General features: G+C 53.2%; 2 protein-coding genes across 2 annotated transcripts in view; both read right to left on the bottom strand.

Annotated features, from left to right (window-relative positions):
* Positions 1-9170, bottom strand: part of LOC142484025 (glutathione S-transferase P 1-like) — a 10774-nt gene extending 1604 nt beyond the window's left edge. Inside the window, exons 1-6 of the mRNA XM_075583989.1 lie at positions 8461-9170; positions 8311-8346; positions 5409-5515; positions 4287-4374; positions 1142-1245; positions 116-223 (exon numbers count right to left, since the gene is read on the bottom strand). Of these exons, the coding sequence (XP_075440104.1) occupies positions 116-223; positions 1142-1245; positions 4287-4374; positions 5409-5515; positions 8311-8346; position 8461 (444 nt within the window). The 5' untranslated portion in view covers positions 8462-9170. The remainder of the gene's footprint in view (positions 1-115; positions 224-1141; positions 1246-4286; positions 4375-5408; positions 5516-8310; positions 8347-8460) is intronic.
* A 21669-nt stretch (positions 9171-30839) lies between these two features.
* Positions 30840-57732, bottom strand: LOC142484024 (glutathione S-transferase P 1-like). The gene is made up of 7 exons (XM_075583988.1): positions 57581-57732; positions 57431-57466; positions 55572-55678; positions 44224-44311; positions 35571-35674; positions 32589-32696; positions 30840-31061 (listed from the first exon to the last, which is right to left on the bottom strand). Coding segments are annotated over exons 1-7 (630 nt in total). The 5' UTR covers positions 57582-57732; the 3' UTR covers positions 30840-30875.
* Positions 57733-72089: the final 14357 nt, after the last annotated feature.

Genomic DNA, 72089 nt, shown 5'->3' with positions numbered 1-72089 from the left:
AGACAGCTCGCGGTGACAGACAGCTCGCCGTGACAGACAGCTCGCCATGAAAGACAGCTCGCCGTGACAGCTCGCGGTGACAGCTCGCGGTGACAGACAGCTCTGATATCCTTACCTTGTCTCCCACCAAGAACTTTGAGCCCTTGGAATTCTGGGAAAGGATTCTCTCGAATGGAGCCAGCTGATTGGGCAAATTCTGAATATACTTCTCTTTACCGGATTCCTGTGGGATAGAGAGTGGTAACCCACAGATCCCAATGCAAACCAATATATCCCCCCCATCACACCAATATACCCCCCCCATCACACCAATATATCCCCCCATCACACCAATATATCCCCCCCATCAAACCAATATATCCCCCCATCACACCAATATATCCCCCCCCATCACACCAATATACCCCCCCATCACACCAACATACCCCCCCATATACACACAGATCCCAATGCACCCCAATATACCCCCCCATACACACACACATCAATATACACACACACACACACCAATATACCCCCCCATCACACCAACATACCCCCCATATACACACACATCAATATATCCCCCCCATCACGCCAACGCTGAAGAAAATTCAGATGATGTACACACACACACACACACACACACACACACACACACACACACACACACACACACACACACACATATATACACACACACACACACACACACACACACACACACACACACACACACACACACACACACACACACACACACACACACACACACACACACACACACACACACATATATACACACACACACACACACACATATACACACATATACACACACACACACACACACACACACACACACACACACACACACACACACACACACACACACACATACACACATATACACACACATACACACACACATATACACACACACATATACACATATACACACACCCACCAATATACCCCACACACCCCTATATGTAAATATATAGACACAGTTGTTATCGCACACATACAAGGAAGGCACTTTGTAGGTTGGGATACCTTGTAATGGGCCCACGTATTAGCCGTACCAGGTTCCCCGGGGAATACGGTGGGACGCACCATTACAAGGCGCCACTACCTGAGCGCTCTCTCGCGATTCACGTACGTAGTCAAAGAAGATCAGGCGCGCGAACTTCTGTCTCAGGTCCTCTACTCCATCATTCACCATATCAATGAGCGCGCTCTCCCGGTCACTGCCCCCCGTCACCGCTGCGAGAGCGTCACAAGGAGAGACCGCAGGAGAGTGTTACACCAAAATGCTGCACCACAGTGTGAGGAAGCTTCCGAGACAGCCATCAGAGAGAGAGCGTACGTGTAAAGAGACAGCCACCAGAGAGAGAGCGTACGTGTAAAGAGACAGCCACCAGAGAGAGAGAGCGTACGTGTAAAGAGACAGCCACCAGAGAGAGAGAGAGCGTACGTGTAAAGAGACAGCCACCAGAGAGAGAGAGCGTACGTGTAAAGAGACAGCCACCAGAGAGAGAGAGCGTACGTGTAAAGAGACAGCCACCAGAGAGAGAGAGAGCGTACGTGTAAAGAGACAGCCATCAGAGAGAGAGCGTACGTGTAAAGAGACAGCCACCAGAGAGAGAGAGAGCGTACATGTAAAGAGACAGCCACCAGAGAGAGAGCGTACGTGTAAAGAGACAGCCATCAGAGAGAGAGAGCGTACGTGTAAAGAGACAGCCATCAGAGAGAGAGAGCGTACGTGTAAAGAGACAGCCACCAGAGAGAGAGCGTACATGTAAAGAGACAGCCACCAGAGAGAGAGAGTATGTATGTGTGTGAGGTGTCCCCGTGCCTGAGGACCTGTATATGTGTGTGACGTGTCCCTGTGCCTGGGGACCTGTATGTGTGTGTGACGTGTCCCTGTGCCTGGGGACCTGTACGTGTGTGACGTGTCCCTGTCCCTGGGGACCTGTATGTGTGTGACGTGTCCCTGTGCCTGGGGACCTGTATGTGTGTGACGTGTCCCCGTGCCTGGGGACCTGTATGTGTGTGACGTGTCCCTGTGCCTGGGGACCTGTATGTGTGTGACGTGTCCCTGTCCCTGGGGACCTGTATGTGTGTGACGTGTCCCTGTGCCTGGGGACCTGTATGTGTGTGACGTGTCCCCGTGCCTGGGGACCTGTATGTGTGTGACGTGTCCCTGGGCCTGGGGACCTGTATGTGTGTGTGAGATGTTCCTGTGCCTCGGGACCTGTATGTGTGACGTGTCCCCGTGCCTGGGGACCTGTATGTGTGTGACGTGTCCCTGGGCCTGGGGACCTGTATGTGTGTGTGAGATGTTCCTGTGCCTGGGGACCTGTATGTGTGACGTGTCCCTGTGGCTTGGGACCTGTATGTGTGATGTGTCCCCGTGCCTGGGGACCTGTATGTGTGTGACATGTCGCTGTGCCTGGGGACCTGTATGTGTGTGACGTGTCACTGTGCCTGGGGACCTGTATGTGTGTGACGTGTCCCTGTGCCTGGGGACCTGTATGTGTGTGACGTGTCCCTGTGCCTGGGGACCTGTATGTGTGTGACGTGTCCCTGTGCCTGGGGACATGTATGTGTGTGACGTGTCCCCGTGCCTGGGGACCTGTATGTGTGTGAGGTGTCCCCGTGCCTGGGGACCTGTATGTGTGTGACGTGTCCCCGTGCCTGGGGACCTGTATGTGTGTGACATGTCCCTGTGCCTGGGGACCTGTATGTGTGTGACGTGTCCCCGTGCCTGGGGACCTGTATGTGTGTGACGTGTCCCCGTGCCTGGGGACCTGTATGTGTGTGACGTGTCCCCATGCCTGGGGACCTGTATGTGTGTGACATGTCCCTGTGCCTGGGGACCTGTATGTGTGTGACGTGTCCCCGTGCCTGGGGACATGTATGTGTGTGACGTGTCCCCGTGCCTGGGGACCTGTATGTGTGTGACGTGTCCCCGTGCCTGGGGACCTGTATGTGTGTGCCGTGTCCCTGTGCCTGGGGACCTGTATGTGTGTGACGTGTCCCTGTCCCTGGGGACCTGTACGTGTGTGACGTGTCCCCGTGCCTGGGGACCTGTACGTGTGTGACGTGTCCCTGTGCCTGGGGACCTGTATGTGTGTGACGTGTCCCCATGCCTGGGGACCTGTATGTGTGTGACGTGTCCCTGTGCCTGGGGACCTGTATGTGTGTGACGTGTCCCTGTGCCTGGGGACCTGTATGTGTGTGAGGTGTCCCCGTGCCTGGGGACCTGTATGTGTGTGACGTGTCCCTGGGGACCTGTATGTGTGTGGCGTGTCCCTGTGCCTGGGGACATGTATGTGTGTGAGGTGTCCCTGTGCCTGGGGACCTGTATGTGTGTGACGTGTCCCAGTGCCTGCCAGCCCTCCGTGTGAGAGAGTGTGCACGTGTAAAGAGACAGCCCTCCGTGTGAGAGTGTGCACGTGTAAAGAGACAGCCCTCCGTGTGAGAGTATGCACGTGTAAAGAGACAGCCCTCAGTGTGTGAGAATATGCACGTGTAAAGAGACAGCCCTCCATGTGAGAGAGTATGCACGTGTAAAGAGACATCCTTCCGTGTGAGAGAGTATGCACGTGTAAAGAGACAGCCCTCAGTGTGAGAGAGTATGCACGTGTAAAGAGACAGCCCTCAGTGTGAGAGAGTATGCACGTGTAAAGAGACAGCCCTCAGTGTGAGAGAGTATGCACGTGTAAAGAGACAGCCCTCCGTGTGAGAGTGTGCACGTGTAAAGAGACAGCCCTCCGTGTGAGAGAGTATGCACGTGTAAAGAGACAGCCCTCAGTGTGAGAGAGTATGCACGTGTAAAGAGACAGCCCTCAGTGTGAGAGAGTATGCACGTGTAAAGAGACAGCCCTCCGTGTGAGAAAGAGTGCACGTGTAAAGGGACATCCCCAAGCGTGAGAGTATGCACGTGTAAAGAGACAGCCCTCCGTGTGAGAGAGTATGCACGTGTAAAGAGACAGCCCTCAGTGTGTGAGAATATGCACGTGTAAAGAGACAGCCCTCCATGTGAGAGAGTATGCACGTGTAAAGAGACAGCCCTCAGTGTGTGAGAATATGCACGTGTAAAGAGACAGCCCTCCGTGTGAGAGAGTATGCACGTGTAAAGAGACATCCCCAAGCATGAGAGTATGCATGTGTAAAGAGACAGCCCTCACTGTTAGCAACAGCCCTCAGAGTGAGTGTGCATGTGTAAAGAGACAGCCTTCAAGTGAGAGAGAGCACACACGTGTAAAGAGACAGCCCCCCATGTGAGAGAGTGGTCTCACCGTGTTTGCGTCCCAGGTATCGGAGTATAGTGTTACTTTGGTACAGCGTGAAGTCCCCGTCCGCCAACCCAGGGAGCTGTCCGAAGACCTGCGAGACAGACAGACTGCTAGAGAGACTGCTAGAGAGACTGCGAGACAGACAGACTGCGAGACAGAGAGACTGCTAGAGAGACTGCGAGACAGAGAGACTGCGAGGGAGACTGCGAGACAGACAGACTGCTAGAGAGACTGCTAGACAGAGACTGCGAGACAGAGAGACTGCGAGGGAGACTGCGAGACAGAGAGACTGCTAGAGAGACTGCGAGACAGAGAGACTACTAGAGAGACTGCGAGACAGAGAGACTGCTAGAGAGACTGCTAGAGAGACAGAGAGACTGCTAGAGAGACAGAGAGACTGCTAGAGAGACTGCGAGACAGAGAGACTGCTAGAGAGACTGCGAGACAGAGAGACTGCTAGACAGACTGCGAAACAGAGAGACTGCTAAAGAGACTGCGAGACAGAGAGACTGCGAGACAGAGAGAGTGCTAGAGAGACTGCGAGACAGAGACTGCAAGAGAGACTGCGAGACAGAGAGACTGTGAGGCAGAGACTGCTAGAGAGACTGCGAGACAGATAGACTGCGAGACCGAGAGACTGCTAGAGACTGCGAGACAGAGAGACTGCTAGAGACTGCTAGAGAGACTGCGAGACAGAGAGACTGCTAGAGAGACTGCGAGACAGAGAGACTACTAGAGAGACTGCGAGACAGAGAGACAGAGAGACTGCGAGACAGAGAGACTGCGAGAGAGACTGCGAGACAGAGAGACTGCTAGAGAGACTGCGAGACAGAGAGACTGCTAGAGAGACTGCTAGAGAGACTGCGAGACAGAGACTGCGAGACAGAGAGACTGCTAGAGAGACTGCGAGAGAGACTGCGAGACAGAGGGACTGCTAGAGAGACTGCGAGACAGAGAGACTGCGAGACAGAGAAACTGACCATTACTGAGAGACTGCTAAAGAAAGGAGTCACAGAGAGAGACTTCTAAAGAGAGTGACAATAGGTAATCTCGCATGTAATAGAGATAGAGGGACTGCCAGAGAGACTGCAAATGAGAGTGTCACAGGTTGAGGGGATGTCTCACCGCTGATTTCTTCAGATCACTAGTGAACCAATCGGACATCTGAACCTCGTCCTCTGTCCAGGGGATCCCCTGGTCCGCCAACAGCAGCCGCAGGGCCTCCGCCCGCCCTGGGGGAGAGGAGACGTGTGGGGTTATATACAGGGCCTCCGCCCGCCCTGGGGAGAGGAGACGTGTGGGGTTATATACAGGGCCTCCGCCCGCCCTGGGGGAGAGGAGACGTGTGGGGTTATATACAGGGCCTCCGCCCGCCCTGGGGGAGAGGAGACGTGTGGGGTTATATACAGGGCCTCCGCCCGCCCTGGGGGAGAGGAGACGTGTGGGGTTATATACAGGGCCTCCGCCCGCCCTGGGGGAGAGGAGACGTGTGGGGTTATAGACAGGGCCTCCGCCCGCCCTGGGGAGAGGAGACGTGTGGGGTTATATACAGGGCCTCCGCCCGCCCTGGGGGAGAGGAGACGTGTGGGGTTATATACAGGGCCTCCGCCCGCCCTGGGGGAGAGGAGACGTGTGGGGTTATATACAGGGCCTCCGTCCGCCCTGGGGGAGAGGAGACGTGTGGGGTTATATACAGGGCCTCCGCCCGCCCTGGGGGAGAGGAGACGTGTGGGGTTATATACAGGGCCTCCGCCCGCCCTGGGGGAGAGGAGACGTGTGGGGTTATATACAGGGCCTCCGCCCGCCCTGGGGGAGAGGAGACGTGTGGGGTTATATACAGGGCCTCCGCCCGCCCTGGGGGAGAGGAGACGTGTGGGGTTATATACAGGGCCTCCGCCCGCCCTGGGGGAGAGGAGACGTGTGGGGTTATATACAGGGCCTCCGCCCGCCCTGGGGGGAGAGGAGACGTGTGGGGTTATATACAGGGCCTCCGCCCGCCCTGGGGGAGAGGAGACGTGTGGGGTTATATACAGGGCACATGTCCTATATACAGGGCCTCCGCCCGCCCTGGGGGAGAGGAGACGTCTGGGGTTATATACAGGGCACATGTCCTATATACAGGGCCTCCGCCCGCCCTGGGGGAGAGGAGACGTGTGGGGTTATATACAGGGCCTCCGCCCGCCCTGGGGGAGAGGAGACGTGTGGGGTTATATACAGGGCCTCCGCCCGCCCTGGGGGAGAGGAGACGTGTGGGGTTATATACAGGGCCTCCGCCCGCCCTGGGGGAGAGGAGACGTGTGGGGTTATATACAGGGCCTCCGCCCGCCCTGGGGAGAGGAGACGTGTGGGGTTATATACAGGGCCTCCGCCCGCCCTGGGGGAGAGGAGACTTGTGGGGTTATATACAGGGCACATGTCCTATATACAGGGCACATGTCCTATATACAGGGCACATGTCCTATATACAGGGCACATGTCATATATACAGGGCACATGTCCTATATACAGGGCCTCCACCCTTCCTGGGGGGAGAGGAGACGTGTGGGGTTATATACAGGGCACATGTCCTATATACAGGTTCTCCGCCCGCCCTGGGGGGAGAGGAGACGTGTGGGGTTATATACAGGGCACATGTCCTATATACAGGTTCTCCGCCCGCCCTGAGGGGAGAGGAGACTTGTGGGGTTATATACAGGGCACATGTCCTATATACAGGGCCTCTGCCCTCCCTGTGGGGAGAGGAGACTAGTGGGGTTATATACAGGGCACATGTCCTATATACAGGGCCTCCACCCTCCCTGGGGGGAGAGGAGACGTGTGGGGTTATATACAGGGCACATGTCCTATATACAGGGCACATGTCCTATATACAGGGCACATGTCCTATATACAGGGCACATGTCCTATATACAGTGTCTCCGCCCTCCCTGGGGGGAGAAGAGACTTGTGGGGTTATATACAAGGCACATGTCCTATATACAGGGCACATGTCCTATATACAGGGCACATGGCCTATATACAGGGCACATGTCCTATATACAGGGCACATGTCCTATATACAGGGCACATGTCCTATGTACAGGGCCTCCGCCCTCCCTGGGGGAGAGGAGACTTGTGGGGTTATATACAGGGCACATGTCCTATATACAAGGCACATGTCCTAAATACAGGGCACATGTCCTATATACAGGGCACATGTCCTATATACAAGGCACATGTCCTATATACAGGGCACATGTCCTATATACAGGGCACATGTCCTATATACAGTGTCTCAGCTGCTCACATGCACAGGACAGGCGGAGGCGGCCCGAGGACCAGAGCAATAAGGCACCCGCTGGATGAGCGATAGAGGGGTGAGCTCAATGTCCGGGAGGGTGACAGAGAGGGACCAAGCTCAGGGAGGGGTGTTCTGGGATGTGGGGAAGTAGGGTGCGTCTCCAGGAGAGACTTAGTGGGGGGTTCAGGATTATTGGGGTCTCAGCAGGAGTATGGGGGGTTCATGAGGAGTATGGGGGCGGGGTTCCAGGAGTAGTATTTAGGGGTTAAGGAGGAGTATAGGGGGTGCAGGAGCAGTAATTGCGGGTTCAGGGGTATGGGGAAGATTCAGGGGGTGTATTTGGGGATGCAGGAGGAGTATTTGTGGGTTCATGAGGAATATTTGGGGGTTCAGGAGGAATAATCTGGTCTGTAACTGTTACATAAGCCTATAATATATATTTTCTTTAACTGTGCATGCAATGTCTTGTATATAATGTATATACCCTGCTCATTTATGTAACTGTACTTATAACCATGTATTATTTGTTTTACTCTGTGCCAAGGACATACTTGAAAACGAGAGGTAACTCTCAATGTATTACTTCCTGGTAAAACATTTTATAAATAAATAAATATTTGGGGTTTCAGGAGGAATATTTGGTGGTTCATGAGGAATATTTGGGGGTTCATGAGGAATATTTGGGGGTTCAGGAGGAATATTTGGGGGGGTTCAGGTGTTTTTAGAAGTTTTCGATCCCACACTGACCTCTGAAAGGGAAATATGTCAGGACATATCCAGGCACTGAGAAAAAAAGAGACAGCACACAGTTATTAGACATCCATATATTGCAAAAAGAGACAATATTAGACAGCAAAAAACAGTGTGGCAAGAGGTGTGAATTGCTGCAGCTCTCACTTGTCAGAGTGTAGCTGTCTCAGGTCTGTGTATCTGGCTGTCTCTCAGCAGGTTGTGGGCTGTCTCTCAGCAGGCTGGGGTCTGTGTATCTGGCTGTCTCTCAGCAGGCTGGGGTCTGTGCATCTGTCTGTCTCTCAGCAGGCTTGGGTCTGTGTATCTGGCTGTCTCTCAGCAGGCTGGGGTCTGTGTATCTGGCTGTCTCTCAGCAGGTTGTGGGCTGTCTCTCAGCAGGCTGGGGTCTGTGTATCTGGCTGTCTCTCAGCAGGCTGGGGTCTGTGTATCTGGCTGTCTCTCAGCAGGTTGTGGGCTGTCTCTCTCTGGCTCAGGCTTATATAGGAATCAACTTCTGCTGAGTCACAATGAGAGAGTAAAGGGATCCCGTGAGACAGTATGGGGAGTGGGAGAGGGACGGGAGGGACAGGTATAGAGAGACGGGGAGGGACAGGTATAGAGAGATGGGGAGGGAAAGGTATAGAGAGACGGGGAGGGACAGGTATAGAGAGACGGGGATGGACAGGTATAGAGGGACAGGGAGGGACAGCTATAGAGGGACGGGGAGGGACAGGTATAGAGGGACGGGGAGGGACAGGTATAGAGGGACAGGGAGGGACAGCTATAGAGGGACGGGGAGGGACAGCTATAGAGGAACGGGGAGGGACAGCTATAGAGGGACGGGGAGGGACAGGTATAGAGAGATGGGGAGGGACAGGTATAGAGAGACGGGGAGGGACAGCTATAGAGGGACGGGGAGGGACAGCTATAGAGGGACGGGGAGGGACAGGTATAGAGGGACGGGGAGGGACAGGTATAGAGAGATGGAGAGGGACAGGTATAGAGAGACGGGGAGGGACAGGTATAGAGAGACGGGGAGGGACAGGTATAGAGAGACGGGGAGGGACAGGTATAGAGAGACAGGGAGGGACAGGTATAGAGAGATGGGGAGGGACAGGTATAGAGAGATGGGGAGGGACAGTTTTAGATGGACGGGGAGGGACAGGTAAGAGGGATGTGGAGGGACAGGTATAGAGGGACGGGGAGGGACAGGTATAGAGGGACGGGGAGGGACAGGTATAGAGGGACGGGAGGGACAGGTTATAACTCTGTGCCCAGGACATGCGTGAGAGCGAGAGGTAACTCTCACTGTATTACTTCCTGTAACACATGTTATACCTCTGTGCCCAGGACATGCGTGGCTTTTGTAGTGTTTGCTTTACACCATTTACTTGCTAGGTATAATCCCTCCACTTCAGCAAAATAATGTGGTTTTCTGCTTGAGTTCAGTAATTTTCAGTCTCATCTTTGGGTATTATGGCATTCACTCTTCACACTTTGGGTGCCTGTTCTACTCCCAAGATACATAGACAGACTTTACTTGCAGAAAAAAAAAATATATTCTTTGCAGTGGAATATTTCTTTCACTCCCAGCAGGGCGACTCAACACTCAGCAATTGGCTTTGGGATACCTTTTACACAGCTCAGCAATTCCTTTTTCCCCGGTAGGACAATTTTACCCTCAGCACTTGTTTACTGAAAATTCCCCTGCTTCAGCACAGTCTTGCATCAATTTTCACACTTTTCTGCATATACTCCATTCACAGCTGGTAGTCCTATGCGGTGTGGCAGCCTTTACGTGCAGAATCAGTACCGCTCGTGGGTCTCCATCTGTTTTCACTGCTTCAGCGAAACATTTGAAAACAACAAACGCCTATCCCTTTTAAGGGCTAACTTACTTCTTGAACCCTGACTACGGCTGGAAGGCAAAACCCCTATTTCAATGACCATATTATACTTTATTGTGATAGGCAAGTAAGGTTTACCTGCTTCAGCACAGTCTCTCTCTCTCCTCTTGGAATCGGGGAAAAGAGTCCATCTGTGGTTTTGTGGCTTTCTTCAGTGCAGAGTAGATTTCCTGCCTGGATGTGTATCCCTTTAATTCTGGTCTCTGCTGCATGTGATTCTTTGTTTATGTTGCTCAGGCTGTTTGTAGGCAAAAGCACAAAAAAAATTCACAGGCAATCTCGGGGGCCCCTTTTAACTTCAAGGGCCATCTCTCATCCCACTTCTGACACCATATGTAAGAGGACATGTGCAGAGGTATGCAATGGAGACTTTTTTAAGGTAAAATTAAATAAGGCTTTTATTGCGCCTGTTTCTTTAACACAAGAAAATCATCCAAACATATGCAAATAAGGGGTCAAACAAAGCTTCTGTTCCACTTGGGAGTATTTCTAGTGAAACCTATGCAGTCCACAACTCCCTTTGGATAAGCATGTCTCCCAGCCCCAAACATATCTTGATATGTTCAGATATACAGAAAGTCTTAGAAAGGAAAGTCTTATCTGTCTCTTGTAGGGGAAGGCTTCTTTGTTCTTCTGGTGTCCACACCTTTGGGCAATAAGGCAATGTCAGGATCAAGGTTTAGAAGTACTTTCCCCTGTGTCTTGCTGGCAGCCTCTTCTGGTAGGCTCAAGACGTCTGTCCCTATGGTCAGTCCCACAACTTGTGAGACTCAGGAGCAATCTCACTTCCTGTCTCAAAGACAGGCTTTTCTGAGAAACCTAATCAGCCAGGTGGTGTTGGTTAATTGACTACCAGCAGTTAACCACCACACTGCTGGATTAGAGGCACATTTCCTGAACAGGGATAAATCCCCTGTTACATATATACTCACCATTTGATATCAACTTGGCAACTCTACTAGCAGCCTTAACACCCTGTATTACATCACATTGAAGTGTACTAAAGTACAGTGCACAGCATTGACACCCTGTATTACATCACTTTTTACTGTACTAAAGTACGGTACATAGCCTTAACACCCTGTATTACACCACTTTTTACTGTACTAAAGTACTGTGCACAGCCTTGATACCCTGTATTACATCAATTTGTACTGTACTAAAGTACGGTGCACAGCCTTTATACCCTGTATTACATCACTTTTTACTGTACTAAAGTACGGTGCACAGCCTTGATACCCTGTATTACATCAATTTGTACTGTACTAAAGTACGGTGCACAGCCTTTATACCCTGTATTACATCAATTTGTACTGTACTAAAGTACGGTGCACAGCCTTTATACCCTGTATTACATCACTTTGTACTGTACTAAAGTACGGTGCACAGCCTTAACACCCTGTATTACACCACTTTTTACTGTACTAAAGTACTGTGCACAGCCTTGATACCCTGTATTACATCAATTTGTACTGTACTAAAGTACGGTGCACAGCCTTTATACCCTGTATTACATCACTTTTTACTGTACTAAAGTACGGTGCACAGCCTTGATACCCTGTATTACATCACTTTGTACTGTACTAAAGTACGGTGCACAGCCTTGATACCCTGTATTACATCACTTTGTACTGTACTAAAGTACGGTGCACAGCCTTTATACCCTGTATTACATCACTTTTTACTGTACTAAAGTACGGTGCACAGCCTTGATACCCTGTATTACATCACTTTGTACTGTACTAAAGTACGGTGCACAGCCTTGATACCCTGTATTACATCACTTTGTACTGTACTAAAGTACGGTGCACAGCCTTGATACCCTGTATTACATCACTTTTTACTGTACTAAAGTACGGTGCACAGCCTTGATACCCTGTATTACATCACTTTGTACTCTACTAAAGTACGGTGCACAGCCTTTATACCCTGTATTACATCACTTTGTACTGTACTAAAGTACGATGCACAGCCTTGATACCCTGTATTACACCACTTTGTACTGTACTAAAGTACGGTGCACAGCCTTGATACCCTGTATTACATCACTTTGTACTGTACTAAAGTACGGTGCACAGCCTTGATACCCTGTATTACATCACTTTGTACTCTACTAAAGTACGGTGCACAGCCTTTATACCCTGTATTACATCACTTTGTACTGTACTAAAGTACGATGCACAGCCTTGATACCCTGTATTACACCACTTTGTACTGTACTAAAGTACGGTGCACAGCCTTGATACCCTGTATTACATCACTTTGTACTGTACTAAAGTACGGTGCACAGCCTTGATACCCTGTATTACACCACTTTGTACTGTACTAAAGTACGGTGCACAGCCTTGATACCCTGTATTACATCACTTTGTACTGTACTAAAGTACGGTGCACAGCCTTGATACCCTGTATTACACCACTTTGTACTGTACTAAAGTACGGTGCACAGCCTTGATACCCTGTATTACATCACTTTGTACTGTACTAAAGTACGGTGCACAGCCTTTATACCCTGTATTACATCACTTTGTACTGTACTAAAGTACGGTGCACAGCCTTGATACCCTGTATTACATCACTTTGTACTGTACTAAAGTACGGTGCACAGCCTTGATACCCTGTATTACATCACTTTGTACTGTACTAAAGTACGGTGCACAGCCTTGATACCCTGTATTACATCACTTTGTACTGTACTAAAGTACGGTGCACAGCCTTGATACCCTGTATTACACCACTTTGTACTGTACTAAAGTACGGTGCACAGCCTTTATACCCTGTATTACATCACTTTGTACTGTACTAAAGTACGGTGCACAGCCTTGATACCCTGTATTACACCACTTTGTACTGTACTAAAGTACGGTGCACAGCCTTGATACCCTGTATTACACCACTTTGTACTGTACTAAAGTACGGTGCACAGCCTTGATACCCTGTATTACACCACTTTGTACTGTACTAAAGTACGGTGCACAGCCTTGATACCCTGTATTACACCACTTTGTACTGTACTAAAGTACGGTGCACAGCCTTGATACCCTGTATTACACCACTTTGTACTGTACTAAAGTACGGTGCACAGCCTTGATACCCTGTATTACATCACTTTGTACTGTACTAAAGTACGGTGCACAGCCTTGATACCCTGTATTACACCACTTTGTACTGTACTAAAGTACGGTGCACAGCCTTGATACCCTGTATTACACCACTTTGTACTGTACTAAAGTACGGTGCACAGCCTTGATACCCTGTATTACACCACTTTGTACTGTACTAAAGTACGGTGCACAGCCTTGATACCCTGTATTACATCACTTTGTACTGTACTAAAGTACGGTGCACAGCCTTTATACCCTGTATTACATCACTTTGTACTGTACTAAAGTACGGTGCACAGCCTTTATACCCTGTATTACATCACTTTGTACTGTACTAAAGTACGGTGCACAGCCTTGATACCCTGTATTACATCACTTTGTACTGTACTAAAGTACGGTGCACAGCCTTGATACCCTGTATTACATCACTTTGTACTGTACTAAAGTACGGTGCACAGCCTTGATACCCTGTATTACACCACTTTGTACTGTACTAAAGTACGGTGCACAGCCTTGATACCCTGTATTACATCACTTTGTACTGTACTAAAGTACGGTGCACAGCCTTGATACCCTGTATTACATCACTTTGTACTGTACTAAAGTACGGTGCACAGCCTTGATACCCTGTATTACATCACTTTGTACTGTACTAAAGTACGGTGCACAGCCTTGATACCCTGTATTACATCACTTTGTACTGTACTAAAGTACGGTGCACAGCCTTGATACCCTGTATTACACCACTTTGTACTGTACTAAAGTACGGTGCACAGCCTTGATACCCTGTATTACATCACTTTGTACTGTACTAAAGTACGGTGCACAGCCTTTATACCCTGTATTACATCACTTTGTACTGTACTAAAGTACGGTGCACAGCCTTGTCTGTGTTATGTGCCTTTCTGATAATGAACTAGTAATGTGGAGAGAATAGGACCCCAATGGAGAGCACTCAGCAGATGCACAATATACAGGGGACAGGAATAGGAGTGTGTGCAGTGATGTGTGAAGTGTGCACGTTAAAAACCATTTATTAGAGTCATAACTCAATATTAAAATATAGAACGCTAAGTACCAAGGTGATTGAGACTCATATGAGCCAAAAAAGCGCAGCGAAAGTAAAAAATACCAGGTCTCACGTGTATAGTGTGGGCTAATACCCCTGATGATATGTGCCGGGTAAAGCTAGATGGTGTCAAAACCCACTGGGGTCTATGGCAGTTATTGTCTGTCACAGACACAGCCACAGGTGGCTATCAGTATTAAAGCTCTAGGTAGTGGTGAGTGGTGTTATATATACCGGTCGCACGGTATACACAGGTAGGTATACCAGGTAGGTATTCATACGGTATACACAGGTGAGCGTATCAGGTAAGTATTCACCCTTATGTGCTCACACAGGGACAGACCGTGATCACCAGTAATAAGGATAATCCAGATCAGCAGGTCGCTGCTATATTCCCTGGGTGGTGCTGCTGAATCAGAGCACCGCAGCAGTGTTAAAGCACTCACACACACTCACTGGCTACTACCTTATCGCAGATGTCATGGAGAGTACATCTGCTACAGATAAGTAACCGTGGGTCCACTGGGTAGAAAAAATAAAAATTGTAGTACACAAGTAGTGTCTACATACACTCGAGACAATAAAAACAACGTGAGAAGCTGGTAGCATAACGTCATTACGTCAAGGGGGCGGGACTAACGCTCGTGATCGGAGCGCGTCCTGTACCCATACTAACTCCCTAACAGAGAGTTAGCCCTAAGCATTGATCTTGTAACTAGTTTATACGAGCAGATATCGTGTGTGTACTGAGCCACGAAGCATTAGTCTATGTGTGCATAGCTATTCAGCAATACCACGATCCCTGCCTTTTTATGCTACCAGCTTCTCACGTTGTTTTTATTGTCTCGAGTGTATGTAGACACTACTTGTGTACTACAATTTTTATTTTTTCTACCCAGTGGACCCACGGTTACTTATCTGTAGCAGATGTACTCTCCATGACATCTGCGATAAGGTAGTAGCCAGTGAGTGTGTGTGAGTGCTTTAAACACTGCTGCGGTGCTCTGATTCAGCAGCACCACCCAGGGAATATAGCAGCGACCTGCTGATCTGGATTATCCTTATTACTGGTGATCACGGTCTGTCCCTGTGTGAGCACATAAGGGTGAATACTTACCTGATACGCTCACCTGTGTATACCGTATGAATACCTACCTGGTATACCTACCTGGTATACCGGTTCTATTCTCTCCACATTACTAGTTCATTATTCACCGCAGATAGTAGCACCACAGACTTTATATTTAGCAGTTGCGAGGGTACCTCCCTTCCCTTCCCCCTCCCCCGCCCTTCCCTAGAGTTTACCGTTCTGATAATGAACCTGCTACTTACCCCAAATATGTTCTGTGACCTCATGTAAATGTTACTCTCTCTATCCCCCCCCCCCCCCCCGCCGGCCCGCACCCCCTGTAATCATACACCCGGACCTGCCACACGCCTGGCATTATGTACTGGATGTCGGTACGCGATAGACCCGCACGCCTAGCACCAATCATTGTAACACCGACAGTGCGGCAAACACCGCAACTATTACTCACATTTCTATTACACTGTTACTCTCTTTAACGGGGTACTGATCTCACCCCGGCCCCTCACTGCGTTTCATCTCCGTCCCACACTCCTGAGAATACACCCTTCAAATTCCAAAAAGCATTACCTGTCGCCCATATAAATATCCGGAGCCTGCTGCCCAAACTGGAAGAACTAAGGGCACGGCGCCTTCTGCATAAACCCAAAGCCATCATTGTCCCCAAAACATGGCTATCCCCTAAAACCCCTGGGGCATCTCTCTCTGTTCATGGATAATCCATTTTGTTAGGACAGAGAGGAGGAGGGTTATTTTATATTGAAGACGCCTTACAATTTGCTAGTTGGTAAAATGTCAGATACAAACAGTGAGTATCCGGTGCAGACTGGGTGGGAATAGCTAATAGTGAGTATCCGTTGCAGACTGGGTGGGAATAGCTAATAGTGAGTATCCGGTGCAGACTGGGTGGGAATAGCTAATAGTGGGTATCCGGTGCAGACTGGGTGGGATTAGCTAATAGTGAGTATCCGGTGCAGACTGGGTGGGATTAGCTAATAGTGAGTATCCGGTGCAGACTGGGTGGGATTAGCTAATAGTGAGTATCCGGTGCAGACTGGGTGGGAATAGCTAATAGTGAGTATCCGGTGCAGACTGGGTGGGAATAGCTAATAGTGAGTATCCGGTGCAGACTGGGTGGGAATAGCTAATAGTGAGTATCCGGTGCAGACTGGGTGGGAATAGCCAATAGAGAGTATCCGGTGCAGACTGGATGGGAATAGCTAATAGTGAGTATCCGGTGCAGACTGGGTGGGATTAGCTAATAGTGAGTATCCGGTGCAGACTGGGTGGGATTAGCTAATAGTGAGTATCCGGTGCAGACTGGGTGGGAATAGCTAATAGTGAGTCTCCGGTGCAGACTGGGTGGGAATAGCTAATAGTGAGTATACAGTGCAGACTGGGTGGGAATAGCTAATAGTGAGTATCCGGTGCAGACTGGGTGGGAATAGCTATTGGTGAGTATCCGGTGCAGACTGGGTGGGAATAGCTAATAGTGAGTATCCGGTGCAGACTGGGTGGGAATAGCTAATAGTGAGTCTCCGGTGCAGACTGGGTGGGAATAGCTAATAGTGAGTATCCGGTGCAGACTGGGTGGGAATAGCTAATAGTGAGTCTCCGGTGCAGACTGGGTGGGATTAGCTAATAGTGAGTATCCGGTGCAGACTGGGTGGGAATAGCTAATAGTGAGTATCCGGTGCAGACTGGGTGGAAATAGCTAATAGTGAGTATCCGGTGCAGACTGGGTGGGAATAGCTAATAGTGGGTATCCGGTGCAGACTGGGTGGGATTAGCTAATAGTGAGTATCCGGTGCAGACTGGGTGGGAATAGCTAATAGTGGGTATCCGGTGCAGACTGGGTGGGATTAGCTAATAGTGAGTATCCGGTGCAGACTGGGTGGGATTAGCTAATAGTGAGTATACGGTGCAGACTGGGTGGGAATAGCTAATAGTGAGTATCCGGTGCAGACTGGGTGGGAATAGCTAATAGTGAGTCTCCGGTGCAGACTGGGTGGGAATAGCTAATAGTGAGTATCCGGTGCAGACTGGGTGGGAATAGCTAATAGTGAGTATCCAGTGCAGACTGGGTGGAAAAAGCTAATAGTGAGTATCCGGTGCAGACTGGATGGGATTAGCTAATAGTGAGTATCCGGTGCAGACTGGGTGGGAATAGCTAATAGTGAGTATCCGGTGCAGACTGGGTGGGAATAGCTAATAGTGAGTATCCGGTGCAGACTGGGTGGGAATAGCTAATAGTGAGTATCCGGTGCAGACTGGGTGGGAATAGCTAATAGTGAGTATCCGGTGCAGACTGGGTGGGAATAGCTAATAGTGAGTATCCGGTTTAGACTGGGTGGGAATAGCTAATAGTGAGTATCCGGTGCAGACTGGGTGGGAATAACTAATAGTGAGTATACGGTGCAGACTGGGTGGGAACAGCTAATAGTGAGAATCCGGTGCAGACTGGGTGGGAAAAGCTAATAGTGAGTATACGGTGCAGACTGGGTGGGAATAGCTAATAGTGAGTATACGGTGCAGACTGGGTGGGAATAGCTAATAGTGAGTCTCCGGTGCAGACCGGGTGGGAATAGCTAATAGTGAGTATACAGTGCAGACCGGGTGGGAATAGCTAATAGTGAGTATACGGTGCAGACGGGGTGGGAATAGCTAATAGTGAGTATACGGTGCAGACGGGGTGGGAATAGCGAATAGTGAGTATCCGGTGCAGACCGGGTGGGAATAGCGAATAGTGAGTATCCGGTGCAGACTGGGTGGGAATAGCTAATAGTGAGTATCCGGTGCAGACTGGGTGGGAATAGCTAATAGTGAGTATCCGGTGCAGACTGGGTGGGAATAGCTAATAGTGAGTATCCGGTTTAGACTGGGTGGGAATAGCTAATAGTGAGTATCCGGTGCAGACTGGGTGGGAATAGCTAATAGTGAGTATCCGGTTTAGACTGGGTGGGAATAGCTAATAGTGAGTATCCGGTGCAGACTGGGTGGGAATAGCTAATAGTGAGTATCCGGTGCAGACTGGGTGGGAATAGCTAATAGTGAGTATCCGGGGCAGACTGGGTGGGAATAGCTAATAGTGAGTATCCGGTGCAGACTGGGTGGGAATAGCTAATAGTGAGTATCCGGTGCAGACTGGGTGGGAATAGCTAATAGTGAGTATCCGGTGCAGACTGGGTGGGAATAGCTAATAGTGAGTATCCGGTGCAGACTGGGTGGGAATAGCTAATAGTGAGTATCCGGTGCAGACTGGGTGGGAATAGCTAATAGTGGGTATCCGGTGCAGACTGGGTGGGAATAGCTAATAGTGAGTATCCGGTGCAGACTGGGTGGGAATAGCTAATAGTGAGTATCCGGTGCAGACTGGGTGGGATTAGCTAATAGTGAGTATACGGTGCAGACTGGGTGGGAATAGCTAATAGTGGGTATCCAGTGCAGACTGGGTGGGAATAGCTAATAGTGAGTATCCGGTGCAGACTGGGTGGGAATAGCTAATAGTGAGTATCCGGTGCAGACTGGGTGGGAATAGCTAATAGTGAGTATCCGGTGCAGACTGGGTGGGAATAGCTAATAGTGAGTATCCGGTGCAGACCGGGTGGGAATAGCTAATAGTGAGTATCCGGTGCAGACTGGGTGGGAATAGCTAATAGTGAGTATCCGGTGCAGACTGGATGGGAATAGCTAATAGTGAGTATCCGGTGCAGACTGGGTGGGAATAGCTAATAGTGAGTATCCGGTGCAGACTGGGTGGGAATAGCTAATAGTGAGAATCCGGTGCAGACTGTGTGGGAATAGCTAATAGTGAGAATCCGGTGCAGACTGGGTGGGAATAGCTAATAGTGAGTATCCGGTGCAGACTGTGTGGGAATAGCTAATAGTGAGTATCCGGTGCAGACTGGGTGGGAATAGCTAATAGTGAGTATCCGGGGCAGACTGGGTGGGAATAGCTAATAGTGAGTATCCGGTGCAGACCGGGTGGGAATAGCTAATAGTGAGTATCCGGGGCAGACCGGGTGGGAATAGCTAATAGTGAGTATCCGGTGCAGACTGGGTGGGAATAGCTAATAGTGAGTATCCGGTGCAGACTGGGTGGGATTAGCTAATAGTGAGTATCCGGTGCAGACTGGGTGGGAATAGCTAATAGTGAGTATCCGGGGCAGACTGGGTGGGAATAGCTAATAGTGAGTATCCGGTGCAGACCGGGTGGGAATAGCTAATAGTGAGTATCCGGTGCAGACTGGGTGGGAATAGCTAATAGTGAGTATCCGGTGCAGACTGGGTGGGAATAGCTAATAGTGAGTATCCGGTGCAGACTGGGTGGGAATAGCTAATAGTGAGTATCCGGTGCAGACTGGGTGGGAATAGCTAATAGTGAGTATCCGGTGCAGACTGGGTGGGAATAGCTAATAGTGAGTATCCGGTGCAGACTGGGTGGGATTAGCTAATAGTGAGTATCCGGTGCAGACTGGGTGGGAATAGCTAATAGTGAGTATCCGGGGCAGACTGGGTGGGAATAGCTAATAGTGAGTATCCGGTGCAGACTGGGTGGGAATAGCTAATAGTGAGTATCCGGTGCAGACTGGGTGGGAATAGCTAATAGTGAGTATCCGGTGCAGACTGGGTGGGAATAGCTAATAGTGAGTATCCGGGGCAGACTGGGTGGGAATAGCTAATAGTGAGTATCCGGTGCAGACCGGGTGGGAATAGCTAATAGTGAGTATCCGGTGCAGACTGGGTGGGAATAGCTAATAGTGAGTATCCGGTGCAGACTGGGTGGGAATAGCTAATAGTGAGTATCCGGTGCAGACTGGGTGGGAATAGCTAATAGTGAGTATCCGGTGCAGACTGGGTGGGAATAGCTAATAGTGAGTATCCGGTGCAGACTGGGTGGGAATAGCTAATAGTGAGTATCCGGTGCAGACTGGGTGGGAATAGCTAATAGTGAGTATCCGGTGCAGACTGGGTGGGAATAGCTAATAGTGAGTATCCGGTGCAGACTGGGTGGGAATAGCTAATAGTGAGTATCCGGTGCAGACTGGGTGGGAATAGCTAATAGTGAGTATCCGGTGCAGACTGGGTGGGAATAGCTAATAGTGAGTATCCGGTGCAGACTGGGTGGGAATAGCTAATAGTGAGTATCCGGTGCAGACCGGGTGGGAATAGCTAATAGTGAGTATCCGGTGCAGACTGGGTGGGAATAGCTAATAGTGAGTATCCGGTGCAGACCGGGTGGGAATAGCTAATAGTGAGTATCCGGTGCAGACTGGGTGGGAATAGCTAATAGTGAGTATCCGGTGCAGACTGGGCGGGAATAGCTAATAGTGAGTATCCGGTGCAGACCGGGTGGGAATAGCTAATAGTGGGTATCCGGTGCAGACTGGGTGGGAATAGCTAATAGTGAGTATCCGGTGCAGACCGGGTGGGAATAGTTAATAGTGAGTATCCGGTGTAGACTGGGTGGGAATAGCTAATAGTGAGTATCCGGTGCAGACTGGGTGGGAATAGCTAATAGTGAGTATCCGGTGCAGACCGGGTGGGAATAGTTAATAGTGAGTATCCGGTGTAGACTGGGTGGGAATAGTTAATAGTGAGTATCCGGTGTAGACTGGGTGGGAATAGCTAATAGTGAGTATCCGGTGCAGACTGGGTGGGAATAGCTAATAGTGAGTATCCGGTGCAGACCGGGTGGGAATAGTTAATAGTGAGTATCCGGTGTAGACTGGGTGGGAATAGTTAATAGTGAGTATCCGGTGTAGACTGGGTGGGAATAGCTAATAGTGAGTATCCGGTGTAGACTGGGTGGGAATAGCTAATAGTGAGTATCCGGTGCAGACTGGGTGGGAATAGCTAATAGTGAGTATCCGGTGCAGACCGGGTGGGAATAGCTAATAGTGAGTATCCGGTGTAGACTGGGTGGGAATAGCTAATAGTGAGTATCCGGTGTAGACTGGGTGGGAATAGCTAATAGTGAGTATCCGGTGCAGACTGGGTGGGAATAGCTAATAGTGAGTATCCGGTGCAGACCGGGTGGGAATAGTTAATAGTGAGTATCCGGTGTAGACTGGGTGGGAATAGCTAATAGTGAGTATCCGGTGCAGACTGGGTGGGAATAGCTAATAGTGAGTATTCGGTGCAGACCGGGTGGGAATAGTTAATAGTGAGTATCCGGTGTAGACTGGGTGGGAATAGTTAATAGTGAGTATCCGGTGTAGACTGGGTGGGAATAGCTAATAGTGAGTATCCGGTGTAGACTGGGTGGGAATAGCTAATAGTGAGTATCCGGTGCAGACCGGGTGGGAATAGCTAATAGTGAGTATCCGGTGTAGACTGGGTGGGAATAGCTAATAGTGAGTATCCGGGGCAGACTGGGTGGGAATAGCTAATAGTGAGTATCCGGTGTAGACTGGGTGGGAATAGCTAATAGTGAGTATCCGGTGCAGACTGGGTGGGAATAGCTAATAGTGAGTATCCGGTGCAGACCGGGTGGGAATAGCTAATAGTGAGTATCCGGGGCAGACTGGGTGGGAATAGCTAATAGTGAGTATCCGGTGCAGACTGGGCGGGAATAGCTATTGGTGAGTATCCGGTGCAGACTGGGTGGGAATAGCTAATAGTGAGTATCCGGTGCAGACTGGGTGGGAATAGCTAATAGTGAGTATCCGGTGCAGACTGGGCGGGAATAGCTAATAGTGAGTATCCGGTGCAGACTGGGTGGGAATAGCTAATAGTGAGTATCCGGTGCAGACCGGGTGGGAATAGCTAATAGTGAGTATCCGGGGCAGACTGGGTGGGAATAGCTAATAGTGAGTATCCGGTGCAGACTGGGCGGGAATAGCTATTGGTGAGTATCCGGTGCAGACTGGGTGGGAATAGCTAATAGTGAGTATCCGGTGCAGACTGGGTGGGAATAGCTAATAGTGAGTATCCGGTGCAGACCGGGTGGGAATAGCTAATAGTGAGTATCCGGGGCAGACTGGGTGGGAATAGCTAATAGTGAGTATCCGGTGCAGACTGGGCGGGAATAGCTATTGGTGAGTATCCGGTGCAGACTGGGTGGGAATAGCTAATAGTGAGTATCCGGGGCAGACTGGGTGGGAATAGCTAATAGTGAGTATCCGGTGTAGACTGGGTGGGAATAGCTAATAGTGAGTATCCGGTGCAGACTGGGTGGGAATAGCTAATAGTGAGTATCCGGTGCAGACCGGGTGGGAATAGCTAATAGTGAGTATCCGGGGCAGACTGGGTGGGAATAGCTAATAGTGAGTATCCGGTGCAGACTGGGCGGGAATAGCTATTGGTGAGTATCCGGTGCAGACTGGGTGGGAATAGCTAATAGTGAGTATCCGGTGCAGACTGGGTGGGAATAGCTAATAGTGAGTATCCGGTGCAGACTGGGCGGGAATAGCTAATAGTGAGTATCCGGTGCAGACTGGGTGGGAATAGCTAATAGTGAGTATCCGGTGCAGACCGGGTGGGAATAGCTAATAGTGAGTATCCGGGGCAGACTGGGTGGGAATAGCTAATAGTGAGTATCCGGTGCAGACCGGGTGGGAATAGCTAATAGTGAGTATCCGGGGCAGACTGGGTGGGAATAGCTAATAGTGAGTATCCGGTGCAGACTGGGTGGGAATAGCTAATAGTGAGTATCCGGTGCAGACTGGGTGGGAATAGCTAATAGTGAGTATCCGGTTTAGACTGGGTGGGAATAGCTAATAGTGAGTATCCGGTGCAGACTGGGTGGGAATAGCTAATAGTGAGTATCCGGTTTAGACTGGGTGGGAATAGCTAATAGTGAGTATCCGGTGCAGACTGGGTGGGAATAGCTAATAGTGAGTATCCGGTGCAGACTGGGTGGGAATAGCTAATAGTGAGTATCCGGGGCAGACTGGGTGGGAATAGCTAATAGTGAGTATCCGGTGCAGACTGGGTGGGAATAGCTAATAGTGAGTATCCGGTGCAGACTGGGTGGGAATAGCTAATAGTGAGTATCCGGGGCAGACTGGGTGGGAATAGCTAATAGTGAGTATCCGGGGCAGACTGGGTGGGAATAGCTAATAGTGAGTATCCGGGGCAGACTGGGTGGGAATAGCTAATAGTGAGTATCCGGGGCAGACTGGGTGGGAATAGCTAATAGTGAGTATCCGGGGCAGACTGGGTGGGAATAGCTAATAGTGAGTATCCGGGGCAGACTGGGTGGGAATAGCTAATAGTGAGTATCCGGGGCAGACTGGGTGGGAATAGCTAATAGTGAGTATCCGGGGCAGACTGGGTGGGAATAGCTAATAGTGAGTATCCGGGGCAGACTGGGTGGGAATAGCTAATAGTGAGTATCCGGTGCAGACTGGGTGGGAATAGCTAATAGTGAGTATCCGGGGCAGACTGGGTGGGAATAGCTAATAGTGAGTATCCGGTTTAGACTGGGTGGGAATAGCTAATAGTGAGTATCCGGTGCAGACTGGGTGGGAATAGCTAATAGTGAGTATCCGGTTTAGACTGGGTGGGAATAGCTAATAGTGAGTATCCGGTGCAGACTGGGTGGGAATAGCTAATAGTGAGTATCCGGTGCAGACTGGGTGGGAATAGCTAATAGTGAGTATCCGGGGCAGACTGGGTGGGAATAGCTAATAGTGAGTATCCGGTGCAGACTGGGTGGGAATAGCTAATAGTGAGTATCCGGTGCAGACTGGGTGGGAATAGCTAATAGTGAGTATCCGGGGCAGACTGGGTGGGAATAGCTAATAGTGAGTATCCGGGGCAGACTGGGTGGGAATAGCTAATAGTGAGTATCCGGGGCAGACTGGGTGGGAATAGCTAATAGTGAGTATCCGGGGCAGACTGGGTGGGAATAGCTAATAGTGAGTATCCGGGGCAGACTGGGTGGGAATAGCTAATAGTGAGTATCCGGGGCAGACTGGGTGGGAATAGCTAATAGTGAGTATCCGGGGCAGACTGGGTGGGAATAGCTAATAGTGAGTATCCGGGGCAGACTGGGTGGGAATAGCTAATAGTGAGTATCCGGGGCAGACTGGGTGGGAATAGCTAATAGTGAGTATCCGGTGCAGACTGGGTGGGAATAGCTAATAGTGAGTATCCGGGGCAGACTGGGTGGGAATAGCTAATAGTGAGTATCCGGTGCAGACTGGGTGGGAATAGCTAATAGTGAGTATCCGGTGCAGACTGGGTGGGAATAGCTAATAGTGAGTATCCGGTGCAGACTGGGTGGGAATAGCTAATAGTGAGTATCCGGTGCAGACTGGGTGGGAATAGCTAATAGTGAGTATCCGGTGCAGACTGGGTGGGAATAGCTAATAGTGAGTATCCGGTGCAGACTGGGTGGGAATAGCTAATAGTGATTATACAGTGCAGACTGGGTGGGAATAGCTAATAGTGAGTATCCGGTGCAGACTGGGTGGGAATAGCTAATAGTGAGTATCCGGTGCAGACTGGGTGGGAATAGCTAATAGTGAGTATCCGGTGCAGACTGGGTGGGAATAGCTAATAGTGAGTATCCGGTGCAGACTGGGTGGGAATAGCTAATAGTGAGTATCCGGTGCAGACTGGGTGGGAATAGCTAATAGTGAGTATCCGGGGCAGACTGGGTGGGAATAGCTAATAGTGAGTATCCGGGGCAGACTGGGTGGGAATAGCTAATAGTGAGTATACGGTGCAGACTGGGTGGGAATAGCTAATAGTGAGTATCCGGTGCAGACCGGGTGGGAATAGCTAATAGTGAGTATCCGGTGCAGACCGGGTGGGAATAGCTAATAGTGAGTATCCGGTGCAGACCGGGTGGGAATAGCTAATAGTGAGTATCCGGTGCAGACTGGGTGGGAATAGCTAATAGTGAGTATCCGGTGCAGACTGGGTGGGAATAGCTAATAGTGAGTATCCGGTGCAGACCGGGTGGGAATAGCTAATAGTGAGTATCCGGTGCAGACTGGGTGGGAATAGCTAATAGTGAGTATCCGGTGCAGACCGGGTGGGAATAGCTAATAGTGAGTATCCGGTGCAGACCGGGTGGGAATAGCTAATAGTGAGTATCCGGTGCAGACCGGGTGGGAATAGCTAATAGTGAGTATCCGGTGCAGACCGGGTGGGAATAGCTAATAGTGAGTATCCGGTGCAGACCGGGTGGGAATAGCTAATAGTGAGTATCCGGTGCAGACCGGGTGGGAATAGCTAATAGTGAGTATCCGGTGCAGACCGGGTGGGAATAGCTAATAGTGAGTATCCGGTGCAGACCGGGTGGGAATAGCTAATAGTGAGTATCCGGTGCAGACTGGGTGGGAATAGCTAATAGTGAGTATCCGGTGCAGACTGGGTGGGAATAGCTAATAGTGAGTATCCGGTGCAGACCGGGTGGGAATAGCTAATAGTGAGTATCCGGTGCAGACTGGGTGGGAATAGCTAATAGTGAGTATCCGGTGCAGACCGGGTGGGAATAGCTAATAGTGAGTATCCGGTGCAGACCGGGTGGGAATAGCTAATAGTGAGTATCCGGTGCAGACCGGGTGGGAATAGCTAATAGTGAGTATCCGGTGCAGACTGGGTGGGAATAGCTAATAGTGAGTATCCGGTGCAGACCGGGTGGGAATAGCTAATAGTGAGTATCCGGTGCAGACTGGGTGGGATTAGCTAATAGTGAGTATCCGGTGTAGACCGGGTGGGAATAGCTAATAGTGAGTATCCGGTGCAGACCGGGTGGGAATAGCTAATAGTGAGTATCCGGTGCAGACTGGGTGGGAATAGCTAATAGTGAGTATCCGGTGCAGACCGGGTGGGAATAGCTAATAGTGAGTATCCGGTGCAGACTGGGTGGGAATAGCTAATAGTGAGTATCCGGTGCAGACCGGGTGGGAATAGCTAATAGTGAGTATCCGGTGCAGACTGGGTGGGAATAGCTAATAGTGAGTATCCGGTGCAGACCGGGTGGGAATAGCTAATAGTGAGTGACTATAACCCGTGCAGTGAAATGGGAAACCAACATTTACAATGGTCTATTTACACGGCAGAATCCTCCACGGGGACGCACTGGGTGTAAGCTTTGGGTCCGGCGGCGGCGGCGCGCGTTACTTACCATCCCCTAGCCGGTCCCGGTCCCCCTCGCTGCACGGCTCCCCGCTGGTAACACACCGTTTCTGCATACTGTAACCCGCTCCGGCCACGTCCTCCGCTTCAAACACAGCGCACACGGCTTCCCCAGTCCCACAATGCATTGCGGCGCCCTGGGACAGCCTCCAAGTATCAAATCCCAACACGTTTCGCTTGTTTTACGGCTTCCTCCGGGGTTCTGTCCTCATCCCATGGATCAGAAGTGTATACTGTATATACCAGTCCTTAACAAGTGTATACTGTATATACCAGTCCTTAACAAGTGTACACTGTATATACCAGTCCTTAACAAGTGTATACTGTATATACCAGTCCTTAACAAGTGTACACTGTATATACCAGTCCTTAACAAGTGTATACTGTATATACCAGTCCTTAACAAGTGTACACTGTATATACCAGTCCTTAACAAGTGTACACTGTATATACCAGTCCTTAACAAGTGTACACTGTATATACCAGTCCTTAACAAGTGTACACTGTATATACCAGTCCTTAACAAGTGTATACTGTATATACCAGTCCTTAACAAGTGTACACTGTATATACCAGTCCTTAACAAGTGTATACTGTATATACCAGTCCTTAACAAGTGTACACTGTATATACCAGTCCTTAACAAGTGTACACTGTATATACCAGTCCTTAACAAGTGTATACTGTATATACCAGTCCTTAACAAGTGTACACTGTATATACCAGTCCTTAACAAGTGTATACTGTATATACCAGTCCTTAACAAGTGTACACTGTATATACCAGTCCTTAACAAGTGTACACTGTATATACCAGTCCTTAACAAGTGTACACTGTATATACCAGTCCTTAACAAGTGTACACTGTATATACCAGTCCTTAACAAGTGTACACTGTATATACCAGTCCTTAACAAGTGTATACTGTATATACCAGTCCTTAAGAAGTGTACACTGTATATACCAGTCCTTAACAAGTGTACACTGTATATACCAGTCCTTAACAAGTGTACACTGTATATACCAGTCCTTAACAAGTGTACACTGTATATACCAGTCCTTAACAAGTGTATACTGTATATACCAGTCCTTAACAAGTGTATACTGTATATACCAGTCCTTAACAAGTGTATACTGTATATACCAGTCCTTAACAAGTGTACACTGTATATACCAGTCCTTAACAAGTGTATACTGTATATACCAGTCCTTAACAAGTGTACACTGTATATACCAGTCCTTAACAAGTGTACACTGTATATACCAGTCCTTAACAAGTGTACACTGTATATACCAGTCCTTAACAAGCCGGGCTGCCCCAAGCTAATCACGTTAAAGGTTTATGGGGCATTCAAGCATCCGAAATAGTTCCAAATGTATTAACATGTACCATGGATATTACACAAATACACAGAGCCCGACACCACTAGGACTGGGTGTATACGTATACACAGAGCCCGACACCACTAGGACTGGGTGTATACGTATACACAGAGCCCGACACCACTAGGACTGGGTGTATACGTATACACAGAGCCCGACACCACTAGGACTGGGTGTATACAGATACACAGAGCCCGACACCTCTAGGGCTGGGTGTATACAGATACACAGAGCCCGACACCTCTAGGACTGGGTGTATACAGATACACAGAGCCCGACACCTCTAGGGCTGGGTGTATACGTATACACAGAGCCCGACACCTCTAGGACTGGGTGTATACGTATACACAGAGCCCGACACCACTAGGACTGGGTGTATACAGATACACAGAGCCCGACACCACTAGGACTGGGTGTATACAGATACACAGAGCCCGACACCTCTAGGACTGGGTGTATACGTATACACAGAGCCCGACACCTCTAGGACTGGGTGTATACAGATACACAGAGCCCGACACCTCTAGGACTGGGTGTCTACGTATACACAGAGCCCGACACCTCTAGGACTGGGTGTATACGTATACACAGAGCCCGACACCTCTAGGACTGGGTGTATACGTATACACAGAGCCCGACACCTCTAGGACTGGGTGTATACGTATACACAGAGCCCAACACCACTAGGACTGGGTGTATACGTATACACAGAGCCCGACACCTCTAGGACTGGGTGTATACGTATACAAAGAGCCCAACACCACTAGGACTGGGTGTATACAGATACACAGAGCCCTACACCTCTAGGACTGGGTGTATACGTATACACAGAGCCCGACACCTCTAGGACTGGGTGTATATGGATGCACAGAGCCCGACACCTCTAGGACTGAGTGTATACGGATACACAGAGCCCAACACCACTAGGACTGGGTGTATACGGATGCACAGAGCCCGACACCTCTAGGACTGGGTGTATACGGATGCACAGAGCCTGACACCTATAGTACTGTGTGTATACGGATACACAGAGCCCAACACCTCTAGGACTGGGTGTATATGGATACACTGAGCCCGACACCTCTAGGACTGGGTGTATATGGATACACAGAACCCGACACCTCTAGGACTGGGTGTATATGGATACACAGAACCCGACACCTCTAGGACTGGGTGTATATGGATACACAGAGCCCGACACCACTAGGACTGGGTGTATATGGATACACAGAGTCTGACACCTCTAGGACTGGGTGTATACGGATACACAGAGCCCGACACCTCTAGGACTGGGTGTATATGGATACACAGAACCCGACACCTCTAGGACTGGGTGTATATGGATACACAGAGCCCGACACCTCTAGGACTGGGTGTATATGGATACACAGAACCCGACACCTCTAGGACTGGGTGTATATGGATACACAGAGCCCGACACCACTAGGACTGGGTGTATATGGATACACAGAGCCCGACACCTCTAGGACTGGGTGTATATGGATACACAGAACCCGACACCTCTAGGACTGGGTGTATATGGATACACAGAGCCCGACACCTCTAGGACTGGGTGTATATGGATACACAGAGCCCGACACCTCTAGGACTGGGTGTATATGGATACACAGAACCCGACACCTCTAGGACTGGGTGTATATGGATACACAGAGCCCGACACCTCTAGGACTGGGTGTATATGGATACACAGAACCCGACACCTCTAGGACTGGGTGTATATGGATACACAGAACCCGACACCTCTAGGACTGGGTGTATATGGATACACAGAACCCGACACCTCTAGGACTGGGTGTATATGGATACACAGAGCCCGACACCTCTAGGACTGGGTGTATATGGATACACAGAACCCGACACCTCTAGGACTGGGTGTATATGGATACACAGAGCCCGACACCACTAGGACTGGGTGTATATGGATACACAGAGTCTGACACCTCTAGGACTGGGTGTATACGGATACACAGAGCCCGACACCTCTAGGACTGGATGTATATGGTTACACAGAGCCCGACATCCCTAAGACTGGGTGTATATGGATACACAGAGCCCGACACCACTAGGACTGGGTGTATACAGATACACAGAGCCCGACACCTCTAGGACTGGGTGTATACAGATACACAGAGCCCGACACCTCTAGGACTGGGTGTATACGGATACACAGAGCCCGACACCACTAGGACTGGGTGTATATGGATACACAGAGCCCGACACCTCTAGGACTCGGTGTATATGGATACACAGAGCCCGACACCTCTAGGACTCGGTGTATATGGATACACAGAGCCCGACACCACTAGGACTGGGTGTATATGGATACACAGAGCCCGACACCTCTAGGACTCGGTGTATATGGATACACAGAGCCCGACACCTCTAGGACTGGGTGTATACGGATACACAGAGCCCGACACCTCTAGGACTGGGTGTATACAGATACACAGAGCCCGACACCTCTAGGACTCGGTGTATATGGATACACAGAGCCCGACACCTCTAGGACTCGGTGTATATGGATACACAGAGCCCGACACCTCTAGGACTGGGTGTATACGGATACACAGAGCCCGACACCACTAGGACTGGGTGTATATGGATACACAGAGCCCGACACCTCTAGGACTGGGTGTATACAGATACACAGAACCCGACACCTCTAGGACTCGGTGTATATGGATACACAGAGCCCGACACCTCTAGGACTGGGTGTATACGTATACACAGAGCCCGACACCTCTAGGACTGGGTGTATACAGATACACAGAGCCTGACACCTCTAGGACTGGGTGTATACAGATACACAGAGCCTGACACCTCTAGGACTGGGTGTATATGGATACACAGAGCAGTGAAGAAATTAGACCAATTAGAAGATTTTATATCAAAGAATATTTCCCAGTTTATTTGGGGTCACTTGTGTTTGGGGGTGATGGGGCGTCTCTTGCGTCCATCAGATTTCAGGTACTCGCTGAGTTTGGGTCGGGAGACGAGACGTTCATGGTGCGCAGAGAGGAGGGGGAAGGAAGAGAGACATCCTGGGGACAGGTCGAGGTGACATTGCAAGATGTCCAGGAGGTTATAATCCGCATACGAGATCTGCAATGGGGGGGAGAGGAAGATCAATCAGTGTGAGGGAGGGGGGCAGAGCTCGCGGTGACAGGCAGCTCGCGGTGACAGATAACTCGCGGTGACAGGCAGCTCGCGGTGACAGATAACTCCCGGTGACAGGCAGCTCGCGGTGACAGCTCGCGGTGACAGACCGATAGCGGTGACAGGCAGCTCGCGGTGACAGGCAGCTCGCGGTGACAGCTCGCGGGGACAGGCAGCTCGCGGTGACAGGCAGCTCGCGGTGACAGCTCGCGGTGACAGGCAGCTCGCTGTGACAGCTCGCGGTGACAGGCAGCTCGCGGTGACAGGCAGCTCGCTGTGACAGCTCGCGGTGACAGGCAGCTCGCGGTGACAGGCAGCTCGCTGTGACAGCTCGCGGTGACAGGCAGCTCGCGGTGACAGGCAGCTCGCGGTGACAGGCAGCTCACGGTGACAGATAGCGGTGACAGATAGCTTGCGGTGACAGATAGTTTGCTGTGACAGACAGCTCGCGGTGACAGACAGCTCGCGGTGACAGACAGCTCGCGGTGACAGACAGCTCGCGGTGACAGACAGCTCGCGGTGACAGACAGCTAGCGGTGACAGACAGCTAGCGGTGACAGACAGCTAGCGGTGACAGTTCGCGGTGACAGACAGATAGCGGTGACAGACAGCTTGCGGTGACAGACAGCTTGCGGTGACAGACAGCTTGCAGTGACAGCTCACGGTGACATATAGCTTGCGGTGAAAGCTCACGGTGACATATAGCTTGCGGTGAAAGCTCGCGGTGACAGATAGCAGTGGCATATAGGTTGCGGTGAAAGTTCGCGGTGAAATCTCGCAGTGACAGACAGCGGTGACAGACAGCGGTGACAGACAGCGGTGACAGACAGCGGTGACAGACAGCGGTGACAGACAGCGGTGACAGACAGCAGTGACAGACAGCTTGCGGTGACAGACAGCTTGCGGTGACAGACAGCTCGCGGTGACAGACAGCTCGCGGTGACAGACAGCTCGCGGTGACAGACAGCTCGCGGTGACAGCTCGCGGTGACAGACAGATAGCGGTGACATAACAGATAGCGGTGACAGACAGCTCGCGGTGACAGACAGCTCGCGGTGACAGACAGCTCGCGGTGACAGACAGCTCGCGGTGACAGACAGCTCGCGGTGACAGACAGCTCGCGGTGACAGCTCGCCGTGACAGACAGCTCGCCGTGACAGACAGCTTGCGGTGAATGCTCGCGGTGACAGATAGTTTGATGTGACAGACAGCTCGCCGTGACAGACAGCTCGCCGTGACAGACAGCTCGCCGTGACAGACAGCTCGCCGTGACAGACAGCTCGCCGTGACAGACAGCTCGCCGTGACAGACAGCTCGCCGTGACAGGCAGCTCGCGGTGACAGACAGCTCGCGGTGACAGACAGCTCGCGGTGACAGACAGCTCGCGGTGACAGGCAGCTCACGGTGACAGACAGCTCGTGGTGACAGCTCGCGGTGACAGCTCGCGGTGACAGACAGCTTTGATATCCTTACCTTGTCTCCCACCAAGAACTTTGAGCCCTTGGAATTCTGGGAAAGGATTCTCTCGAAAGGAGCCAGCTGATTGGGCAAATTCTGAATATACTTCTCTTTACCGGATTCCTGTGGGATAGAGAGTTGTAACCCACAGATCCCAATGCAAACCAATATATCCCCCCCATCACACCAATATACCCCCCCCATCACACCAATATATCCCCCCATCACACCAATATATCCCCCCCATCAAACCAATATATCCCCCATCACACCAATATATCCCCCCCCATCACACCAACATACCCCCCATACACACACACCAATATACCCCCCATACACACACACATCAATATACCCCCCATATACACACACGCCCCAATATATACACACACACACACACCAATATACCCCCCTGTAACAGTATGTCCCCCGCAAAGCAGCATGAGAAACTGAAGGCTACCCTGAGCGTCACCAAAGCATCGCTAGAGGCCAAGCTTAGAACCCAGGTGACGCGGCACAAAAGGGAGCACAAGAAGGTCCAGAAACTGAAACAAGTAACTGTGGCCCGAGCAAAGAAATTCATAGTGCTTCACAATGCAATAAAAATGTGGAGGCAAGCTCAGAGAAAGCAAAGCGTGCAGATAAATTCCCTGAGAAGAGACGTGCAAGACGCCCTCAAAAAACAGGGATCTCTCGCGGATGAGATTACAGTCCTACAAGGACAAGTATTGACCCTGACTAAGCGTCAGTATCCCACAGCCTCAAAAACCCATGAAGACAAGGGTACCGTGAGAGCTGGGAATACCGCTCATCTGAAAGACAAGGTTGCAAAGTCTGAACCACCTAAACAAGCACTAGCAAAACCTTCAGCCACCCAGCAGGCAACAAAAGAAGGTACACGTGCTGAATTAAAACCAGAAGAATCCTTAGCTGATGAAGCTGAAAAGATGGGACATTCTCTGGACGTGGGTGTGGAATTGCAACTTAATCCCAAAGAGGCTGAACTAGCAACCGCATTGAGTGGGAAAAGGGCAGAGCGACAGCTTCAAGAGCAGAAAACTCAAAGGGCTGTTTTTAAACGCTCTGCGATGGCTGTTTACAGTATGCCTACAATAAGACGAGCACCTGACGCGAGGGAAATCTCATGACCGCGCACGTAGAAAAAAGACTATTCTTGGAAAAAGTCCTCCTCGAGCGACTGAGGGGTGCTGATCTCAAGCACCTTCGGGAGGAGATACGAATAAACTGGAGAAAGGGCTCCAATCCCAACAGGACTGAGGGTTCTCTTCCTCCATCCACTCTCATTCAAGTCACAGAGATATCTAGAATGAGAGTGGAAGGATGGGCTTTGGCCGTGGTAAGCCCGAGCTTCCCACAAACAGGGGAGGTATGTAACAGGGGAGTAATCCCTGTTCAAGTAATGTGCCTTTAATCTAGCAGTGTGGTGGTTAACTGCTGGTAGTCAATTAATAAACACCACCTGCCTGATTGCTTACAAAAGCCTGTCTGAGACAGGAAGTAACTCCTTAGCTCTGACTGAGAGCTGACCTTTGGAGACAGAGCAGTGTTCTTGAGTCTCCCAGGAGAGACTGACCAAGAGAACACACATCTCTGGAGCTAACCGGTTTTGAGCTCTGCCCAGCATAGCTGATTGCAAGACACCAAATAAGACTTCTAAACCTGGATGCTGATATTTTCTGTGCACGCACGGGTGCGGTTCCAGGAGAGCAGAGAAGCTTACTCTACAGCATCTAACAGATAAGACTTTTATTATTAAGAGACTGCTTATATCTGCTTAATTCATGCTATATGTTTTGGGGCTGCGAGACATGCTTTACTAAGGGAGATGTGAATTAATTGCATGGTATTTTCACTAGAAATACTCCCAAGTGAATAGAAGCTTTGTTCCCCCCCCCCCCCCCTGTGTTTGGATAATTTCCTGATGAAAAGGAAAAGGCACAATAAAGCCTTATTATAATTTCACCTTATAAAGTCTCCAATTGTGTACCTCTGTGAACGTCCGTCTACACCCCCCCCCCCCCCCCACACACACACACACACACATCAATATACCCCCCATATACACACACGCCCCAATATACACACACACCAATATAGACACACAACAATATAACCCCCAAATACACGCGTACACAATATACCCCCCAATATAAACACACAACAATATACCCCCAAATACACGCACGCACACACAATATACCCCCAATATAAACACACAACAATATATCCCCCAAATACACGCACGCACACACACACACACACACACACACCAATATACCTCCCATGGATACACACACCAATATACCCCCCCTTATGCGCACACACACCAATATACCCCTATCACATCAATATACCCCCTCCATATGCACACACACCAATATACACCCCCATATACACACACACGCCCCAATATACACCCCCATACACACACGCCACAATATACACCCCCATATACACACACACACACACACCAATATACCCCCACATATATACACACAACAATATACCCCCCATACACACACACACACACATCAATATACCCCCACATATACACACACAACAATATACCCCCCATACACACACATCAATATACCCTCACATATACATACACAACAATATACCCCCCAAATACAAGATACAGGTGATGGAATAATTAACCCCCTAGCAATGCTTCTCTGAAGAAAATTCAGATTATGTACACACACACACACATATACACACACACACACACACACACACACACAAATACACTCACACACACACACACACACACACACACACCAATATACCCCACACACCCCTATATGTAAATATATAGACACAGTTGTTATCGCACACATACAAGGAAGGCACTTTGTAGGTTGGGATACCTTGTAATGGGCCCACGTATTAGCCGTACCAGGTTCCCCGGGGAATACGGTGGGACGCACCATTACAAGGCGCCACTACCTGAGCGCTCTCTCGCGATTCACGTACGTAGTCAAAGAAGATCAGGCGCGCGAACTTCTGTCTCAGGTCCTCTACTCCATCATTCACCATATCAATGAGCGCGCTCTCCCGGTCACTGCCCCCCGCCACCGCTGCGAGAGCGTCACAAGGAGAGACCGCAGGAGAGTGTTACACCAAAATGCTGCACCACAGTGTGAGGAAGCTTCCGAGACAGCCATCAGAGAGAGAGCGTACGTGTAAAGAGACAGCCACCAGAGAGAGAGAGCGTACGTGTAAAGAGACAGCCATCAGAGAGAGAGAGCGTACGTGTAAAGAGACAGCCATCAGAGAGAGAGAGCGTACGTGTAAAGAGACAGCCATCAGAGAGAGAGAGCGTACGTGTAAAGAGACAGCCATCAGAGAAAGAGCGTACGTGTAAAGAGACAGCCACCAGAGAGAGAGAGCGTACGTGTAAAGAGACAGCCACCAGAGAGAGAGAGAGCGTACGTGTAAAGAGACAGCCACCAGAGAGAGAGTATGTATGTGTGTGTGTGACGTGTCCCTGTGTCTGGGGACCTGTATGTGTGTGACGTGTCCCCGTGCCTGGGGACCTGTACGTGTGTGAGGTGTCCCTGTGCTTGAGAACCTGTATGTGTGTGACGTGTCCCCGTGCCTGGGGACCTGTATGTGTGTGACGTGTCCCTGTGCCTGGGGACATGTATGTGTGTGACGTGTCCCTGTGCCTGGGGACCTGTATGAGTGTGACGTGTCCCTGTGCCTGGGGACATGTATGTGTGTGACGTGTCCCTGTGCCTGGGGACCTGTATGTGTGTGACGTGTCCCCGTGCCTGGGGACCTATATGTGTGTGACGTGTCCCTGTGCCTGGGGACCTGTGTGTGTGTGACGTGTCCCTGTGCCTGGGGACCTGTATGTGTGTGACGTGTCTCTGTGCCTGGGGACCTGTATGTGTGTGACGTGTCCCCGTGCCTGGGGACCTGTATGTGTGTGATGTGTCCCTGTGCCTGGGGACCTTTATATGTGTGACGTGTCCCCGTGCCTGGGGACCTGTATGTGTGTGATGTGTCCCTGTGCCTGGGGACCTTTATATGTGTGACGTGTCCCTTTGTCTGGGGACCTGTATGTGTGTGACGTGTCCCCGTGCCTGGGGACCTGTACGTGTGTGAGGTGTCCCTGTGCTTGGGAACCTGTATGTGTGTGACGTGTCCCCGTGCCTGGGGACCTGTATGTGTGTGACGTGTCCCCGTGCCTGGGAACCTGTATGTGTGTGACGTGTCCCATGCCTGGGGACCTGTATGTGTGTGACGTGTCCCCGTGCCTGGGGACCTGTATGTGTGTGAGGTGTCCCCGTGCCTGGGGACCTGTATGTGTGTGAGGTGTCCCCGAGCCTGGGGACCTGTATGTGTGTGACGTGTCCCTGTGCCTGGGGACCTGTATGTGTGTGAGGTGTCCCCGTGCCTGGGACCCGCATGTGTGTGAGGTGTCCCTGTGCCTGGGGACCTGTATGTGTGTGATGTGTCCCCGTGCCTGGGGACCTGTATGTGTGTGACGTGTCCCTGTGCCTGGGGACCTGTGTGTGTGTGACGTGTCCCTGTGCCTGGGGACCTGTGTGTGTGTGACGTGTCCCTGTGCCTGGGGACCTGTATGTGTGTGACGTGTCTCTGTGCCTGGGGACCTGTATGTGTGTGACGTGCCTGGGGACCTGTATGTGTGTGACGTGTCCCTGTGCCTGGGGACCTGTATGTGTGAGAGGTCCCTGTGCCTGGGGACCTGTATGTGTGTGACGTGTCCCTGTGCCTGGGGACCTGTATGTGTGTGACGTGTCCCCGTGCCTGGGGACCTATATGTGTGTTACGTGTCCCTGTGCCTGGGGACCTGTGTGTGTGTGACGTGTCCCTGTGCCTGGGGACCTGTATGTGTGTGACGTGTCTCTGTGCCTGGGGACCTGTATGTGTGTGACGTGTCCCAGTGCCTGGGGACCTGTATGTGTGTGATGTGTCCCTGTGCCTGCGGACCTTTATATGTGTGACGTGTCCCTTTGTCTGGGGACCTGTATGTGTGTGACGTGTCCCCGTGCCTGGGGACCTGTACGTGTGTGAGGTGTCCCTGTGCTTGGGAACCTGTATGTGTGTGACGTGTCCCCGTGCCTGGGGACCTGTATGTGTGTGACGTGTCCCCGTGCCTGGGAACCTGTATGTGTGTGATGTGTCCCATGCCTGGGGACCTGTATGTGTGTGACGTGTCCCCGTGCCTGGGGACCTGTATGTGTGTGAGGTGTCCCCGTGCCTGGGGACCTGTATGTGTGTGAGGTGTCCCCGAGCCTGGGGACCTGTATGTGTGTGACGTGTCCCTGTGCCTGGGGACCTGTATGTGTGTGAGGTGTCCCCGTGCCTGGGACCCGCATGTGTGTGAGGTGTCCCTGTTCCTGGGGACCTGTATGTGTGTGATGTGTCCCCGTGCCTGGGGACCTGTATGTGTGTGACGTGTCCCTGTGCCTGGGGACCTGTGTGTGTGTGACGTGTCCCTGTGCCTGGGGACCTGTGTGTGTGTGACGTGTCCCTGTGCCTGGGGACCTGTATGTGTGTGACGTGTCTCTGTGCCTGGGGACCTGTATGTTTGTGACGTGCCTGGGGACCTGTATGTGTGTGACGTGTCCCTGTGCCTGGGGACCTGTATGTGTGAGATGTCCCTGTGCCTGGGGACATGTATGTGTGTGACGTGTCTCTGTGCCTGGGGACCTGTATGTGTGTGACGTGTCCCCGTGCCTGGGGACCTGTATGTGTGTGACGCAACCCCGTGCCTGGGGACCTGTGTGTGGGAGATGTCCCTGTGCCTGGGGACCTGTATATGTGTGATGCATCCCCGTGCCTGGGGACCTGTATGTGTGTGACGTGTCCCCGTGCCTGGGGACCTGTATGTGTGTGACGTGTCCCTGTGCCTGGGGACCTGTATGTGTGTGACGTGTCCCTGTGCCTGGGGACCTGTATGTGTGTGTGACGTGTCCCCGTGCCTGGGGACCTATATGTGTGTGACGTGTTCCTGGGGACCTGTATGTGTGTGAGGTGTCCCTGTGCCTGGGGACCTGTATGTGTGTGACGTGTCCCTGTGCCTGGGGACCTGTATGTGTGTGACATGTCCCCGTGCCTGGGGACCTGTATGTGTGTGACGTGTCCCTGTGCCTGGGGACATGTATGTGTGTGACGTGTCCCTGTTCCTGGGGACCTGTATGAGTGTGACGTGTCCCTGTGCCTGGGGACCTGTATGTGTGTGACGTGTCCCATGCCTGGGGACCTGTATGTGTGTGACGTGTCCCCGTGCCTGGGGACCTGTATGTGTGTGAGGTGTCCCCGTGCCTGGGGACCTGTATGTGTGTGAGGTGTCCCCGAGCCTGGGGACCTGTGTGTGTGTGACGTGTCCCTGTGCCTGGGGACCTGTATGTGTGTGAGGTGTCCCCGTGCCTGGGACCCGCATGTGTGTGAGGTGTCCCTGTGCCTGGGGACCTGTATGTGTGTGATGTGTCCCCGTGCCTGGGGACCTGTATGTGTGTGACGTGTCCCCGTGCCTGGGGACCTGTATGTGTGTGACGCATCCCCGTGCCTGGGGACCTGTGTGTGGGAGATGTCCCTGTGCCTGGGGACCTGTATGTGTGTGACGCATCCCCGTGCCTGGGGACCTGTGTGTGTGAGGTGTCCCTCTGCCTGGGGACCTGTATGTGTGTGACGTGTGCCTGTGCCTGGGGACCTGTATGTGTGTGACGCGTCCCCGTGCCTGGGGACCTGTATGTGTGTGACGTGTCCCTGTGCCTGGGGACCTGTATGTGTGTGACGTGTCCCCGTGCCTGGGGACCTGTATGTGTGTGACGTGTCCCTGTGCCTGGGGACCTGTATGTGTGTGACGTGTCCCTGTGCCTGGGGACCTGTATGTGTGTGTGACGTGTCCCTGTGCCTGGGGACCTATATGTGTGTGACGTGTTCCTGGGGACCTGTTTGTGTTTGAGGTGTCCCTGTGCCTGGGGACCTGTATGTGTGTGAGGTGTCCCCGTGCCTGGGACCCGCATGTGTGTGAGGTGTCCCTGTTCCTGGGGACCTGTATGTGTGTGATGTGTCCCCGTGCCTGGGGACCTGTATGTGTGTGACGTGTCCCTGTGCCTGGGGACCTGTGTGTGTGTGACGTGTCCCTGTGCCTGGGGACCTGTGTGTGTGTGACGTGTCCCTGTGCCTGGGGACCTGTATGTGTGTGACGTGTCTCTGTGCCTGGGGACCTGTATGTTTGTGACGTGCCTGGGGACCTGTATGTGTGTGACGTGTCCCTGTGCCTGGGGACCTGTATGTGTGAGATGTCCCTGTGCCTGGGGACATGTATGTGTGTGACGTGTCTCTGTGCCTGGGGACCTGTATGTGTGTGACGTGTCCCCGTGCCTGGGGACCTGTATGTGTGTGACGCAACCCCGTGCCTGGGGACCTGTGTGTGGGAGATGTCCCTGTGCCTGGGGACCTGTATATGTGTGATGCATCCCCGTGCCTGGGGACCTGTATGTGTGTGACGTGTCCCCGTGCCTGGGGACCTGTATGTGTGTGACGTGTCCCTGTGCCTGGGGACCTGTATGTGTGTGACGTGTCCCTGTGCCTGGGGACCTGTATGTGTGTGTGACGTGTCCCCGTGCCTGGGGACCTATATGTGTGTGACGTGTTCCTGGGGACCTGTATGTGTGTGAGGTGTCCCTGTGCCTGGGGACCTGTATGTGTGTGACGTGTCCCTGTGCCTGGGGACCTGTATGTGTGTGACATGTCCCCGTGCCTGGGGACCTGTATGTGTGTGACGTGTCCCTGTGCCTGGGGACATGTATGTGTGTGACGTGTCCCTGTTCCTGGGGACCTGTATGAGTGTGACGTGTCCCTGTGCCTGGGGACCTGTATGTGTGTGACGTGTCCCATGCCTGGGGACCTGTATGTGTGTGACGTGTCCCCGTGCCTGGGGACCTGTATGTGTGTGAGGTGTCCCCGTGCCTGGGGACCTGTATGTGTGTGAGGTGTCCCCGAGCCTGGGGACCTGTGTGTGTGTGACGTGTCCCTGTGCCTGGGGACCTGTATGTGTGTGAGGTGTCCCCGTGCCTGGGACCCGCATGTGTGTGAGGTGTCCCTGTGCCTGGGGACCTGTATGTGTGTGATGTGTCCCCGTGCCTGGGGACCTGTATGTGTGTGACGTGTCCCCGTGCCTGGGGACCTGTATGTGTGTGACGCATCCCCGTGCCTGGGGACCTGTGTGTGGGAGATGTCCCTGTGCCTGGGGACCTGTATGTGTGTGACGCATCCCCGTGCCTGGGGACCTGTGTGTGTGAGGTGTCCCTCTGCCTGGGGACCTGTATGTGTGTGACGTGTGCCTGTGCCTGGGGACCTGTATGTGTGTGACGCGTCCCCGTGCCTGGGGACCTGTATGTGTGTGACGTGTCCCTGTGCCTGGGGACCTGTATGTGTGTGACGTGTCCCCGTGCCTGGGGACCTGTATGTGTGTGACGTGTCCCTGTGCCTGGGGACCTGTATGTGTGTGACGTGTCCCTGTGCCTGGGGACCTGTATGTGTGTGTGACGTGTCCCTGTGCCTGGGGACCTATATGTGTGTGACGTGTTCCTGGGGACCTGTTTGTGTTTGAGGTGTCCCTGTGCCTGGGGACCTGTATGTGTGTGACGTGTTCCTGTGCCTGGGGACCTGTATGTGTGTGAGGTGTCCCCGTGCCTGGGGACCTGTATGTGTGTGAGGTGTCCCCGTGCCTGGGGACCTGTATGTGTGTGACGTGTCCCCGTTCCTGGGGACCTGTATGTGTGTGAGGTGTCCCCGTGCCTGGGGACCTGTATGTGTGTGACGTGTTCCTGTGCCTGGGGACCTGTATGTGTGTGACGTGTCCCTGGGGACCTGTATGTGTGTGAGGTGTCCCTGTGCCTGGGGACCTGTATGTGTGTGAGGTGTCCCCGTGCCTGGGGACCTGTATGTGTGTGACGTGTTCCTGTGCCTGGGGACCTGTATGTGTGTGACGTGTCCACGTGCCTGGGGATCTGTATGTGTGTGACGTGTCCCTTTACCTGGGGACCTGTATGTGTGTGACGTGTCCCCGTGCCTGGGGACCTGTATGTGTGTGAGGTGTCCCCGTGCCTGGGGACCTGTGTGTGGGAGATGTCCCTGTGCCTGGGGACCTGTATGTGTGTGACGCATCCCCGTGCCTGGGGACCTGTGTGTGTGAGATGTCCCCGTGCCTGGGGACCTGTGTGTGGGAGATGTCCCTGTGCCTGGGGACCTGTATGTGTGTGACGCATCCCCGTGCCTGGGGACCTGTGTGTGTGAGATGTCCCCGTGCCTGGGGACCTGTGTGTGTGAGGTGTCCCTCTGCCTGGGGACCTGTATGTGTGTGACGTGTCCCTGTGCCTGGGGACCTGTATGTGTGTGACGCGTCCCCGTGCCTGGGGACCTGTATGTGTGTGACGTGTCCCTGTGCCTGGGGACCTGTATGTGTGTGACGTGTCCCTGTGCCTGGGGACCTGTATGTGTGTGACGTGTTCCTGTGCCTGGGGACCTGTATGTGTGTGACGTGTTCCTGTGCCTGGGGACCTGTATGTGTGTGACGTGTCCCCGTGCCTGGGGACCTGTATGTGTGTGACGTGTCCCTGTGCCTGGGGACCTGTATGTGTGTGACGTGTCCCTGTGCCTGGGGACCTGTATGTGTGTGTGACGTGTCCCCGTGCCTGGGGACCTATATGTGTGTGACGTGTTCCTGGGGACCTGTATGTGTGTGAGGTGTCCCTGTGCCTGGGGACCTGTATGTGTGTGACGTGTTCCTGTGCCTGGGGACCTGTATGTGTGTGACGTGTCCCTGGGGACCTGTATGTGTGTGAGGTGTCCCCGTGCCTGGGGACCTGTATGTGTGTGAGGTGTCCCCGTGCCTGGGGACCTGTATGTGTGTGACGTGTCCCCGTGCCTGGGGACCTGTATGTGTGTGAGGTGTCCCCGTGCCTGGGGACCTGTATGTGTGTGACGTGTTCCTGTGCCTGGGGACCTGTATGTGTGTGACGTGTCCCTGGGGACCTGTATGTGTGTGAGGTGTCCCTGTGCCTGGGGACCTGTATGTGTGTGAGGTGTCCCCGTGCCTGGGGACCTGTATGTGTGTGACGTGTTCCTGTGCCTGGTGACCTGTATGTGTGTGACGTGTCCACGTGCCTGGGGACCTGTATGTGTGTGACGTGTCCCTTTACCTGGGGACCTGTATGTGTGTGACGTGTCCCCATGCCTGGGGACCTGTATGTGTGTGAGGTGTCCCGTGCCTGGGGACCCGCATGTGTGTGAGCTGTCCCCGTGCCTGGGGACCTGTATGTGTGTGACGTGTCCCTGTGCCTGGGGACCTGTATGTGTTTGATGTGTCCCCGTGCCTGGGGACCTGTATTTGTGTGTGACGTGTCCCTGGGGACCTGTATGTGTGTGTGACGTGTCCCCGTGCCTGGGGACCTGTATGTGTGTGACGTGTCCCCGTGCTTGGGGACCTGTATGTGTGTGACGTGTCCCTGGGGACCTTTATGTGTGTGACGTGTCCCTGTGCCTGGGGACCTGTATGTGTGTGACGTGTCCCTGTGCCTGGGGACCTGTATGTGTGTGACGTGTCCCCGTGCCTGGGGACCTGTATGTGTGTGACGTGTCCCCGTGCCTGGGGACCTGTATGTGTGTGACATGTCGCTGTGCCTGGGGACCTGTATGTGTGTGACATGTCCTCGTGCCTGGGGACCTGTATGTGTGTGACGTATCCCCGTGCCTGGGGACCTGTATGTGTCTGACGTGTCCCTGGGGACCTTTATGTGTGTGATGTGTCCCCGTGCCTGGGGACCTGTATGTGTGTGACGTGTCCCCGTGCCTGGGGACCTGTATGTGTGTGACGTGTCCCTGTGCCTGCCAGCCCTCCGTGTGAGAGAGTATGCACGTGTAAAGAGACAGCCCTCCATCTGAGTATGCACGTGTAAAGAGACATCCCTCCGTGTGTGAGAATATGCACGTGTAAAGAGACAGCCCTCCATGTGAGAGAGTATGCACGTGTAAAGAGACAGCCCTCAGTGTGAGAGAGTATGCACGTGTAAAGAGACAGCCCTCCGTGTGATAGTGTGCACGTGTAAAGAGACAGTTCTCCATCTGAGTATGCACGTGTAAAGAGACATCCCTCCGTGTGTGAGAATATGCACGTGTAAAGAGACAGCCCTCCATGTGAGAGAGTATGCACGTGTAAAGAGACAGCCCTCCATGTGAGAGAGTATGCACGTGTAAAGAGACAGCACCCAGTGTGAGAGAGTATGCATGTGTAAAGAGACAGCCCTCCGTGTGAGAGAGTATGCACGTGTAAAGAGACAGCCCTCCGTGTGAGAGAGTATGCACGTGTAAAGAGACAGCCCTCCGTGTGAGAGAGAGTGCACGTGTAAAGGGACATCCCCAAGCGTGATAGTATGCACGTGTAAAGAGACAGCCCTCCGTGTGAGAGAGTATGCACGTGTAAAGAGACATCCCCAAGCGTGAGAGTATGCATGTGTAAAGAGACAGCCCTCATTGTTAGCAACAGCCCTCAGAGTGAGTGTGCATGTGTAAAGAGACAGCCTTCAAGTGAGAGAGAGCACACACGTGTAAAGAGACAGCCCCCCATGTGAGAGAGTGGTCTCACCGTGTTTGCGTCCCAGGTATCGGAGTATAGTGTTACTTTGGTACAGCGTGAAGTCCCCGTCCTCCAACCCAGGGAGCTGTCCGAAGACCTGCGAGACAGACAGACTGCTAGAGAGACTGCGAGACAGAGAGACTGCGAGACAGACTGCGAGACAGACAGACTGCTAGAGAGACTGCTAGAGAGACTGCGAGACAGAGAGACTGCGAGACAGACTGCGAGACAGACAGACTGCTAGAGAGACTGCTAGAGAGACTGCGAGACAGACAGACTGCTAGAGAGACTGCTAGAGAAACTGCGAGACAGACAGACTGCGAGACAGAGAGACAGAGAGACTGCGAGACAGAGAGACTGCGAGACAGAGAGACTGCGAGACAGACTGCGAGACAGACAGACTGCAAGAGAGACTGCGAGACAGACAGACAGCTAGAGAGACTGCGAGACAGAGAGACTGCTAGAGAGACTGCGAGACAGACAGACTGCTAGAGAGACTGCTAGAGAGACTGCGAGACAGACAGACTGCTAGAGAGACTGCGAGACAGACAGACTGCTAGAGAGACTGCTAGAGAGACTGCGGGACAGAGAGACTGCGGGACAGAGAGACTGCTAGAGAGACTGCTAGAGAGACTGCGAGAGAGACTGCGAGAGAGTCTGCGAGAGAGACTGCGAGAGAGACTGCTAGAGAGACTGCGAGACAGAGAGACTGCTAGAGAGACTGCTAGACAGACTGCGAGACAGACAGACTGCTAGAGAGACTGCGAGACAGAGAGACTGCGAGAGAGACTGCTAGAGAGACTGCAGGACAGAGAGACTGCTAGAGAGACTGCTAGAGAGACTGCGAGAGAGACTGCGAGACAGAGAGACTGCTAAAGAGACTGCTAGAGAGACTGCTAGAGAGACTGCGGGACAGAGAGACTGCTAGAGAGACTGCTAGAGAGACTGCGAGAGAGACTGCGAGAGAGACTGCGAGACAGACAGACTGCTAGAGAGACTGCTAGAGAGACTGCGAGACAGACAGACTGCTAGAGAGACTGCTAGAGAGACTGCAGGACAGAGAGACTGCGGGACAGAGAGACTGCCAGAGAGACTGCGAGAGAGACTGCGAGAGAGACTGCGAGAGAGACTGCTAGAGAGACTGCGAGACAGAGACTGATAGAGAGACTGCTAGACAGACTGCGAGACAGACAGACTGCTAGATAGACTGCGAGACAGAGAGACTGCGAGAGAGACTGCGGGACAGAGAGACTGCTAGAGAGACTGCTAGAGAGACTGCGATAGAGACTGCGAGAGAGACTGCGAGACAGAGAGACTGCTAGAGAGACTGCGAGACAGACAGACTACTAGAGAGACTGCGAGACAGAGAGACTGCGAGAGAGACTGCGAGACAGAGAGACTGCTAGAGAGACTGCGAGACAGAGAGACTGCTAGAGAGACTGCGAGACAGACAGACTGCTAGACAGACTGCTAGAGAGACTGCTAGAGAGACTGCTAGAGAGACTGCTAGAGAGACTGCTAGAGAGACTGCGAGACAGACAGACTGCGAGACTGAGAGACTTTGAGACAGAGAGACTGCGAGACAGAGAGACTGCGAGACACAGACAGTGAGAGAGACTTCGAGACAGAGAGACTGCGAAAGAGACTGCGAGACTGCTAGAGAGACTGCTAGAGAGACTGCTAGAGAGACTGCGAGAGAGACTGCGAGACAGAGAGACTGCTAGAGAGACTGCTAGAGAGACTGCTAGAGAGACTGCTAGAGAGACTGCGGGACAGAGAGACTGCGGGACAGAGAGACTGCGAGAGAGACTGCGAGAGAGACTGTGAGAGAGACTGCGAGACAGAGAGACCGCGAGACAGAGAGACTGCAAGAGAGACTGCGAGACAGAGAGACTGCTAGAGAGACTGCTAGAGAGACTGCGAGACAGACAGACTGCTAGCCAGACTGCTAGCCAGACTGCTAGAGAGACTGCTAGAGAGACTGCTAGAGAGACTGCGAGACAGACAGACTGCTAGACAGACTGCTAGAGAGACAGCTAGAGAGACTGCTAGAGAGACTGCTAGAGAGACTGCGAGACAGACAGACTGCTAGAGAGACTGCGAGACAGACAGACTGCTAGAGAGACTGCGAGACAGACAGACTGCTAGAGAGACTGCTAGAGAGACTGCAGGACAGAGAGACTGCGGGACAGAGAGACTGCCAGAGAGACTGCGAGAGATACTGCGGGACAGAGAGACTGCTAGAGAGACTGCTAGAGAGACTGCGAGAGAGACTGCGAGAGAGACTGCGAGACAGAGAGACTGCTAGAGAGACTGCGAGACAGACAGACTGCTAGAGAGACTGCGAGACATAGAGACTGCGAGAGAGACTGCGAGACAGAGAGACTGCTAGAGAGACTGCGAGACAGACAGACTGCTAGAGAGACTGCGAGACAGAGAGACTGCGAGAGAGACTGCGAGACAGAGACTGCTAGAGAGACTGCGAGACAGAGAGACTGCTAAAGAGACTGCGAGACAGACAGACTGCTAGACAGACTGCTAGACAGACTGCTAGAGAGACTGCTAGAGAGACTGCTAGAGAGACTGCTAGAGAGACTGCTAGAGAGACTGCTAGAGAGACTGCTAGAGAGACTGCGAGACAGACAGACTGCGAGACTGAGAGACTTTGAGACAGAGAGACTGCGAGACAGGGACTGTGAGAGAGACTGCGAGACAGAGAGACTGCGAGAGAGACTGCGAGACTGCTAGAGAAACTGCTAGAGAGACTGCTAGAGAGACTGCGAGAGAGACTGCGAGACAGAGAGACAGAGAGACTGCTAGAGAGACTGCTAGAGAGACTGCGAGACAGACAGACTGCTAGAGAGACTGCGAGAGAGACTGCGAGACAGACAGACTGCTAGACAGACTGCTAGACAGACTGCTAGAGAGACTGCTAGAGAGACTGCTAGAGAGACTGCTAGAGAGACTGCTAGAGAGACTGCTAGAGAGACTGCGAGACTGAGAGACTTTGAGACAGAGAGACTGCGAGACAGAGAGACTGCGAGACAGAGACTGTGAGAGAGACTGCGAGACAGAGAGACTGCGAGAGAGACTGCGAGACTGCTAGAGAGACTGCGAGACAGACAGACTGCTAGACAGACTGCTAGACAGACTGCTAGAGAGACTGCTAGAGAGACTGCTAGAGAGACTGCTAGAGAGACTGCGAAACAGACAGACTGCTAGACAGACTGCTAGACAGACTGCTAGAGAGACTGCTAGAGAGACTGCTAGAGAGACTGCAAGACAGACAGACTGCTAGAGAGACTGCGAGACAGACAGACTGCTAGAGAGACTGCGAGACAGACAGACTGCTAGAGAGACTGCTAGAGAGACTGCAGGACAGAGAGACTGCGGGACAGAGAGACTGCGAGAGAGACTGCGAGACTGCTAGAGAGACTGCTAGAGAGACTGCTAGAGAGACTGCTAGAGAGACTGCGAGAGAGACTGCGAGAAAGAGAGACAGAGAGACTGCTAGAGAGACTGCTAGAGAGACTGCGAGAGAGACTGCGAGAGAGACTGCGAGACAGACAGACTGCTAGACAGACTGCTAGACAGACTGCTAGAGAGACTGCTAGAGAGACTGCTAGAGAGACTGCTAGAGAGACTGCGAGACAGACAGACTGCGAGACTGAGAGACTTTGAGACAGAGAGACTGCGAGACAGAGAGACTGCGAGACAGAGACTGTGAGAGAGACTGCGAGACAGAGAGACTGCGAGAGAGACTGCGAGACTGCTAGAGAGACTGCGAGACAGACAGACTGCTAGACAGACTGCTAGAGAGACTGCTAGAGAGACTGCTAGAGAGACTGCTAGAGAGACTGCGAGACAGACAGACTGCTAGACAGACTGCTAGACAGACTGCTAGAGAGACTGCTAGAGAGACTGCTAGAGAGACTGCGAGACAGACAGACTGCTAGAGAGACTGCGAGACAGACAGACTGCTAGAGAGACTGCGAGACAGACAGACTGCTAGAGAGACTGCTAGAGAGACTGCGGGACAGAGAGACTGCGGGACAGAGAGACTGCGAGAGAGACTGCGAGAGAGACTGCGAGAGAGACTGCGAGAGAGACTGCGAGAGAGACTGCGAGAGAGACTGCGAGAGAGACTGCGAGAGAGACTGCGAGACAGAGAGACTGCTAGAGAGACTGCGAGACAGACAGACTGCTAGAGAGACTGCGAGACAGAGAGACTGCGAGAGAGACTGCGAGACAGAGACTGCTAGAGAGACTGCGAGACAGAGAGACTGCTAAAGAGACTGCGAGACAGACAGACTGCTAGACAGACTGCTAGAGAGACTGCTAGAGAGACTGCTAGAGAGACTGCTAGAGAGACTGCTAGAGAGACTGCTAGAGAGACTGCTAGAGAGACTGCTAGAGAGACTGCGAGACAGACAGACTGCGAGACTGAGAGACTTTGAGACAGAGAGACTGCGAGACAGAGAGACTGCGAGACAGGGACTGTGAGAGAGACTGCGAGACAGAGAGACTGCGAGAGAGACTGCGAGACTGCTAGAGAGACTGCTAGAGAGACTGCTAGAGAGACTGCGAGAGAGACTGCGAGACAGAGAGACAGAGAGACTGCTAGAGAGACTGCTAGAGAGACTGCGAGAGAGACTGCGAGACAGACAGACTGCTAGACAGACTGCTAGACAGACTGCTAGAGAGACTGCTAGAGAGACTGCTAGAGAGACTGCTAGAGAGACTGCTAGAGAGACTGCGAGACAGACAGACTGCGAGACTGAGAGACTTTGAGACAGAGAGACTGCGAGACAGAGAGACTGCGAGACAGAGACTGTGAGAGAGACTGCGAGACAGAGAGACTGCGAGAGAGACTGCGAGACTGCTAGAGAGACTGCGAGACAGACAGACTGCTAGACAGACTGCTAGAGAGACTGCTAGAGAGACTGCTAGAGAGACTGCTAGAGAGACTGCGAAACAGACAGACTGCTAGACAGACTGCTAGACAGACTGCTAGAGAGACTGCTAGAGAGACTGCTAGAGAGACTGCGAGACAGACAGACTGCTAGAGAGACTGCGAGACAGACAGACTGCTAGAGAGACTGCGAGACAGACAGACTGCTAGAGAGACTGCTAGAGAGACTGCAGGACAGAGAGACTGCGGGACAGAGAGACTGCGAGAGAGACTGCGAGAGAGACTGCGAGAGAGACTGCGAGAGAGACTGCGAGAGAGACTGCGAGAGAGACTGCTAGAGAGACTGCGAGACAGAGACTGCTAGAGAGACTGCTAGACAGACTGCGAGACAGACAGACTGCTAGAGAGACTGCGAGACAGAGAGACTGCGAGAGAGACTGCGGGACAGAGAGACTGCTAGAGAGACTGCTAGAGAGACTGCGAGAGAGACTGTGAGAGAGACTGCGAGACAGAGAGACTGCTAGAGAGACTGCGAGACAGAGAGACTGCGAGAGAGACTGCGAGACAGAGAGACTGCTAGAGAGACTGCGAGACAGACAGACTGCTAGACAGACTGCTAGAGAGACTGCTAGAGAGACTGCTAGAGAGACTACGAGACAGACAGACTGCGAGACTGAGAGACTTTGAGACAGAGAGACTGCGAGACAGAGAGACTGCGAGACAGAGACTGTGAGAGAGACTGCGAGACAGAGAGACTGCGAGAGAGACTGCGAGACTGCTAGAGAGACTGCTAGAGAGACTGCGAGAGAGACTGCGAGACAGAGAGACTGTGAGACAGAGAGACTGCTAGAGAGACTGCGGGACAGAGAGACTGCTAGAGAGACTGCGGGACAGAGAGACTGCGAGAGAGACTGCGAGAGAGACTGCGAGAGAGACTGCGAGACAGAGAGACTGCTAGAGAGACTGCGAGACAGACAGACTGCTAGAGAGACTGCGAGACAGAGAGACTGCGAGAGAGACTGCGAGACAGAGAGACTGCTAGAGAGACTGCTAGAGAGACTGCGAGACAGACAGACTGCTAGACAGACTGCTAGAGAGACTGCTAGAGAGACTGCGAGACAGACAGACTGCTAGACAGACTGCTAGAGAGACTGCTAGAGAGACTGCTAGAGAGACTGCGAGAGAGACTGCGAGAGAGACTGCGAGACAGAGAGACTGCTAGAGAGACTGCTAGAGAGACTGCTAGAGAGACTGCGGGACAGAGAGACTGCGAGACAGAGAGACTGCTAGAGAGACTGCGAGAGAGACTGCGAGAGAGACTGCGAGACAGACAGACTGCTAGAGAGACTGCTAGAGAGACTGCGAGACAGACAGACTGCTAGAGAGACTGCGAGACAGACAGACTGCTAGAGAGACTGCTAGAGAGACTGCAGGACAGAGAGACTGCGGGACAGAGAGACTGCTAGAGAGACTGCGAGACAGAGAGACTGCGAGAGAGACTGCGGGACAGAGAGACTGCTAGAGAGACTGCGAGACAGAGAGACTGCGAGAGAGACTGCGGGACAGAGAGACTGCTAGAGAGACTGCTAGAGAGACTGCGAGAGAGACTGCGAGAGAGACTGCGAGACAGAGAGACTGCTAGAGAGACTGCTAGAGAGACTGCTAGAGGGACTGCAGGACAGAGAGACTGCTAGAGAGACTGCTAGAGAGACTGCGAGAGAGACTGCGAGAGAGACTGCGAGAGAGACTGCGAGACAGAGAGACTGCTAGAGAGACTGCTAGAGAGACTGCGAGACAGACAGACTGCTAGACAGACTGCTAGAGAGACCGCTAGAGAGACTGCTAGAGAGACTGCTAGAGAGACTGCTAGAAAGACTGCGAGACAGACAGACTGCGAGACTGAGAGACTGTGAGACTGAGAGACTGTGAGACAGAGACTGTGAGAGAGACTGCGAGACAGAGAGACTGCGATACTGCTAGAGAGACTGCTAGAGAGACTGCGAGAGAGACTGCGAGAGAGACTGCTAGACAGACTGCTAGAGAGACTGCTAGAGAGACTGCTAGAGAGACTGCGAGACAGACAGACTGCTAGACAGACTGCTAGAGAGACTGCTAGAGAGACTGCTAGAGAGACTGCGAGAGAGACTGCGAGAGAGACTGCGAGAGAGACTGCGAGACAGAGAGACTGCGAGACAGAGAGACTGCTAGAGAGACTGCGAGAGAGACTGCGAGAGAGACTGCGAGACAGACAGACTGCTAGAGAGACTGCTAGAGAGACTGCGAGACAGACAGACTGCTAGAGAGACTGCGAGACAGACAGACTGCTAGAGAGACTGCTAGAGAGACTGCAGGACAGAGAGACTGCGGGACAGAGAGACTGCTAGAGAGACTGCGAGACAGAGAGACTGCGAGAGAGACTGCGGGACAGAGAGACTGCTAGAGAGACTGCGAGACAGAGAGACTGCGAGAGAGACTGCGGGACAGAGAGACTGCTAGAGAGACTGCTAGAGAGACTGCTAGAGAGACTGCGAGAGAGACTGCGAGAGAGACTGCGAGACAGAGAGACTGCGAGACAGAGAGACTGCTAGAGGGACTGCTAGAGGGACTGCTAGAGAGACTGCAGGACAGAGAGACTGCTAGAGAGACTGCTAGAGAGACTGCTAGAGAGACTGCGAGAGAGACTGCGAGAGAGACTGCGAGACAGAGAGACTGCTAGAGAGACTGCTAGAGACTGCGAGACAGACAGACTGCTAGACAGACTGCTAGAGAGACCGCTAGAGAGACTGCTAGAGAGACTGCTAGAGAGACTGCGAGAGAGACAGACTGCGAGACTGAGAGACTGCGAGACAGAGAGACTGCGAGACAGAGAGACTGCGAGACAGAGACTGCTAGAGAGACTGCGAGAGAGACTGCGAGAGAGACTGCGAGAGAGACTGCGAGACAGAGAGACTGCGAGAGAGACTGCGAGACAGAGAGACTGCTAGAGAGACTGCGAGACAGAGAGACTGCTAGAGAGACTGTGAGATAGAGAGACTGCTAGAGAGACAGAGAGACTGCGAGAGAGACTGCGAGACAGAGAGAGTGCTAGAGAGACTGCGAGACAGAGAGAGTGCTAGAGAGACTGCGAGACAGAGACTGCAAGAGAGACAGCGAGACAGAGAGACTGTGAGGCAGAGACTGCTAGAGAGACAGCGAGACAGATAGACTGCGAGACAGAGAGACTGCTAGAGACTGCTAGAGAGACTGCTAGAGAGACTGTGAGACAGAGAGACTGCTAGAGACTGCTAGAGAGACTGCGAGACAGAGAGACTGCGAGACAGAGAGACTGCTAGAGAGACAGAGAGACTGCTAGAGAGACTGCGAGACAGAGAGACTGCGAGACAGAGAGACTGCTAGAGAGACTGCGAGACAGAGAGACTGCTAGAGAGTCTGCGAGACAGAGAGACTGCTAGAGAGACTGCGAGACAGAGAGACTGCGAGACAGAGAGACTGCGAGACAGAGAGACTGCTAGAGAGACTGCGAGACAGAGAGACTGCGAGACAGAGAGACTGCGAGACAGAGAGACTGCTAGAGAGACTGCGAGACAGAGAGACTGCTAGAGAGACTGCGAGACAGAGAGACTGCGAGACAGAGAGACTGCTAGAGAAACTGCGAGACAGAGAGACTGCTAGAGAGACTGCGAGACAGAGAGACTGCTAGAGAGACTGCGAGACAGAGAGACTGCGAGACAGAGAGACTGCTAGAGAGACTGCGAGACAGAGAGACTGCTAGAGAGACTGCGAGACAGAGAGACTGCTAGAGACTGCGAGACAGAGAGACTGCGAGACAGAGAGACTGCGAGACAGAGAGACTGCTAGAGAGACTGCGAGACAGAGAGACTGCTAGAGAGACTGCGAGAGAGACTGCGAGAGAGACTGCGAGACAGACAGACTGCTAGAGAGACTGCTAGAGAGACTGCGAGACAGACAGACTGCTAGAGAGACTGCGAGACAGACAGACTGCTAGAGAGACTGCTAGAGAGACTGCAGGACAGAGAGACTGCGGGACAGAGAGACTGCTAGAGAGACTGCGAGACAGAGAGACTGCGAGAGAGACTGCGGGACAGAGAGACTGCTAGAGAGACTGCGAGACAGAGAGACTGCGAGAGAGACTGCGGGACAGAGAGACTGCTAGAGAGACTGCTAGAGAGACTGCGAGAGAGACTGCGAGAGAGACTGCGAGACAGAGAGACTGCTAGAGAGACTGCTAGAGAGACTGCTAGAGGGACTGCAGGACAGAGAGACTGCTAGAGAGACTGCTAGAGAGACTGCGAGAGAGACTGCGAGAGAGACTGCGAGAGAGACTGCGAGACAGAGAGACTGCTAGAGAGACTGCTAGAGAGACTGCGAGACAGACAGACTGCTAGACAGACTGCTAGAGAGACCGCTAGAGAGACTGCTAGAGAGACTGCTAGAGAGACTGCTAGAAAGACTGCGAGACAGAGAGACTGCTAGAGAGACTGCGAGACAGAGAGACTGCTAGAGACTGCGAGACAGAGAGACTGCGAGACAGAGAGACTGCGAGACAGAGAGACTGCTAGAGAGACTGCGAGACAGAGAGACTGCTAGAGAGACTGCGAGACAGAGAGACTGCTAGAGAGACTGCGAGACAGAGAGACTGTGAGACAGAGAGACTGCTAGAGAGACTGCGAGACAGAGAGACTGCTAGAGAGACTGCGAGACAGAGAGACTGCTAGAGAGACTGCGAGACAGAGAGACTGCTAGAGAGACTGCTAGAGAGACTGCTAGAGAGACTGCGAGACAGAGAGACTGCTAGAGAGACTGCGAGACAGAGAGACTGCGAGACAGAGAGACTGCTAGAGAGACTGCGAGACAGAGAGACTGCGAGACAGAGAGACTGCTAGAGAGACTGCGAGACAGAGAGACTGCGAGACAGAGAGACTGCTAGAGAGACTGCGAGACAGAGAGACTGCTAGAGAGACTGCGAGACAGAGAGACTGCTAGAGACTGCGAGACAGAGAGACTGCGAGACAGAGAGACTGCGAGACAGAGAGACTGCTAGAGAGACTGCGAGACAGAGAGACTGCTAGAGAGACTGCGAGACAGAGAGAATGCTAGAGAGACTGCTAGAGAGACTGCGAGACAGAGAGACTGCTAGAGAGACTGCGAGACAGAGACTGCGAGACAGAGAGACTGCTAGAGAGACTGCGAGACAGAGAGACTGCGAGACAGAGAGACTGCTAGAGAGACTGCGAGACAGAGAGACTGCTAGAGAGACTGCAAGACAGAGGGACTGCTAGAGAGACTGCGAGACAGAGAGACTGCTAGAGAGACTGCGAGACAGAGAGACTGCGAGACAGAGAGACTGCGAGACAGAGAGACTGCGAGACAGAGAGACTGCGAGACAGAGAGACTGCTAGAGAGACTGCGAGACAGAGAGACTGCGAGACAGAGAGACTGCGAGACAGAGAGACTGCGAGACAGAGAGACTGCTAGAGAGACTGCGAGACAGAGAGACTGCTAGAGAGACTGCGAGACAGAGAGACTGCTAGAGAGACTGCGAGACAGAGAGACTGCTAGAGAGACTGCTAGAGAGACTGCGAGACAGAGAGACTGCTAGAGAGACTGCGAGACAGAGAGACTGCGAGACAGAGAGACTGCTAGAGAGACTGCGAGACAGAGAGACTGCGAGACAGAGAGACTGCTAGAGAGACTGCGAGACAGAGAGACTGCGAGACAGAGAGACTGCTAGAGAGACTGCGAGACAGAGAGACTGCTAGAGAGACTGCGAGACAGAGAGACTGCTAGAGACTGCGAGACAGAGAGACTGCGAGACAGAGAGACTGCGAGACAGAGAGACTGCTAGAGAGACTGCGAGACAGAGAGACTGCTAGAGAGACTGCGAGACAGAGAGAATGCTAGAGAGACTGCTAGAGAGACTGCGAGACAGAGAGACTGCTAGAGAGACTGCGAGACAGAGAGACTGCGAGACAGAGAGACTGCTAGAGAGACTGCGAGACAGAGAGACTGCGAGACAGAGAGACTGCTAGAGAGACTGCGAGACAGAGAGACTGCTAGAGAGACTGCAAGACAGAGGGACTGCTAGAGAGACTGCGAGACAGAGAGACTGCTAGAGAGACTGCGAGACAGAGAGACTGCGAGACAGAGAGACTGCGAGACAGAGAGACTGCGAGACAGAGAGACTGCGAGACAGAGAGACTGCTAGAGAGACTGCGAGACAGAGAGACTGCGAGACAGAGAGACTGCGAGACAGAGAGACTGCGAGACAGAGAAACTGACCATTACTGAGAGACTGCTAAAGAAAGGAGTCACAGAGAGAGACTTCTAAAGAGAGTGACAATAGGTAATCTCGCATGTAATAGAGATAGAGGGACTGCCAGAGAGACTGCAAATGAGAGTGTCACAGGTTGAGGGGATGTCTCACCGCTGATTTCTTCAGATCACTAGTGAACCAATCGGACATCTGAACCTCGTCCTCTTTCCAGGGGATCCCCTGGTCCGCCAACAGCAGCCGCAGGGCCTCCGCCCGCCCTGGGGGAGAGGAGACGTGTGGGGTTATATACAGGGCCTCCGCCCGCCCTGGGGGAGAGGAGACGTGTGGGGTTATATACAGGGCCTCCGCCCGCCCTGGGGGAGAGGAGACGTGTGGGGTTATATACAGGGCACATGTCCTATATACAGGGCCTCCGCCCGCCCTGGGGGAGAGGAGACGTGTGGGGTTATATACAGGGCCTCCGCCCGCCCTGGGGGAGATGAGACGTGTGGGGTTATATACAGGGCACATGTCCTATATACAGGGCCTCCGCCCGCCCTGGGGGAGAGGAGACGTGTGGGGTTATATACAGGGCCTCCGCCCGCCCTGGGGGAGAGGAGACGTGTGGGGTTATATACAGGGCCTCCGCCCGCCCTGGGGGAGATGAGACGTGTGGGGTTATATACAGGGCCTCCGCCCGCCCTGGGGGAGAGGAGACGTGTGGGGTTATATACAGGGCCTCCGCCCGCCCTGGGGGAGAGGAGACGTGTGGGGTTATATACAGGGCCTCCGCCCGCCCTGGGGGAGAGGAGACGTGTGGGGTTATATACAGGGCCTCTGCCCGCCCTGGGGGAGAGGAGACGTGTGGGGTTATATACAGGGCACATGTCCTATATACAGGGCCTCCGCCCGCCCTGGGGGGAGAGGAGACGTGTGGGGTTATATACAGGGCCTCCGCCCGCCCTGGGGAGAGGAGACGTGTGGGGTTATATACAGGGCACATGTCCTATATACAGGGCCTCCGCCCGCCCTGGGGAGAGGAGACGTGTGGGGTTATATACAGGGCACATGTCCTATATACAGGGCCTCCGCCCGCCCTGGGGAGAGGAGACGTGTGGGGTTATATACAGGGCCTCCGCCCGCCCTGGGGGGAGAGGAGATGTGTGGGGTTATATACAGGGCACATGTCCTATATACAGGGCCTCCGCCCTCCCTGGGGGAGAGGAGACGTGTGGGGTTATATACAGGGCACATGTCCTATATACAGGGCCTCCGCCCTCCCTGGGGGAGAGGAGACTTGTGGGGTTATATACAGGGCACATGTCCTATATACAGGGCCTCCGCCCTCCCTGGGGGAGAGGAGACTTGTGGGGTTATATACAGGGCACATGTCCTATATACAGGGCCTCCACCCTCCCTGGGGGAGAGGAGACTTGTGGGGTTATATACAGGGCACATGTCCTATATACAGGGCCTCCGCCCTCCCTGGGGGAGAGGAGACTTGTGGGGTTATATACAGGGCACATGTCCTATATACAGGGCACATGTCCTATATACAGTGTCTCAGCTGCTCACATGCACAGGACAGGCGGAGGCGGCCCGAGGACCAGGGCAATAAGGCACCCGCTGGATGAGCGATAGAGGGGTGAGCGCAATGTCCGGGAGGGTGACAGAGAGGGACCAAGCTCAGGGAGGGGTGTTCTGGGATGTGGGGAAGCAGGGTGCGATTGCAGGAGAGACTTAGTGGGGGGTTCAGGAGTATTGGGGTTCAGCAGGAGTATGGAGGGTTCAGCAGGAGTATAGGGGGGTGCAGGAGCAGTAATTGGGGGTTCAGGAGTATGGGGGAGATTCAGGAGGTGTATTTGGGGAATGCAGGTGTATGGGGGGGTGCAGGAAGAGTATGGGGGTGCAGAAGGAGTATTTGGAGGTTCAAGAGGAGTATTTGGGGGTTGATGAGGAATATTTGGGGGTTCAGGAGGAATATTTGTGGGGGTTCGGGTGTTTTTAGAAGTTTTCGATCCCACACTGACCTCTGACAGGGAAATATGTCAGGACATATCCAGGCACTGAGAAAAAAAGAGACAGCACACAGTTATTAGACATCCATATATTGCAAAAAGAGACAATATTAGACAGCAAAAAACAGTGTGGCAAGAGGTGTGAATTGCTGCAGCTCTCACTTGTCAGAGTGTAGCTGTCTCAGGTCTGTGTATCTGGCTGTCTCTCAGCAGGTTGTGGGCTGTCTCTCAGCAGGCTGTGGTCTGTCTATCTGGCTGTCTCTCAGCAGGTTGTGGGCTGTCTCTCTGCCTCAGGCTTATATAGGAAGCACCTTTTGCTGAGTCACAATGAGAGAGTAAAGGGATCCCGTGAGACAGTATGGGGAGTGGGAGAGAGACGGGGAGGGACAGGTAAAGAGAGATGCGGAGGGACAGGTATAGAGGGACGGGGAGGGACAGGTATAGAGGGACGGGGAGGGACAGGTATAGAGAGACGCGGAGGGACAGGTAAAGAGAGACGCGGAGGGACAGGCATAGAGGGACGGGGAGGGACAGGTATAGAGAGACGCGGAGGGACAGGTATAGAGGGACGGGGAGGGACAGGTATAGAGGGACGGGGAGGGACAGGTATAGAGAGACGCGGAGGGACAGGTAAAGAGAGACGCGGAGGGACAGGCATAGAGGGACGGGGAGGGACAGGTATAGAGAGACGCGGAGGGACAGGTATAGAGGGACGGGGAGGGACAGGTATAGAGGGACGGAGAGGGACGGGGAGGGACAGGTATAGAGAGAGGGAGAGGGACAGGTATAGAGAGACGTGGAGGGACAGGTATAGAGAGACGCGGAGGGACAGGTATAGAGAGACGGAGAGGGACAGTTATAGAGGGACACGGAGGGACAGGTATAGAGAGACGCGGAGGGACAGGTATAGAGAGACGCGGAGGGACAGGTATAAAGAGACAGAGAGGGACAGTTATAGAGGGACACGAATGGGACAGGTATAGAGAGACGCGGAGGGACAGGTATAGAGGGACGGGGAGGGACAGGTATAGAGAGACGCGGAGGGACAGGTATAGAGGGACGCGGAGGGACAGGTATAGAGAGACGCGGAGGGACAGGTATAGAGAGACGCGGAGGGACAGGCATAGAGGGACGGGGAGGGACAGGTATAGAGAGACGCGGAGGGACAGGTATAGAGGGACGGGGAGGGACAGGTATAGAGGGACTGGGAGGGACAGGTATAGAGAGAGGGAGAGGGACAGGTATAGAGAGACGTGGAGGGACAGGTATAGAGAGACGCGGAGGGACAGGTATAGAGAGACGGAGAGGGACAGTTATAGAGGGACACGGAGGGACAGGTATAGAGAGACGCGGAGGGACAGGTATAGAGAGACGCGGAGGGACAGGTATAAAGAGACAGAGAGGGACAGTTATAGAGGGACACGGAGGGACAGGTATAGAGAGACGCGGAGGGACAGGTATAGAGGGACGCGGAGGGACAGGTATAGAGAGACGCGGAGGGACAGGTATAGAGGGACGCGGAGGGACAGGTATAGAGAGACGCGGAGGGACAGGTATAGAGGGGCGGGGAGGGACAGGTATAGAGGGACGGGGAGGGACAGGTATAGAGGGACGGGGAGGGACAGGTATAGAGGGACGGGGAGGGACAGGTATAGAGAGACGGAGAGGGACAGGTATAGAGAGACGTGGAGGGACAGGTATAGAGAGACGCGGAGGGACAGGTATAGAGGGACGCGGAGGGACAGGTATAGAGAGACGGGGAGGGACAGGTATAGAGGGACGGGGAGGGACAGGTATAGAGGGACGGGGAGGGACAGGTATAGAGAGACGGAGAGGGACAGGTATAGAGAGACGGGGAGGGACAGGTATAGAGGGACGGGGAGGGACAGGTATAGAGGGACGGGGAGGGACAGGTATAGAGAGACGGAGAGGCACAGGTATAGAGAGACGGGGAGGGACAGGTATAGAGAGACGCGGAGGGACAGGTATAGAGAGATGCGGAGGGACAGGTATAGAGAGACGCGGAGGGACAGGTATAGAGGGACGGGGAGGGACAGGTATAGAGGGACGGGGAGGGACAGGTATAGAGGGACGGGGAGGGACAGGTATAGAGGGACGGGGAGGGACAGGTATAGAGAGACGGAGAGGGACAGGTATAGAGAGACGTGGAGGGACAGGTATAGAGAGACGCGGAGGGACAGGTATAGAGGGACGCGGAGGGACAGGTATAGAGAGACGGGGAGGGACAGGTATAGAGGGACGGGGAGGGACAGGTATAGAGGGACGGGGAGGGACAGGTATAGAGAGACGGAGAGGGACAGGTATAGAGAGACGGGGAGGGACAGGTATAGAGGGACGGGGAGGGACAGGTATAGAGGGACGGGGAGGGACAGGTATAGAGAGACGGAGAGGGACAGGTATAGAGAGACGGGGAGGGACAGGTATAGAGAGATGTGGAGGGACAGGTATAGAGGGACGCGGAGGGACAGGTATAGAGAGACGCGGAGGGACAGGTATAGAGAGACGCGGAGGGACAGATATAGAGAGATGCGGAGGGACAGGTATAGAGAGACGGAGAGGGACAGGTATAGAGGGACGGGGAGGGACAGGTATAGAGGGACGGGGAGGGACAGGTATAGAGAGATGGGGAGGGACAGCTATAGAGGGACGGGGAGGGACAGGTATAGAGAGACGCGGAGGGACAGGTATAGAGGGACGCGGAGGGACAGGTATAGAGAGACGCGGAGGGACAGGTATAGAGGGACGGGGAGGGACAGGTATAGAGAGACGCGGAGGGACAGATATAGAGAGACGCGGAGGGACAGGTATAGAGAGACGCGGCGGGACAGGTATAGAGAGACGCGGAGGGACAGGTATAGAGAGACGGGGAGGGACAGGTATAGAGAGACGCGGAGGGACAGGTATAGAGAGACGCGGAGGGACAGGTATAGAGGGACGGGGAGGGACAGGTATAGAGAGACGGAGAGGGACAGGTATAGAGAGACGCGGAGGGACAGGTATAGAGGGACGGGGAGGGACAGGTATAGAGAGACGCGGAGGGACAGGTATAGAGAGACGCGGAGGGACAGGTATAGAGGGACGGAGAGGGACAGGTATAGAGAGACGGAGAGGGACAGGTATAGAGAGACGCGGAGGGACAGGTATAGAGGGACGGGGAGGGACAGGTATAGAGGGATGCGGAGGGACAGGTATAGAGGGACGGGGAGGGACAGGTATAGAGAGACGGGGAGGGACAGATATAGAGGGACGGGGAGGGACAGGTATAGAGGGACGGGGAGGGACAGGTATAGAGAGACGGGGAGGGACAGGTATAGAGAGACGCGGAGGGACAGGTATAGAGGGACGGGGAGGGACAGGTATAGAGGGACGGGGAGGGACAGCTATAGAGGGACGGGGAGGGACAGGTATAGAGAGACGCGGAGGGACAGGTATAGAGAGACGGAGAGGGACAGGTATAGAGAGACGTGGAGGGACAGGTATAGAGAGACGCGTAGGGACAGGTATAGAGAGACACGGAGGGACAGGTATAGAGAGATGTGGAGGGACAGGTATAGAGAGATGCGGAGGGACAGGTATAGAGAGATGGGGAGGGACAGGTATAGAGAGACGCGGAGGGACAGGTATAGAGAGACGGAGAGGGACAGGTATAGAGAGACGGGGAGGGACAGGTATAGAGAGACGTGGAGGGACAGGTATAGAGAGACGGGGAGGGACAGGTATAGAGAGACGCGGAGTGACAGGTATAGAGAGACGCGGAGGGACAGGTATAGAGAGACGCGGAGGGACAGGTATAGAGAGACGCGGAGGGACAGGTATAGAGAGACGCGGAGGGACAGGTATAGAGAGATGCGGAGGGACAGGTATAGAGAGACGCGGAGGGACAGGTATAGAGAGACGCGGAGGGACAGGTATAGAGAGACGCGGAGGGACAGGTATAGAGAGACGCGGAGGGACAGGTATAGAGAGACGCGGAGGGACAGGTATAGAGAGACACGGAGGGACAGGTATAGAGAGACGCGGAGGGACAGGTATAGAGGGACGGGGAGGGACAGGTATAGAGAGACGCGGAGGGACAGGTATAGAGAGACGCGGAGGGACAGGTATAGAGAGACACGGAGGGACAGGTATAGAGAGACGGGGAGGGACAGGTATAGAGAGACGGGGAGGGACAGGTATAGAGAGACGGGGATGGACAGGTATAGAGAGATGTGGAGGGACAGGTATAGAGAGACGGAGAGGGACAGGTATAGAGAGAGGGGAGGGACAGGTATAGAGAGACGGAGAGGGACAGGTATAGAGAGAGGGGAGGGACAGGTATAGAGAGAGGGGAGGGACAGGTATAGAGAGACGGAGAGGGACAGGTATAGAGAGAGGGGAGGGACAGGTATAGAGAGTCGCGGAGGGACAGGTATAGAGAGACGCGGAGGGACAGGTATAGAGGGACGGGGAGGGACAGGTATAGAGAGACGCGGAGGGACAGGTATAGAGAGACGCGGAGGGACAGGTATAGAGGGACGCGGAGGGACAGGTATAGAGGGACGGGGAGGGACAGGTATAGAGAGATGCGGAGGGACAGGTATAGAGAGACGCGGAGGGACAGGTATAGAGGGATGTGGAGGGACAGGTATAGAGGGACGGGGAGGGACAGGTATAGAGAGACGCGGAGGGACAGGTATAGAGAGACGCGGAGGGACAGATATAGAGAGATGCGGAGGGACAGGTATAGAGAGACGCGGAGGGACAGGTATAGAGAGACGGGGAGGGACAGGTATAGAGAGATGGGGAGGGACAGGTATAGAGGGACGGGGAGGGACAGGTATAGAGAGACGGAGAGGGACAGGTATAGAGAGACGCGGAGGGACAGGTATAGAGGGACGGGGAGGGACAGGTATAGAGAGACGCGGAGGGACAGGTATAGAGAGACGCGGAGGGACAGGTATAGAGGGACGGAGAGGGACAGGTATAGAGAGACGGAGAGGGACAGGTATAGAGAGACGCGGAGGGACAGGTATAGAGGGACGGGGAGGGACAGGTATAGAGGGATGCGGAGGGACAGGTATAGAGGGACGGGGAGGGACAGGTATAGAGAGACGGGGAGGGACAGATATAGAGGGACGGGGAGGGACAGGTATAGAGGGACGGGGAGGGACAGGTATAGAGAGACGGGGAGGGACAGGTATAGAGAGACGCGGAGGGACAGGTATAGAGGGACGGGGAGGGACAGGTATAGAGGGACGGGGAGGGACAGCTATAGAGGGACGGGGAGGGACAGGTATAGAGAGACGCGGAGGGACAGGTATAGAGAGACGGAGAGGGACAGGTATAGAGAGACGTGGAGGGACAGGTATAGAGAGACGCGGAGGGACAGGTATAGAGGGACGGGGAGGGACAGCTATAGAGGGACGGGGAGGGACAGGTATAGAGAGACGCGGAGGGACAGGTATAGAGAGACGGAGAGGGACAGGTATAGAGAGACGTGGAGGGACAGGTATAGAGAGACGGGGAGGGACAGGTATAGAGAGACGCGGAGGGACAGGTATAGAGAGACACGGAGGGACAGGTATAGAGAGATGTGGAGGGACAGGTATAGAGAGATGCGGAGGGACAGGTATAGAGGGACGGGGAGGGACAGCTATAGAGGGACGGGGAGGGACAGGTATAGAGAGACGCGGAGGGACAGGTATAGAGAGACGGAGAGGGACAGGTATAGAGAGACGGGGAGGGACAGGTATAGAGAGACGTGGAGGGACAGGTATAGAGAGACGTGGAGGGACAGGTATAGAGAGACGGGGAGGGACAGGTATAGAGAGACGTGGAGGGACAGGTATAGAGAGACGGGGAGGGACAGGTATAGAGAGACGCGGAGGGACAGGTATAGAGAGACGCGGAGGGACAGGTATAGAGAGACGCGGAGGGACAGGTATAGAGAGACGCGGAGGGACAGGTATAGAGAGATGCGGAGGGACAGGTATAGAGAGACGCGGAGGGACAGATATAGAGGGACGGGGAGGGACAGGTATAGAGAGACGCGGAGGGACAGGTATAGAGAGACGCGGAGGGACAGGTATAGAGGGACGGGGAGGGACAGGTATAGAGAGACGCGGAGGGACAGGTATAGAGGGACGGGGAGGGACAGGTATAGAGAGACGCGGAGGGACAGGTATAGAGAGACGCGGAGGGACAGGTATAGAGAGACGCGGAGGGACAGGTATAGAGAGACACGGAGGGACAGGTATAGAGAGACACGGAGGGACAGGTATAGAGAGATGTGGAGGGACAGGTATAGAGAGACGGAGAGGGACAGGTATAGAGAGACGCGGAGGGACAGGTATAGAGAGAGGGGAGGGACAGGTATAGAGAGACGGAGAGGGACAGGTATAGAGAGAGGGGAGGGACAGGTATAGAGAGATGCGGAGGGACAGGTATAGAGAGACACGGAGGGACAGGTATAGAGAGACACGGAGGGACAGGTATAGAGAGACACGGAGGGACAGGTATAGAGAGATGTGGAGGGACAGGTATAGAGAGACGGAGAGGGACAGGTATAGAGAGAGGGGAGGGACAGGTATAGAGAGACGGAGAGGGACAGGTATAGAGAGAGGGGAGGGACAGGTATAGAGAGATGCGGAGGGACAGGTATAGAGAGTCGCGGAGGGACAGGTATAGAGAGACGCGGAGGGACAGGTATAGAGGGACGGGGAGGGACAGGTATAGAGAGACGCGGAGGGACAGGTATAGAGAGACGCGGAGGGACAGGTATAGAGAGACGCGGAGGGACAGGTATAGAGAGAGGGGAGGGACAGGTATAGAGAGACGCGGAGGGACAGGTATAGAGGGACGGGGAGGGACAGGTATAGAGAGACGCGGAGGGACAGGTATAGAGAGACGCGGAGGGACAGGTATAGAGAGATGGGGAGGGACAGGTATAGAGAGACGCGGAGGGACAGGTATAGAGAGATGGGGAGGGACAGGTATAGAGAGACGGGGAGGGACAGGTATAGAGAGACGCGGAGGGACAGGTATAGAGAGACGCGGAGGGACAGGTATAGAGAGACGCGAAGGGACAGGTATAGAGAGACGGGGAGGGACAGGTATAGAGGGACGCGGAGGGACAGGTATAGAGGGACGGGGAGGGACAGCTATAGAGAGACGCGGATGGACAGGTATAGAGAGACGCGGAGGGACAGGTATAGAGAGATGGGGAGGGACAGGTATAGAGAGACGCGGAGGGACAGGTATAGAGAGATGGGGAGGGACAGGTATAGAGAGACGGGGAGGGACAGGTATAGAGAGACGCGGAGGGACAGGTATAGAGAGACGCGGAGGGACAGGTATAGAGAGACGCGAAGGGACAGGTATAGAGAGACGGGGAGGGACAGGTATAGAGAGATGCGGAGGGACAGGTATAGAGAGACGGGGAGGGACAGGTATAGAGAGACGCGGAGGGACAGGTATAGAGAGATGCGGAGGGACAGGTATAGAGAGACGCGGAGGGACAGGTATAGAGAGACGCGGAGGGACAGGTATAGAGAGACGGGGAGGGACAGGTATAGAGAGACGCGGAGGGACAGGTATAGAGAGACGCGAAGGGACAGGTATAGAGAGACGCGGAGGGACAGGTATAGAGAGATGCGGAGGGACAGGTATAGAGAGACGGGGAGGGACAGGTATAGAGAGACGCGGAGGGACAGGTATAGAGAGACGCGAAGGGACAGGTATAGAGAGACGCGGAGGGACAGGTATAGAGAGATGCGGAGGGACAGGTATAGAGAGACGGGGAGGGACAGGTATAGAGAGACGCGGAGGGACAGGTATAGAGAGATGCGGAGGGACAGGTATAGAGAGACGCGGAGGGACAGGTATAGAGAGACGCGGAGGGACAGGTATAGAGAGACGCGGAGGGACAGGTATAGAGAGACGCGGAGGGACAGGTATAGAGAGACGCGGAGGGACAGGTATAGAGAGACGCGGAGGGATGGGTATAGAGAGACGCGGTGGGACAGGTAAAGAGAGACGGGGAGGGACAGGTATAGAGAGAGGGGAGGGACAGGTATAGAGAGATGCGGAGGGACAGGTAAAGAGAGACGGGGAGGGACAGGTATAGAGAGAGGGGAGGGACAGGTATAGAGAGACGGGGAGGGACAGGTATAGAGAGTCGCGGAGGGACAGGTATAGAGAGACGGAGAGGGACAGTTATAGAGAGACGGGGAGGGACAGGTATAGACCGATGCGGAGCGACAGGTATAGAGAGACGCGGAGGGACAGGTATAGAGAGACGCGGAGGGACAGGTATAGAGAGACACGGAGGGACAGGTATAGAGAGACGCGGAGGGACAGGTATAGAGAGATGCGGAGGGACAGGTATAGAGAGACGCGGAGGGACAGGTATAGAGGGACGCGGAGGGACAGGTATAGAGAGACGCGGAGGGACAGGTATAGAGAGACGGGGAGGGACAGGTATAGAGAGACGCGGAGGGACAGGTATAGAGAGACGGGGAGGGACAGGTATAGAGGGACGGGGAGGGACAGCTATAGAGGGACGGGGAGGGACAGGTATAGAGAGACGGGGAGGGACAGGTATAGAGAGACGCGGAGGGACAGGTATAGAGAGACGCGGAGGGACAGGTATAGAGAGACGGGGAGGGACAGGTATAGAGAGATGTGGAGGGACAAGTATAGAGAGACGGGGAGGGACAGGTATAGAGAGACGGGGAGGGACAGGTATAGAGAGACGCGGAGGGACAGGTATAGAGGGACGGGGAGGGACAGCTATAGAGGGACGGGGAGGGACAGGTATAGAGAGACGCGGAGGGACAGGTAAAGAGAGACGCGGAGGGACAGGTATAGAGAGACGCGGAGGGACAGGTATAGAGAGATGCGGAGGGACAGGTATAGAGAGACGCGGAGGGACAGGTATAGAGAGATGCGGAGGGACAGGTATAGAGAGACGCGGAGGGACAGGTATAGAGAGATGCGGAGGGACAGGTATAGAGAGACGCGGAGGGACAGGTATAGAGAGACGCGGAGGGACAGGTATAGAGGGACGGGGAGGGACAGGTATAGAGGGACGGGGAGGGACAGGTATAGAGAGACGCGGAGGGACAGGTATAGAGAGATGCGGAGGGACAGGTATAGAGAGACGCGGAGGGACAGGTATAGAGAGACGCGGAGGGACAGGTATAGAGGGACGCGGAGGGACAGGTATAGAGGGACGCGGAGGGACAGGTATAGAGGGACGCGGAGGGACAGGTATAGAGGGACGCGGAGGGACAGGTATAGAGAGACGCGGAGGGACAGGTATAGAGAGACGCGGAGGGACAGGTATAGAGAGATGCGGAGGGACAGGTATAGAGAGACGCGGAGGGACAGGTATAGAGAGACGCGGAGGGACAGGTATAGAGGGACGCGGAGGGACAGGTATAGAGGGACGCGGAGGGACAGGTATAGAGGGACGCGGAGGGACAGGTATAGAGGGACGCGGAGGGACAGGTATAGAGAGACGCGGAGGGACAGGTATAGAGAGACGCGGAGGGACAGGTATAGAGAGACGCGGAGGGACAGGTATAGAGAGACGCGGAGGGACAGGTATAGAGAGACGCGGAGGGACAGGTATAGAGAGACGCGGAGGGACAGGTTTAGAGGGACGGGGAGGGACAGGTATAGAGAGACGCGGAGGGACAGGTATAGAGAGACGCGGAGGGACAGGTATAGAGAGATGCGGAGGGACAGGTATAGAGAGACGCGGAGGGACAGGTATAGAGAGACGCGGAGGGACAGGTATAGAGAGACGCGGAGGGACAGGTATAGAGAGACGGAGAGGGACAGTTATAGAGAGACGGGGAGGGACAGGTATAGACCGATGCGGAGCGACAGGTATAGAGAGACGCGGAGGGACAGGTATAGAGAGACGCGGAGGGACAGGTATAGAGAGACGCGGAGGGACAGGTATAGAGAGACGCGGAGGGACAGGTATAGAGAGACGCGGAGGGACAGGTATAGAGAGACGCGGAGGGACAGGTATAGAGAGACGGGGAGGGACAGATATAGAGAGACGGGGAGGGACAGGTATAGACCGATGCGGAGCGACAGGTATAGAGAGACGCGGAGGGACAGGTATAGAGAGACGCGGAGGGACAGGTATAGAGAGACGCGGTGGGACAGGTAAAGAGAGACGCGGAGGGACAGGTATAGAGAGACGGGGAGGGACAGGTATAGAGAGACGCGGAGGGACAGGTAAGAGAAATGCGGAGGGACAGGTATAGAGAGACGCGGAGGGACAGGTATAGAGAGACGCGGAGGGACAGGTATAGAGGGACAGGGAGGGACAGGTACTGTATAGAGGGACGGGGAGGGACAGTTTTAGAGAGACGGGGAGGGACAGGTATACAGAGATGCGGAGGGACAGGTATAGAGGGACGGGGAGGGACAGGTATAGAGAGATGCGGAGGGACAGGTATAGAGAGACGGGGAGGGACAGGTATAGAGAGACGCGGAGGGACAGGTATAGAGAGACGCGGAGGGACAGGTATAGAGAGACGCGGAGGGACAGGTATAGAGAGACGGGGAGGGACAGGTATAGAGAGAGGGGAGGGACAGGTATAGAGAGACGCGGAGGGACAGGTATAGAGAGACGCGGTGGGACAGGTAAAGAGAGACGCGGAGGGACAGGTATAGAGAGACGGGGAGGGACAGGTATAGAGAGATGCGGAGGGACAGGTATAGAGAGACGCGAAGGGACAGGTATAGAGAGACGGGGAGGGACAGGTATAGAGAGACGCGGAGGGACAGGTATAGAGAGACACGGAGGGACAGGTATAGAGAGACGCGGAGGGACAGGTATAGAGAGACGCGGAGGGACAGGTATAGAGAGACGCGGAGGGACAGGTATAGAGAGACGGGGAGGGACAGGTATAGAGAGACGCGGAGGGACAGGTATAGAGGGACGGGGAGGGACAGGTATAGAGAGACGCGGAGGGACAGGTATAGAGGGACGGGGAGGGACAGGTATAGAGAGACGCGGAGGGACAGGTATAGAGAGACGCGAAGGGACAGGTATAGAGAGACGGGGAGGGACAGGTATAGAGAGACGCGGAGGGACAGGTATAGAGAGACACGGAGGGACAGGTATAGAGAGATGCGGAGGGACAGGTATAGAGGGACAGGGAGGGACAGGTATAGAGAGACGCGGAGGGACAGGTATAGAGAGACGGGGAGGGACAGGTATAGAGAGACGCGGAGGGACAGGTATAGAGGGACGCGGAGGGACAGGTATAGAGAGACGCGGAGGGACAGGTATAGAGAGACGCGGAGGGACAGGTATAGAGAGACGCGGAGGGACAGGTATAGAGGGACGGGGAGGGACAGGTATAGAGGGACGGGGAGGGACAGATATAGAGAGACGCGGAGGGACAGGTATAGAGAGACGCGGAGGGACAGGTATAGAGGGACGGGGAGGGACAGGTATAGAGAGACGGGGAGGGACAGGTATAGAGGGACGGGGAGGGACAGTTTTAGAGAGACGCGGAGGGACAGGTATAGAGAGACGCGGAGGGACAGGTATAGAGAGACGGGGAGGGACAGGTATAGAGAGACGCGGAGGGACAGGTATAGAGAGACGCGGAGGGACAGGTATAGAGAGACGCGGAGGGACAGGTATAGAGAGACGCGGAGGGACAGGTATAGAGAGACGCGGAGGGACAGGTATAGAGGGACAGAAATAGAGAGACGCGGAGGGACAGGTATAGAGGGACAGATATAGAGAGACGCGGAGGGACAGGTATAGAGGGACAGGTATAGAGGGACAGGTATAGAGGGACAGTAGAGTCGGGTCATCATTATACAGGCAACATGTTCAATAAGGCTGCGCGTATAGTTAGGGCCACGGAGGCGCGAGCGCGTGACGTCAGCCGTCGCCGTCCCTATAACGTTTCCTGCACTCTGTTACAGGAGACAAGAAAGGGTGACCGGGGGGCGTGGCAGAGGCGTGCCGTGAGCGCTTCGCCCTCATTGGCTGAATCGCTCACGTGCCGCTGACATCATGCGGCGATCGCTGAAGAAATCAAAATCCTTTGACTACCAGCGATTGCGACCGCGTGATGTCATCCGTCGCGCCCACTACGGGCACCTGTGACGGACTGCATGTACTTGCTACGGCACTATGCAACGTCGCCGTAGCCCTAACTATAATCGCAGCCTAAGTGTATAGAGATACTCAGCATCATTATACAGTGCAGCATGTTCATTATAAGTGTATAGAGATACTCAGCATCATTACACACTGCGGCATGTTCATTCACAGATTATAACAAGCTCCTCACCCCTACCACCCGCAGCACCTGAGATCTGTCTCCAAAAGACTGTTCATGGTCCCAAGGTTCAGCAAAGTATCCGGACGTTCCTCCTTCTCTTACCGTGCACCCCAAAACTGGAACAACCTACCAGAGACTCTCATATCCACCACCAGCTTAAATTCTTTCAAATCTAAGGCTGTCTCACACTTTAATCTGGTCTGTAACTGTTTCATACGCTCATAATATATATTATCTCTAACTGTGCATGCAATGTCTTGTATATAATGTATGCAACGGTCAGACCCCTACCCAATCTCATATGGGCCCCTATGTGCAGAATCTGCCCCCAGTTACATGTCTGTGTCGTTTGGTGCACCTGCTGGCTCACAGGACTCCTGAGTCTCCCGCTGGTTGGTAGTGGGGATTTCACCATGACAGGCGTGTGAGGTAGTGCTGAGTTCTACTCACAGTTGGTACAGCGCCTCCATCCCTTCCAGATCCCCACGATAGCAGGGAGGAGTCTCTGGAAGAGAACTCCTGGGTGCATCTTCTCCCTGATTAACTCCAGTCGCAGGCAAGAAGGGTCTTTGAATCAAGGGCATCTTTATTAGCATCCTCCACGGCAGACTGCCCCTCATAGCGGCCGGTACTTAGCCGCACATCAGCATGGTTTATCGCATCAAGGAAGTTCCCTCCTGACTCTATAGTCTAGCCAGAGATATCTCTGCCACCTCTCCCCTAAGGGAGGGCCACCATCTGTGCCAGAGCCCTGGACACAGTGTGGGGTCAGCTTGTCACTCTACCACTGCTGACACTTGAGCTGCACAGACTCACAGCTCTTGCACCAGACACTTGTACTGTCTGGGTCTGATCTGACACACTGCAGAAACACTAACTTTAGGAAGTGATGCGTATTATATAGTTCCAGAAAGACCCACCTCTGTGTCACTGTCAGTGGACACAGAGCATGCTGTCACTTCCTTTGCTTCACTCTACACATCACAGGGGTTGAGGGCAAACCTCCATGATGACTTCTGGCAAACCTGCCCTCTTATCAGGGATAACTGCACAGAATGAGAAAGGCATGTAACCCAATTTTACACAGGGCTACATGTATACCCCTGCTCACTTACTGAATGTAACCGTGTATGTGTCATTATAACTCTGTGCCCAGGACATGCGTGAGAACGAGAGGTAACACTCACTGTATTACTGCCTGTAACACGTTATAACTCTGTGCCCAGGACATGCGTGAGAACGAGAGGTAACACTCACTGTATTACTGCCTGTAACACGTTATAACTCTGTGCCCAGGACATGCGTGAGAACGAGAGGTAACTCTCACTGTATTACTGCCTGTAGCACGTTATAACTCTGTGCCCAGGACATGCGTGAGAACGAGAGGTAACTCTCACTGTATTACTTCCTGTAACACATTATAACTCTGTGCCGAGGACATGCGTGAGAACGAGCGGTAACTCTCACTGTATTACTGCCTGTAACACGTTATAACTCTGTGCCCAGGACATGCGTGAGAACGAGAGGTAATTCTCACTGTATTACTGCCTGTAACACGTTATAACTCTGTGCCCAGGACATGCGTGAGAACGAGAGGTAACTCTAACTGTATTACTTCCTGTAACACGTTATAACTCTGTGCCCAGGACATGCGTGAGAACGAGAGGTAACTCTCACTGTATTAATGCCTGTAACACGTTATAACTCTGTGCCCAGGACATGCGTGAGAACGAGAGGTAACTCTCACTGTATTACTGCCTGCAACACGTTATAACTCTGTGCCCAGGACATGCGTGAGAACGAGAGGTAACTCTCACTGTATTACTGCCTGTAACACATGTTATAACTCTGTGCCCAGGACATGTGTGAGAACGAGAGGTAACTCTCACTGTATTACTTCCTGTAACACGTTATAACTCTGTGCCCAGGACATGCGTGAGAACGAGAGGTAACTCTCACTGTATTACTTCCTGTAACACATGTTATAACTCTGTGCCCAGGACATGCGTGAGAGCGAGAGGTAACTCTCACTGTATTACTCCCTGTAACACATGTTATAACTCTGTGCCAAGGACATGCGTGAGAACGAGAGGTAACTCTCACTGTATTACTGCCTGTAACACGTTATAACTCTGTGCTCAGGGCATGTGTGAGAACGGGAGGTAAATCTCACTGTATTACTCCCTGTAACACATGTTATAACTCTGTGCCCAGGACATACGTGAGAACGGGAGGTAACTGTAGAGGGGGGTTGGCCCGGTATTAAAGGGGTTGCACCCCATATGGCCACCCCCTAACCTCACCAGGGAGGCAAGGGGTTAACTGGACTGCGGTCCAGGAAT

The sequence above is a fragment of the Ascaphus truei genome, unplaced genomic scaffold, assembly GCF_040206685.1.
Source record: "Ascaphus truei isolate aAscTru1 unplaced genomic scaffold, aAscTru1.hap1 HAP1_SCAFFOLD_430, whole genome shotgun sequence".
In the NCBI taxonomy this organism is placed as follows: domain Eukaryota; kingdom Metazoa; phylum Chordata; class Amphibia; order Anura; family Ascaphidae; genus Ascaphus; species Ascaphus truei.
The sequence above is the reverse complement of the archived record's forward strand: the minus strand, read 5'-3'. Positions and strand labels throughout refer to the sequence as shown.

What these genes read in the sequence shown, in the direction of transcription:
- LOC142484024 (XM_075583988.1), bottom strand. An exon ending in GTGATCTGAAGAAATCAGCG is followed by an intron (nt 44,312 to 55,571) that starts GTGAGACATCCC and finishes TCTGTCTCGCAG; the next exon opens with GTCTTCGGACAGCTCCCTGG. An exon ending in AGTTCTTGGTGGGAGACAAG is followed by an intron (nt 31,062 to 32,588) that starts GTAAGGATATCA and finishes CCCCCATTGCAG; the next exon opens with ATCTCGTATGCGGATTATAA.